This window comes from Petromyzon marinus, unplaced genomic scaffold (assembly GCF_048934315.1).
Source record: "Petromyzon marinus isolate PM22_M1 ecotype Great Lakes invasive population unplaced genomic scaffold, UKy_Petmar_22M1.pri1.0 PM_G_Scaffold_19, whole genome shotgun sequence".
NCBI classification, from domain to species: Eukaryota; Metazoa; Chordata; class Hyperoartia; order Petromyzontiformes; family Petromyzontidae; genus Petromyzon; species Petromyzon marinus.
The window spans coordinates 382,375-454,463 of NW_027422750.1; the positions used below are offsets into that span (position 1 = coordinate 382,375).

The window sequence follows — 72,089 nt, forward strand, 5'->3', positions numbered from 1 at the left end:
ACTCACACAGACTCCCACAGACACCCACAGACTCAAACATGGATTCACAGACTCACACAGACACCCACAGACTCAAACATGGATTCACAGACTCACACAGATACTCACACAGAGACCCACAGACTCACACATAGACCCACATACTCACACAGACACCCACAGACTCATACATGGATCTACAGACTCACACAGAGACCCACAGACTCACAGAGACCCGCAGACTCACACAGAGACCCACAGACTCACAATAACCCAAAGACTCACACAGAAACCCACAGACTCACACAGAGACCCACAGCCTCACACAGAGACCCACAGACTCACACAGAAACCCACAGACTCACACAGAGACCCACAGACTCACACAGACACCCAAAGACTCACACAGAGACCCGGAGACTCACACAAAAACACCACGCACTCACACAGAGACCTACAGACTCGTACAGAGACCCACACACAGAGAGACCCACACATTCACACAGATACCCACAGACTCACACAGATACCCACAGACTCACACATGGATCCACAGACTCAAACAGAGACCCGCACACTCACATAGAGACTTACACGAACCCACAGACTCACACAGAGACCCAAAGACTCACACAGAGACCCACAGGCTCACACAGAGACCCACAGACTCACACAGAGACTTGCACACTCACACAGAGACTCACACGAACCCACAAACTCACACAGAGACCCACAGACTCACATAGAGATCCACAGACTCACACAGAGTACCCACAGACTCACACAGAGACCCACAGACTCACACAGAGACTCACACAGAGACCCGGAGACTCACACAAAAACACCACACACTCACACAGAGACCAACACACTCGTACAGAGACCCACACACACAGAGTCCCACACATTCACACAGAGACCCACAGACTCACACAGAGACCCACAGACGCACACATGGATCCACAGACTCACACAAAGACTCACACAGAGACCCACACACTCACACAGAGACTTACACGAACCCACAGACTCACACAGAGACCCACAGACTCACACAGAGACCCACAGACTCACACAGAGACTCACACAGAGACCCGGAGACTCACACAAAAACATCACACACTCACACAGAGACCTACAGACTCGTACAGAGACCCACACACAAAGAGACCCACACATTCACACAGAGACCCACAGACTCACACAGAGACCCACCGACTCACACAAGGATCCACAGGTTCACACAAAGACTCACAGAGCCCCACAGACTCACACATAGACCCACACACTCACACAGAGACCCACAGACTCACACGGCCTTGGTACACGTGTATATATATAGGCTGTAGTGTATACTGTAGTGTACACAGTATGTATATATACTATTATTCTGTAGTGTATACTGTAGTGTAAACACTGTATACTGTATAGGCTGTAGTGGGTCACAATAACACCGTGGACCTTAAAAACGGACAAAACATCTAACAGGCGATGTTTCAGGCAACAGTCGTCTATCACAGCACAATATAGCCGCCTCATAAATTACCTTGTAACTTGACTACACGGCAAAAAACAATACTCAATTCGCCTTTTTTTAATATAAATCGGTCCATTTAAAAACATTTGGTTCGGGACAAGAGTGTAACGTTTCTCTTAACTTTAATGAATCTTCGCTTTGCAGGTGGGTGTCGGCGTGGGAAACAAAATGCGAGAACGAGATGGACGGCAGCTGCCACCACAATGAGACGATCACCTTCTTCTACAACAACATCAAAAGGCCACTGTACGACGAGTGGTCTGTCACCAGCGTGCTGGTCATGGTGCTCGGCATCACCATGTGCCTCTTCATCATGCTGGCCAACGTCCTCGTCATGCTCGCCGTATACATCAACAAGAAACGCCACCACCCCATCTACTTCCTCATGGCCAACCTGGCCGTGGCGGATTTCTTTGCGGGAGCGGCGTACGTCTACCTGATGTTCAACACGGGACCCAACACTCACAAGCTGTCGCTGCCGACCTGGATGCTACGCCAGGGGCTGATCAACACGAGCCTCACGGCCTCCGTTGCCAGCCTCTTGGCCATAGCCATAGAGCGGCACATCACGGTGTTCCGGATGCAGATGCATTCGCGGATGAGCGAGCGGCGCGTCGCGGTCGTCATTGCGATCATCTGGCTCGTGTCCATCATCACCGGTGCCATTCCCAGCATGGGCTGGAACTGCATCTGCAACATCAGCACGTGCTCCACCATGGCGCCCCTGTACAGCACCAGCTACGTCATCTTCTGGGCCGGCTCCAATCTCTCCACATTCCTGATCATGGTGGGACTCTACAGTCACATCTTCGTGCACGTGTGGAGGAACACGATACCCGTGCCGCAGAATACCTCCAGGTCCACCCAGAGGAAAAAGGCCACCATGAGCTTGCTCATAACGGTCACCATCATGTTGGGTAAGTGTTGTGGGTCTGGGCAGCAGGTGCTCATATTCGACAACACGATTCACATTCGTCTTCGAGCGTGTGTGCGTGTGTACAGCCCCTTGTGTCGATCCGGTGCATGTGTAGGGAGTCATTTTGTAGTGTGGGTTGTGTAAAGGTGGGGTAAATAGACGTGGGAGCATAGAAAGTGTAGCACAACAATGGAGATTGTTGCACTGGCCACCATGTAGCCTCCGGGGCAGGCTACATCAATCTGACGTGCGTGACAGTCGCCTAACCAAGCACCGTCTTGGCTCAACACTCTGCTCAGCTTCTGATCGGATTTGGTGAATGTTCTCTGGGTGATTTTGGTTGTGGGCAACATTCATGGCTCATATCGCATGCCGAACAGCTTTAGGGGAAACAGTGGCCCAGTGGTTAGCGTACTGGCGCTATGAACCCAGCGACTGCTGTTCGATTTCGAACCACGGCTAACGGTGGCGAGTCGTTATCGGCACCAGGTGCGGCACCTCCCCAGTCGTTTCACCAAACTGCACCGGCTAGGTTGAAGTACGCAGAGGATTGACGAAGGCCTGTGAATTATCATTCGTACGACGACTATTCTAGCACAGCGGTTGAAACAATGGGGCAAAGTTTTTTTTTTATCTCCCCCCCCACCGCCTCTGTCCACCCGGCAGTACGTAGGGGTCTAGCCACAGTTTGTCGATCGGCAGGTCTGGGTGTAGCGAGGTAAAGTGTGGTTCCTTGTCTGGCCAACGGTGGAAAAGCAGGTGGCAAAAGAAGCCTCTAAAGGGCCTCTCCACAGTTCTCCTCTAGTGGAGGGGCCCTCCTTGCAGCAGTCATGGAGCAAGCCATTGCAGGGTTGTGCCTTGACCTTCCACGGGTTTCAGGGAACAACGCTGATCTTGTTCCACACGTTGCTATCAAAATGCCTGACTCGTGTGTCTCGTGCCGTCGCCTCTCAGGAGCCTTCATCGTGTGCTGGACGCCAGGCCTGGTGATTCTGCTGCTGGATTCGTTCTGCTCGGACTGCAATGTCCTGGCCTTTGATAAGTACTTCTTGCTCATAGCGGAGCTCAACTCCGCCATGAACCCCATCATCTACTCGATTCGGGACAAAGAGATTGTCGCCACTTTGCAGCGAATCCTGTACTGCCAAAAGGCAGAAGCCATCATCACCAATGGCTCCGATAACGTCTCCAATAAATCAACGTCCACGGCGAATCACAACCTGGTCACGCCTATCAGTCACGTGACCACCACAAGTGCGATGAAGATGAATCAGTTTAAATTTTGATTTAAAGCTTTCGTGACTGCAGTAATTCATATTCTTAGTTTTTTCGGTAAAGTCACGTTGAAGAGAAACAACAAAATAACAAAATATATATAAAACAATAAAAAATTCTCACGACGTTTCGACCATAACTCAAACGGTCATCATCAGGTGTGTCGGTTTGCATAAATTATTTTTTTATAAATAAATAAATGTGCCGTTTTAAAAAATAATTTATGCAAACCGACACACCTGATGATGACCGTTTGAGTTATGGTCGAAACGTCGTGAGAATTTTTTATTGTTTTATATATATTTTGTTATTTTGTTGTTTCTCTTCAACGTGACTTTACCGAAAAAACTAAGAATATGAATCAGTTTGTCGTCTAATAACTAATTGGGCTAACGATGCATGGTTTTCCTACCTGATGATGATGATTGCTTGTGTTGCAATCGAAATGTCGTGATTTATTTTATTGTATTACCTACGTGACTTTACAAAAAGAACCAAAGAGTATGTTTCTCTTTGCGATAAGATTTCATTGAACCTGGGTACAATGTATGTGTGTGTGCACCCTTGTGGAGATAATGCATACTAGAATTTAAATACAAACCTAGTGGCATTTGGTACGCTTCGTACCAAGACAGTTATATATCCATACGGTTTTATTTTCTGGGTGAGATCACTTCAATATAAGTGTCGTTAAACCCGCCAACCAATTGGTATGGTGTCATGTAAATAGAACGTGGCCAATTCCTTACTAGTACAGCACACCGGTGTGTTTGAGGGTAAATAGAACGTGGCCAATTCCTTACTAGTACAGCACACCGGTGCGTTTGAGGGTAAATAGAACGTGGCCAATTCTTTATTAGTACAGCACACCGATGTGTTTGAGAGTAAATAGACGTGGCCAATTCTTTACTAGTACAGCACACCGATTTGTTTGAGGGTAAATAGACGTTGCCAATTCTTTCCTAGTGTAGAGGAGTAGTGGAGGACGTCATGTCACTCAGGGGGGTGAAAAGGGATGATGTCAGAAGTTACGGGGGATATATAAGGGGGAACCCGTGATGTAGAGGGGGTTGTCGCGAAGGGCCAGGAACGGAGAGAGTTGGGGAGTTGGGATCCAGGTTAGGGGGAATCAGCGCCAGGCGAGTGTGCTACTTCACCCGGCCGACCGAGTTGGGTGATCCCTCGGTTGGTGCTGGGGGGGGGGAGATCACGTATAGCCTGGGTGGAGCTAGGGGCCTCCCGGTACCCTTTCCCCTGGGGAGAAATTAGGGTTGTCACCTGTTGGGCGTAAGCCTTTAATAAGTTACCGGCAGTAGCCCTTAATAAAACTTGGTATCAGCCACTACTAAAGAACCGTGTCCGTGTCGTCAATTGCACCTCAACAACTGGTGCCAGAAGTGGTTTCGTTCCGCGCCGCAATGCCTAGATCCGGCGCGAAACGAAAGACTACGCCTAGGGTGCACCAGGGCGACAAGGACGTCGGCGAGCTGGCGATGATCCCGGAGACCGGGGGCCCGGTGATGTTCCCCGTGGAGATGGTCCAGTCGGGGCCAGAAGAGGCGGCGGTCGGGGGAGCTGCCGCGCCGCCGTCGGACGAGTGGTGCGCCATCGCGGCCAGGCTGGAGACGCTGCAGCTCACGATGGCGCAGCTCGCCGTCGCTTTGGCAGAGGTGGGGGACCGCGTACACTCGGCGGGCGGTGATTTTTGCCAAAACCGCGGGATCGCCGACATCGCGAATCCTGCCAAAACCATAATTCCCGCCAACGCGCTGCCGGGTGTGCCGCGGCAATCGGGCGCCATTTTTTATGCGCCGCCGGATCCAGCCGCCATTGTCGCTGCGATGCAGGAACCGGCCGCCATTGTTGGCGCGACGCCGGAACCGGCTTCGCATCATACTATCGTCGGTTTCGTTCGCGATTTTGCGACTATTGCGAAGCCACTGCACGCCCTCTCGGCCAAAGGTACAAAATTTCGCTGGGGGATGGAGGAGGAAAACGCCTTTGTGGCGCTTCGCACGGCCCTGGCGGATGCGCCGCCCTTGGGGTATCCCGATTTCTCTAAACCCTTCTCGACACCGACGCCAGTGACACGGGCATTGGAGCCGTCTTGGCCCAGGTGATCGATGGGGTGGAACAGGTGGTGGCCTATTGTCTCCCACTGAGCAGCGGTACTGCGTCACCAGGAGGGAGCTGCTGGCTTTTGTTTTTTTTGTCCAGCTGTACCGGCCGTATTTGTATGGTCGCCGGTTCACCGTCCGGACTGACCATGCAGCCCTGCAGTATTCCCTGTGAATTGACCAGCCCTCGGGTCAGCTGTCCCGCTGGCTCGAGGCGCTCCAGGAGTACCCCTTCGATGTCATCCACAGGAAGGGGACTCGGCATGGGAATGCGGACGGCCTTTCCAGGCTGCCCCCGGACAGCGGGTGCGCTTGTGCCCTGGGTTCCAGCCGCTGTAAGGCCCCAGTGAACACTGCGGCCCAGTTGGTCGCATCGGCCCGAAGCGGCACCCCCTCCGGGTGTGGCATTGCATTGCCTGTTGATTTTGGCCTGGGACTCCCCCGGGAGGTATGGTCCAAGTTGCAGATGGAGGATTCCTCTCTGCTGAGGCTGCGACGCCGGGTTGGGTCAAAGGCCCGTAGCTCGGTTCCGTCGGCGGCCCCGGTGATCGTAGTACATGACGGCCTCCTCATGTGTTGGGATGCCCAGTTGGAATGCTATTGTGTGGTGGTGCCCATTGGCTTACGAGGAAAATTGACCCGGGTTATTCATGAAAAACTTATGCACTTCGGCTACCATACGACCTTGTTGACCCTTAAACGGAATTACTATTGGCCGGGTGTGGAGGATGATGTGGCTCTGATTTTGAAAGGTTGCCACGACTGTGCGCGGAGGAAGGCCCCTGTTGGTCAGGATCGGGCGCCGCTGCAGTCCATCCGGGTTTCTCGTGTCAATGAGCTCGTGGCACTCGACATTCTGGGGCCATTCCCTGCATCCCATCGGGGCCATAGGTACCTCTTGGTGGGCGTGGAGTATCTCACACGTTGGCCTATGGCGTGGCCTCTGGTGGACCAATCGGCCTCGTCCATCACTGAGGCGTTGTTCAGGGGTACGTCCTTGACAAAGGGGCGCCAGAACAGCTCTTGGCGGATCAGGGGCGGAATTTTTCTTCCCGTTTGCTCAAGAAGGTCTGTGACCTCCTTGGGACGAAGAAGGTCCACACCTCGCCCTACCACCCCCAGTCCGACGGGATGGTAGAGCGATTAAACCGCACGCTCACGTCCATGCTGTGTCATCATGTGAGCACGTCCAAATTGGACTGGGACCTGTTCATCCTGGGGGTGCTGGCCACGTACAGGTTAGCTCCTCATGCCTCGACAGGGTTCTCACCATTTTACCTCATGTATGGAAGAGAACCCGAACCCCTGATGCACATCCAACTGGACCTCGGGCCTGCCAAAAAGGGTTCGCCTGTTCCCATCCAGATGAGGATTGCGCTCGATCGGCTGCGCGAGGCGCGGTTGGCGGCGTTAGATAATTCGGCCAGCCGATAGGCGGCCTCCGAGCGTCTGCCCAAACACCAGGCTGTCGGCCGCCCGTGGGAAAAGGGCCAGTTGGCGTGGCTGCACTGCCCCCAAGTGCCGGTGGGTACGTCTCCTAAATTACATCGCCCATGGCAGGGCCCTGTCGAGGTCGTGGAGGTCCGCTGTCCGCAATGTGTCCGCATCCGGTGGGGCCGTCGTCACTGGACCGTGCACCCGTCGCGGCTCAAGCGGGTGGTGCCGCCGGGGCTCCCTGATTCATCCCCATTTTTGGAGCGGTCGGCGATTGCTGCGTCCGACGAGCCGGGCCGCAGGGGTCATGGAAATGCGAGCGATGCCCTGCCCTTGTGTATGCCCGCAGAGCCACCGACAGTGACGCCGCCAACAGCGGGCCGTCCGGGGGGTGTCCCGGCGGCGACCCTGCCTCCCTCCAGGCCACCGCCCGGTCCGGACACCGACGCCACAGGGAGCAGTGGGCTGCCGTTAGAGGCGCCAGCGGAGCCCCTGCCAGTGGTGCCGCCGGTGACACCTTAGCTCAGCCACGTGCCGGCGGGCTCGGCTTTGGCCGGCGCACCGTCGCCTCAGGCGGCCGACACCACACGGGGAGCAGGCCGCCGGCGGCGGGCACGCGCTCATAGGGCGTGCGCATACACTGACGGCCCGCGGAGTCGTCTACTTCGATCCCCTGCCTTGTCGCCACTTACGTTGCCGGGTGGTGACTGTCCAGACTTTTCTGATCCCGTGCTGCCCTAGTGTTGTGTTCTGCTAGCAGCCGGGGTTGTCTCTATACGCATGCGTCCTTGGGGTTTCTGGTAAGGGTGGCTTCCCGCCAAATGGACTCCTCTCGCATAATTGTTGCAGACGGTTCGGCTGGGTTTTTTTCACGGGGGGGGGGGGGGGGTGAAAAGGGATGACGTCAGAAGTTACGGGGGATATATAAGGGGGAACGCGTGACGTAGAGGGGGTCGTCGCGAAGGGCCAGGAACAGAGAGAGTTGGGGAGTCGGGATCCAGGGTAGGGGGAATCAGCACCAGGCGAGTGTGATACTTCACCCGGCTGACCGAGTTGGGTGATCTCTCGGTCGGTGCTGGGGGGGGAGATCACGTATAGCCTGGGTGGAGCTAGGGACATCCCAGTACCCTTTCCCCTGGGGAGATGTTAGGGTTGTTACCTGTTGGGCATAAGCCTTTAATAAGTTACCGGCAGTAGCACTTAATAAACCTTGACATCAGCTCCTACTAAAGAACCATGTCGTCAGTTGCACCTCAACACTAGTACAGCACACCGGTGTGTTTGAGGGTAAATAGAACGTGGCCAATTCTTTACTAGTACAGCACACTGGTGTGTTTGAGTGTGATTAGAACGTGGCCAATTCTTTACTAGTACAGCACACCAGTGTGTTTGAGGGTAATTAGAACGTGGCCAATTCTTTACTAGTAAAGCACACCGGTGTGTTTGAGGGTAATTAGAACGTGGCCAATTCTTTAATAGTACAGCACACCGGTGTGTTTGAGGGTAAATCCATAACATTTACTATTTGAGGACGCTGTTTCACCAGTAATTACAGCCGGCATCGTCAGGCGACAGCCAGATTTGGCTCCCCAACACACAACCGGTGTCGTGCTGCACTCGTAACGAATTGGCACGTCTTGTTCACGTGACAAACCTTCCTCATTGGCTGTCGGGTGGTGGCGGGTTTAACGACATATTTAAGTGATCTAACCCCCCCAAAAAACCCCCTCATGGATAAAATTGGTCGCAAAAGCTTCCTACTACTACCACGTGTTCAAGTGTTTATACATTTCGTATATTTTGATGGTAAAGTTTTTTTGACGTCTGTAGCAGTCGTGCAAAACCGAACATTAATAGGTTAATAACGGATATGAATACCGAGTCTGTGGTTTCTGATAGTCTCCCGTGACGGAACGTTCATATATCGCGACAATCGTCGTACCTAATAGCGAGAACTGGTATCGTACCATGCACAATGACACCATGACAACACTCGCCACAACCCAGCTGGTATAGCAGGTTATGGTTGCAGCTTGTTATGCTAAGTGCCTCTTGTAAAGCTGCCCTCTTGCCTTCCTTGAAGCAATGTCGGTTGAAAATAAATCACTGGAAGCCTTAGAGCAGGGGTGGGGAACCTTTTTTCTGCCAAGGGCCATTTGGATATTTATATAACATCATTCGCGGGCCATACAAAATCATCCACTTACAAATTTGCCCGTTATATTTGGTCAAACATTTTATTAACTCGCCCCTAATGCTATGGCTGGAACTGCTTCTCTTTGGTGAGGCGTGTGATGATGTTAGTTGGTATTGATGTTGCTGCTACTCGCAACTGCTTTTCCAGGTTTGCTCCTAGATTTATTTAATTTCGAGTCCCGACCGGGGTTGCCTTGGCAGGGCCAGACCCAAATGATTTTGCGGGCCTCATACGGCCCACGGGCCGAACGTTCCCCACCCCTGCCTTAGAGACTCAAACATAAACTCGGGTCCCACACACACACACACATACCGGAGATCAATCTTGCAATTGAATTGCTCTCAAAAATCACGCTACTTCGTCATAGTCACCACCTGCGACTGCTTTGTCCACATCCGAGCGATTAGTTGGCGCAGTAAGGAAACTCAACCTCGTGCTGTGTTCGGGAATGTGACGATACATTGCCGAGCAGATCGAGGCCTTAAGATGAAAGTTCATCCCGAACTGTAAGCAACCAATAAGCATATAGGCCTCAATTGTGGCAGCCAAACATACCGACGATAAATGTCGATTTAAAACTTTGGTGACGACGGTGGCATCGACGACTTTGTTGGGTCTCTCATTAAAGTCACGTGGATAGGTAAAGTCACGAGCAGGTGAAGTCACTCCACATGGGGGGTGGGGGGGGAGACGCCTCATCTCTCCTCAGCGTCAACTTACAACCCTCACTACAAAGGCAGAACCCTCATCACGTCACGCGATCTGCGTAACACTGTTGTTGAGACATCAAAGTAAAAAGGTCGTCACGATAAACAAGGGATTATAACCTTGACGTGAAACAGGTCTGTGTCACCGCGGCCTCACAAATTGCACACGAATTGATGCAATTAATAAGACGCCGCGATCTGCCTTTCGCTTGAATGTTTCAGATTTACTGCAATACACCTGTCCTTGGACGGGCAAAAGGTGAGTTTAACAATATTAACACTGTAAATTGCCAATAACAATTTAATTATTATGAAACCATTAACAAATAAGTGTACACACAAATATATATCAAACCTCTAACATCAACGTGCTAGCGTCACGATTGCCCCCCCCCCCAGCTCCCCATATAAATATCTCCCCGTCTTAAAAATCCTTAGGGAATACGTCTCACACCATGAATGTTACCAGTAACGAGATTAGGAGCACACTCTTAAAGGGAGTGCTCCGAATCTCAGCTTGTTACCTGTATAAAAGACACCTGTCCACAGAAGCAATCAATCAGATTCCAAACTCTCCACCATGGCCAAGACCAAAGCGCTCTCCAAGGATGTCAGGGACAAGATTGTAGACCTACACAAGGCTGGAATGGGCTACAAGACCATTGCCAAGCAGCTTGGTGAGAAGGTGACAACAGTTGGTGCGATTAGTCGCAAATGGAAGAAACACAACATAAATGTCAATCGCCCTCGGCCTGGGGCTCCATGTAAGATCTCACCTCGTGGAGTTGCAATGATCCATGAGAACAGTGAGGAATCAGCCCAGAACTACACGGGAGGATCTTATCAATGATCTCAAGGCAGCTGGGACCATAGTCCCCAAGAAAACACATTAAGGTCCGGGAGTGGCCTAGCCAGTCTCCAGACCTTAATCCCATAGAAAATCTATGGAGGGAGCTGAAGGTTCGAGTTGCCAAACATCAGCCTCAAAACCTTAATGACATGGAGAATATCTGCAAAAAGGAGTGGGACAAAATCCCTCCTGAGATGTGTGCAAACCTGGTGGCCAACTACAAGAAACGTCTGACCTCTGCGATTGCCAACAAGGGTTTTGTCACCAAGTACTAAGTCATGTTTGCAGAGGGGTCAAATACTTATTTCCCTTATTAAAATGCAAATCAATTTATAACATTTTTGACATGCGTTTTTCTGGATTTTGTTGTTATTCTGTCTCTCACTGTTCAAATAAACCTACCATTAAAATGATAGACTGATCATTTCTTTGTCAGTGGGCAAACGTACAAAATCAGCAGGGGATCAAATACTTTTTTTCCCTCACTGTACAGCCCAGCCTGGCACAAGCGTCGTCGTGACATCACTGCCACTTAGCGGCGAATGGTGGTTGTTGTTGTTGATATACTGCTGCCGCTCGTCAGTTTGGCGTTGCTGGTCATTGTGGTGGTGGTGCAGGTGTTGGTGGTTGTTGTTGTTGTTGGTATACTGCTGCCGCTGGTCAGTTTGGCGTTGCTGGTCATTGTGGTGGTGGTGCAGGTGTTGGTGGTTGTTGTTGTTGTTGGTATACTGCTGCCGCTGGTCAGTTTGGCGTTGCTGGTCATTGTGGTGGTGGTGGTGGTGCAGGTGGTGGTGGTTGTTGTTGTTGTTGGTATACTGCTGCCGCTCGTCAGTTTGGCGTTGCTGGTCATTGTGGTGGTGGTGCAGGTGGTGGCGGTTGTTGTTGTTGTAGGTATACTGCTGCCGCTCGTCAGTTTGGCGTTGCTGGTCATTGCGGTGGTGCAGGTGGTGGTGCAGGTGGTGGTGGTTGTTGTTGTGGCTGTTGGTGACGCACAGTCGCGGGTTGATGTCAGGGCTCGACCTCGAATGTCCTCGTCACCGTGAAACGGTCGCCTCCTCTTCTGCTCCAAACGTTCTGCCTCAGCAGACCCAGCTCTGCAACGTGCACACGGCACGACGGCATTTGACGTATTGACATCACTGACGCGTCTTTGTGCACGTGTTGGTTTACACACCGATACTCATGGCACATGCCCTTGAAAGGGGCGCGATGCAAATCCTCAACAGAATCTGTTTGTTCGCGTGAGAGCGCTATGGGTGGAGCCTATATTTGTTTTTACGAGACGTTATTTTGTAACTTGTATCAGGGGGTTAGTCTCAGTGCTGAATCTGTTCAGAGCTGCAGGGGATATTAATATTTAGCTTCGATTTAACGTCGATTTGTTCGTTTTTACAAGACGAAATTTTGTAACTTGTATCAGGGGGTTAATCTCGGTGCTGAATCTGTTCAGAGCTGCAGGGGATTTAATATTTAGCTTCGATTTAATGTCAATTTGTTCGTTTTTACAAGACGTAATTTTGTAACTTGTATCAGGGGGTTCGTCTCAGTGCTGAATTTGTCGGAGCTGCAGGGAATATTAATATTTATCTTCGATTTAACGTCGATTTATGTTCGTTTTTACAAGACGTAATTTTGTAACTTGTATCAGGGGGTTAGTCTCGGTGCTGAATCTGTTCAGAGCTGCAGGGGATTTAAATATTTAGCTTCGATTTAACGTCGATTTATGTTCGAGCAATACTTTCTATGGCTCGTAGGCCTTATTTTAGTTTCCGTTTGCTATTTTTACATAATTTCTCTGCTTGGTTTTCACCGTCTTCGTTTCGGGGCCGTAGGTCACCTCGCCCGGTGTCCCGAGCGCTCGCCTGGTTGAACTTCATCAGCTTGCAACTTAAACACGCGGCGAAGCGCATGTCGAGGCGTGGTTGAATTCGGACATCTCTAATGACAACCCCGAATGATGAGAGTGCACGGTGTGGTTGATATTAATGTGGATGTGTGAAAGTTATTGATGGAACCGATGCGGTAACGTTGCACTCGGATTACACGTAAAAAAATGTATCAATGTTGGCCAACGTTTTCGTGATAAACGCTAAATATAATTGCAATTTCGCAAGCAGAACGATACACAACCCAATACAGCATGCTGTCGCAATGTATAATTGCATTGACGATTATTGTTCACGAAGCGCCGTTGAGGACACATGTGTTAATGCACCGGTCACGTAATATCAGCTGTGATGAATGGAAACGCAACGATGGTGACAACGATGGGAATCTACCGATCGTATCAACGATTACAATTGCATCCAATGCGGGCAGCGTCATCGATTACGATGACAAGGATGACGATGATGATAGATCAAAGATCCTCACCATCCCCGGGGCAAACCGGGGCTGCACGCGGCAGCGCCGAGCCTGCCGGAGTGGCGGGCAGCGCTGCCCATGGGGGGCAGTGGGGGCACTCTTCTTCACACTGCGCCTCCTCTCCTGGGCCCCCCACATGAAGCTGCACATCCTCCCCCCCCTTTCACACGTGGACCATGGCCCCCACGTGGACACCTCGCAGTCCCCTGGGGGTTCAAACATCAGTCTCGCCAGCAGCAGCAGCAGCAGAATTATCATCCTCACCAAACCACCAAGACGACCACCACCACCGGCATCATTCCCATTAACCTCAGAAGCATCCATCAGCATCAGCGTCAGCAGTGGCATGACCACGATTATAACAACAACCAAGTTCATCATCAGCACAACAAACAATTGCGAATTTCACCAACACCAAGGCAGCAATCCTATACGGTACACTCAAAAACAATTTCGACCACGCACAGAGACCACCTCCACAGCTACTGAATGTAAATATAGCGTGCATCATTTCAGGGTTACTCATGTCCCCCTCATGCCCCCCCCTCCTTGTGCCCCACCAGTGGCCCCACCAGTGCCCCCCACCCAAGTGCTCCGTTCAGTAATGAAATCATGAACAAGCAAGAGTCTCTCAACATGAAATTACAACAGCATTCCACTCCCACAGTCTATGTGCATTCTGGACCAACATTTTCCAGTAGAGTTTGCAGTTTAGGCGACAAACTTTGGACCAGTGTAAGTTCTGTTTTTAAAGACAGGCCATACACTGCTGCATGAGACTCTGGTCAAGTTAGAAACCAGCCCAGGGATTGCTTATGGAAAAAACTTTGTTCCAAGAGAATCTTAATGCTTTGAGCCGAACGTCAACCTTTTTTTTCCACACGGCGGAAACCGACCCTTGCCCCTTTACGATTTTATTTACGGACGCTGCCGGCCCACGTGTGGGGACACGGCAAGGATGACGGCAACGCAGGCAACAAGAGCAAACTCCACAAAGCAGCTGTAGCCGTGAAGACTCGAGGCGTTTGTTGCAGTTGACGACGCCACCACCGGTGGCGGTGGTGGAGCGGTTAGCACGATGCTGCGCCAGGAACCAGCGGCCAGATTACGATGCCCGTTCACGGCCAAAACCACTGACGATTATCTGAACCCGTCCAGGGCCTCTCCTAGGTCGACTCGGCCTCAAATGAGTACCTGGTGCAGTGTGGAACATTGCCCCCTGGGATGGGGCGCTGACCACCCACCGCGTTCTGGCCTTCAAAAAAGGTGCTCGCTAACAGCACTTGCCCCAAGTCTGCTAAGGCTACACGGGGGATCTTTGTCTTTATCTTTCGTAATAGCAATAGGGAGGGGTGCTGTATTGGTCCCCCACCTCAATGCCCTACCAACTTTGACCTCTAGGTCACGGCCAACTTCTCTGGGTAGTGATATCTCACAGTTCCGGGCCTCCTTTGGGTCAACTCGGCCTTAAAATTACAACCTGGCACGGGATGCGGACATCGGCGCTGGTGAGCCAAAGGTCACTGGCCGGGCATTGCACCCACCATAACGCCTCACCGGCATTCATAGATCTTGGCTGAACCGCACTTGTACCCAACGGCCTATAATGTGGCTACGTGGTGAACCATTGCCCTGGTGGTGGCGATGTTTATGCTGTTGTTAACGTGGTCAAACAGACAGGAGTCTTTGTTTTATTATCCACGATATTCCGCGAAGGGTGAACTCGGACATTTGCGGTTGTCCCCAACTCCCTTCACCCCCCGGCGTGTCTCCCGTATAGCGGTGGGCAGACCTGGCTGTGGCTGTGTGTTCAAACCTCCCCCCCCCACCACCACCCCGACTAACCATATCCCAATGGCTCGGTTTGTAACTGCAGTGGTTGGGTCCCCGTGTCGTGATCCGTACGAGTCGGCAGGCGGGTCCACATCCATTGCGTCCCCCATGTCCTCTCTCTCCCTCTCTCTCGTCATTCCGTACGGTTGCATGTACGCGAGTTGAACTTTATTTTTGTTTAAACACTTCGGCTTTCGCGACGAATATCATTCACAATAAAGGTGTGTTTGGGTTAGATCGCGTACTTAGCCAGCCATGACGATCAGCAGCGGTTGCGCGTCCCTCTGGTCACAATGACCCCGCGATGTCCATAGTCCCCACCTCCCCCCCACCCGCCCAGCGTACCTGCGGGGAGACAGCCCTGCGTGAGGCTGTTCCCCTCGTGTCCGCTGGGACAGCCGGTCACGCAGCGGCCACGGTGCTGGAAGTGCCCCCGCGAGCAGCGCTCGCACGACGATCGTCCGGAGCAGCTGTCGCAGTGCGGGACCTGGCAGCCTGCGGGGGACAACGGGCCGAGTGCTAGCGAGCGCCCGGTAAAGGTCGGCACGGCGAGCGGGTGTGTCGGCGAGCACCCATCAAGGCCTGCACGGCAGCCCGACGAGTACGGGGCGCTCGTCTAAGTCGGCGAACAACAGCCGGCGGGCACCGAGGAGCTAGTGGGTGAAGTTCAGTTCAAGCGAGTGCAAGCGGGGGACCGCAAGGTCGTGTCGGCTGAAGGTCAGGAGCTCACAGTCTGGCGAGGGGCTTTGGGTCAGCACGGGCCACCAGAGACGAGCGGTTGGGTTAGCGTCGGCAGGGCTGCCGCATACACGAAGCTCGTGGAGATCGGTGCCGGACATTGGCGGTGCAGCGAGGGACGTGCGAGTTCAGTGAAATCCCAGGTCAATTGTGGCACACTGCATGCAATGGGGACGCGCATCTCGAGGAGGGCGTTGGGGAGGGGGCGCAGCTCACGCAAGCAGCGGGGTCCGATGACGCCGCCGCCCTTGCCGTAGTGGCCGGCGGGGCAGGCGAGGAGGCACCGGCCCAGCTGCCGCATGCCCAGGCGCTGCAGGTGCAGGAAGAGGCGCGGGGCGCACTGCAGGCAACCATTGGCGGCCGAGCAGACGGAGCAGCCCGGCGGGCACGAGAGCGGCGCCTTCCCCGCCGACAGATCTGGTCACGGCAGCCGGGGCAGGGCAAAGACAAAGACCCCCCTCCCCCCACCGTGTAGCCATGACAGACTGCGGGAGGAGGGGGGGCAAGTGCTGGTAGCGAGCAGCACCTGTGAAGGCCGGTAACGGTACGCGAAGGGGTGGGTGGGCCAGCAACCACGCCCGACCACCTTTGTCTCCCCGGTGGCGATGTTGACTACACAGCGCTACACCAGGAGCTCATGTCAGGCCGAGTCGACCTCGGGGAGGACCGGGACCGGTTCAGATAATCGTCACTGGGCGTTGGCAGTGAGTGGGAATCGAACCCTGGGTCGCCAGGTTCGTAGCGCAGCGTAGCGCTGACTACTACACCACCGCGCCAGGGCACACGCGATCACACGGTGGGGGGGGGGGGGGGGGCGATGGGTCACCCACACGACCATGGGAACGTTGAGGGGGGCGATGGGCAACATGTGGGGCAGCCGTAGGTCACCCGCCGCATGGCGTTGGGTCACACGGTTGGGGCGATTGGTCACCCGCAAGTGATGCAACCAGTAGGTTATAGTCCCACATGGTCACCGATGGATTAAAGATCCCCTTCCCGGCATATCGCCGCATCTACACTGACCTGCAATTCCTAAAGTCTCACTCTACAATAGCCCCAAAATATTAAAACCTAATTATAAATATCAACGTCACTGCCCTTTGGGTGTACGAGCTTCATACATGAACAGTGAACTAAATAAACTAAATAAATTATTTGTTTACGGTGATTCCAGTCACCAGGCATTAACGTTGAACATTAAGAATTAAAAACAACTTTCTTGATTTGGCTCCAGGCCTCGTATATCAACACCGAAGCTTCTTCAGTATGCCCAAAAAAGCCTCAGGCATCAGCAGCTCTCGGAACCTGGTGGGGGGGCTGGGAGACAGACCCACGTGGATTGTCGCGGTGCAAGATGAAGAGGCATGAGAGGGGACAACAACAACAACCGCCATTCACCACTAAGTGACGGTGACGTCACCACGACGCTTGTGCCAGGCTATGTGCACCCTGAGGCCACGTGAAGTGTTGAACGCCCGCTGGCAGGAGGTCACGGGGCAGACCCAGGTGCCACGGGTCGACTGACTGAGATGACTGGCTGATGCACCACCTGTGCCCCCTACTGTGCCAACCTGCTGTGCTTTAGCCACCCGGCGCTCCGCTCGTTGATCTGAGCGTCGCTCCTCCGCCCTCCGTTGTTGTTGGAGGGCGACTGTCTCCAACTGCCCAGTAGCATCCTTCACGAGCCTCCTCCACAGAGGCCGATCTGGACACCGCTGGTACCAGTCATCGGCAAGTCCACTCAGCTCCACGTCCTCCTGTACCACATCACTCCATCTCTTCTCTAGCCCGTGCTGCGCCCGCTTAGCCCCCTCGATCCGGCCAAACAAAAGCTGTTTTGGCATGCGGTGGCTGGGCATGCGGGCTACATGACCCAGCCATCGCAGCCTTGCCTGCCGGAGGAGCTCACCGATGGGACCCTGCCCAGATCTTTCAAGGATTTGTGAGCTCCTCACACAATCCAGTCTGGTTAAACCCAGGATGGATCGTAGGCAGGCCAGCCTAAATGTTTCTAACCGGCGAAGATGTTCCATTAGGGGGGTCCACGTTTCGCAAGCGTAGAGAAGGGAGGGAATGACCGTGGCCAAGAAGACCTGAAGCTTAGTGCGGAGCGACAAACCAGGTAGCTTCCACACAGCGTTACGCAACCGATGAAAATATATTGCCGCTCGACTGATTCGGAGTGAAACCTCTGCTGTTAAACCGGAGCCAGTCATAAGCACACTGCCCAGGTATGGGAAACTCTCCACTCTCTCCACAACTGCCCCATCACCGTTTGGGAGTTGTGGGGGTGGAGTGTCCGATGGTACAAAATAACCAGGCATACATACATACAACAACAACCGCCATTCGCCACTAAGTGGCGGTGACGTCACCACGACGCTTGTGCCAGGCTATGTGCACCCTGAGGCCACGTGAAGTGTCGAACGCCCGCTGGCAGGAGGTCACGGGGCAGACCCAGGTGCCACGGGTCGACTGAGATGACTGGCTGATGCACCACCTGTGCCCCCTACTGTGCCAACCTGCTGTGCTTTAGCCACCCGGCGCTCCGCTCGTTGTTCTGAGCGTCGCTCCTCCGCCCTCCGTTGTTGTTGGAGGGCGACTGTCTCCAACTGCCCAGTAGCATCCTTCACGAGCCTCCTCCACAGAGGCCGATCTTGACACCGCTGGTACCAGTCATCGGCAAGTCCACTCAGCTCCACGTCCTCCTGTACCACATCACTCCATCTCTTCTCTAGCCCGTGCCGCGCCCGCTTAGCCCCCTCGATCCGGCCAAACAAAAGCTGTTTCGGCATGCGGTGGCTGGGCATGCGGGCTACATGACCCAGCCATCACAGCCTTGCCTGCCGGAGGAGCTCACCGATGGGACCCTGCCCAGATCTTTCAAGGATTTGTGAGCTCCTCACACAATCCAGTCTGGTTAAACCCAGGATGGATCGTAGGCAGGCCAGCCTAAATGTTTCTAACCGGCGAAGATGTTCCATTAGGGGGGTCCACGTTTCGCAAGCGTAGAGAAGGGAGGGAATGACCGTGGCCGAGAAGACCTGAAGCTTAGTGCGGAGCGACAAACCAGGTAGCTTCCACACAGCGTTATGCAACCGATGAAAATATATTGCCGCTCGACTGATTCGGAGTGAAACCTCTGCTGTTAAACCGGAGCCAGTCATAAGCACACTGCCCAGGTATGGGAAACTCTCCACTCTCTCCACAACTGCCCCATCACCGTTTGGGAGTTGTGGGGGTGGAGTGTCCGATGGTACAAAATAACCAGGCATACATACATACAACAACAGCCATTCGCCACTAAGTGGCGGTGACGTCACCACGACGCTTGTGCCAGGCTATGTGCACCCTGAGGCCACGTGAAGTGTCGAACGCCCGCTGGCAGGAGGTCACGGGACAGACCCAGGTGCCACGGGTCGACTGACTGAGATGACTGGCTGATGCACCACCTGTGCCCCCTACTGTGCCAACCTGCTGTGCTTTAGCCACCCGGCGCTCCGCTCGTTGTTCTGAGCGTCGCCCCTCCGTCCTCCGTTGTTGTTGGAGGGCGACTGCCTCCAACTGCCCAGTACCATCCTTCACGAGCCTCCTCCACAGAGGCCGATCTTGACACCGCTGGTACCAGTCATTGGCAAGTCCACTCAGCTCCACGTCCTCCTGTACCACATCACTCCATCTCTTCTCTAGCCCGTGCCGCGGCCGCTTAGCCCCCTCAATCCGGCCAAACAAAAGCTGTTTCGGCATGCGGTGGCTGGGCATGCGGGCTACATGACCCAGCCATCGCAGCCTTGCCTGCCGGAGGAGCTCACCGATGGAAACCCTGCCCAGATCTTTCAAGGATTTGTGAGCTCCTCACACAATCCAGTCTGGTTAAACCCAGGATGGATCGTAGGCAGGCCAGCCTAAATGTTTCTAACCGGCGAAGATGTTCCATTAGGGGGGTCCACGTTTCGCAAGCGTAGAGAAGGGAGGGAATGACCGTGGCCGAGAAGACCTGAAGCTTAGTGCGGAGCGACAGACCAGGTAGCTTCCACACAGCGTTACGCAACCGATGAAAAGATATTGCCGCTCGACTGATTCGGAGTGAGACCTCTGCTGTTAAACTGGAGCCAGTCATAAGCACACTGCCCAGGTATGGGAAACTCTCCACTCTCTCCACAACCGCCCCATCACCGATTTGGAGTTGTGGGGGTGGAGTGTCCGATGGTACAAAATACCCAGGCATACATACATACAACAACCGCCATTCGCCACTAAGTGGCGGTGACGTCACCACGACGCTTGTGCCAGGCTATGTGCACCCTGAGGCCACGTGAAGTGTCGAACGCCCGCTGGCAGGAGATCACGGGGCAGACCCAGGTGCCACGGGTCGACTGACTGAGATGACTGGCTGATGCACCACCTGTGCCCCCTACTGTGCCAACCTGCTGTGCTTTAGCCACCCGGCGCTCCGCTCGTTGTTCTGAGCGTCGCTCCTCCGTCCTCCGTTGTTGTTGGAGGGCGACTGCCTCCAACTGCCCAGTAGCATCCTTCACGAGCCTCCTCCACAGAGGCCGATCTTGACACCGCTGGTACCAGTCATCGGCAAGTCCACTCAGCTCCACGTCCTCCTGTACCACATCACTCCATCTCTTCTCTAGCCCGTGCCGCGCCCGCTTAGTCCCCTCAATCCGGCCAAACAAAAGCTGTTTCGGCATGCGGTGGCTGGGCATGCGGGCTACATGACCCAGCCATCGCAGCCTTGCCTGCCGGAGGAGCTCACCGATGGGACCCTGCCCAGATCTTTCAAGGATTTGTGAGCTCCTCACACAATCCAGTCTGGTTAAACCCAGGATGGATCGTAGGCAGGCCAGCCTAAATGTTTCTAACCGGCGAAGATGTTCCATTAGGGGGGTCCACGTTTCGCAAGCGTAGAGAAGGGAGGGAATGACCGTGGCCGAGAAGACCTGAAGCTTAGTGCGGAGCGACAGACCAGGTAGCTTCCACACAGCGTTACGCAACCGATGAAAAGATATTGCCGCTCGACTGATTCGGAGTGAGACCTCTGCTGTTAAACTGGAGCCAGTCATAAGCACACTGCCCAGGTATGGGAAACTCTCCACTCTCTCCACAACCGCCCCATCACCGATTGGGAGTTGTGGGGGTGGAGTGTCCGATGGTACAAAATACCCAGGCAGGTGCTTAGTTTTGGTGGGGCTGATGGTAAGGCCCCACCTCTTAGTGGCACGCTCCAGTCTCAGCAGCAGCGTCTCCAACTCCTCCTCTGACTGAGCAGCTATTACATACACACACACATACACTACACACCACACATACACACATGCATACACACACATACACACACACTACACACACACACGAACACACATACACACACACTACACACATACACATTACACACACTACATACACACACATACACACCACACACACACCACACATACATACACACACATACACACCACACACTACATACACACACTACACATACACTACATACACACACCACACATACACACACACACTACATACACACACCACACATACATACACACACGCGCACACTCCGCACCTCTCCGGCTCCTGTAGGAGAGGCGCGGCGCCGTGGCCTCGCGCGACCCCACAGAGCCGCGGAGCAACAGGGCGACGGCCAACACCAGCAGCAGCAGCAACCTCATCGCGAAGAGGACAGAGCTGGCGACGACGACGACGAGGAGGGAGTTTTGACGATGACGGGAGGTCTCCTCCAGGGCTTCTCCTCTTTTCGGTGCCGAGTGGCTCTCGTCACGGGATCTGAGTTCGTGTGCAACGTGTGGCATTGATTGGACATGTGGCATTGATTGGACAACATGTGGCATTGATTGGACGTGTGGCATTGATTGGACGTGTGGCATTGATTGGACGTGGCATTGATTGGACAATATGTGGCATTGATTGGACATGTGGCAGTGATTGGACATGTGGCATTGATTGGACATGTGGCATTGATTGGACAATATGTAGCATTGATTGGACAACATGTGGCATTGATTGGACATGTGGCATTGATTGGACATGTGGCATTGATTGGACGTGTGGCATTGATTGGACAATGTGGCATTGATTGGACAACATGTGGCATTGATTGGACAATATGTGGCATTGATTGGACAATATGTGGCATTGATTGGACAATATGTGGCATTGATTGGACATCATGTGGCATTGATTGGACATCATGTGGCATTGATTGGACATGTGGCATTGATTGGTCAATGTGGCATTGATTGGACAACATGTGGCATTGATTGGACATGTGGCATTGATTGGACAACGTGTGGCATTGATTGGACAACATGTGGCATTGATTGGACAATATGTAGCATTGATTGGACAACATGTGGCATTGATTGGACAACACGTGGCATTGATTGGACAACACGTGGCATTGATTGGACAACATGTGGCATTGATTGGACAACATGTGGCATTGATTGGACAACATGTGGCATTGATTGGACAATGTGGCATTGATTGGACAACATGTGGCATTGATTGGACAACATGTGGCATTGATTGGACAACATGTGGCATTGATTGGACGTGTGGCATTGATTGGACAACATGTGGCATTGATTGGACATGTGGCATTGACTGGACAACATGTGGCATTGATTGGACGTGTGGCATTGATTGGACAATGTGGCATTGATTGGACATGTGGCATTGATTGGACAATATGTAGCATTGATTGGACAACATGTGGCATTGATTGGACAACACGTGGCATTGGACAACACGTGGCATTGATTGGACAACATGTGGCATTGATTGGACAACATGTGGCATTGATTGGACATGTGGCATTGATTGGACAACACGTGGGATTGATTGGACGTGTGGCATTGATTGGACAACACGTGGCATTGATTGGACATGTGGCATTGATTGGACAACACGTGGCATTGATTGGACAACACGTGGCATTGATTGGACAATATGTGGCATTGATTGGACAACATGTGGCATTGATTGGACAACGTGTGGCATTGATTGGACAACATGCTGCAGTATCTCCTGATGCAGCTGCAGCAGGAGATACTGCAGCAGCCACTGGGGCATGCCCTGGAGCATGCGGAGCAGCAGCAGCAGCAGCTGCTGCAGCTGCTGCTCCTGCTTCAGCAGCTCCTCGGCCAGCGTCCAAACGACGTCAATCAGCCCACACTGACACTGACGCTGGCGCTGGTGGTGGTGTCAAGAAGGCGCTGTTCGTCTCTCTTGGAGAGCTGCTTGGCATGCAGCACGATTACAACCAGATGCTGAGAGAGCTCTTGAGTCGGAAGTGATGGGCGGAGGGGGATCAATAAGCAAATTGCTTTGCTGTGTATTTGGAGTCTGGATGCTCTCCCCATGGTCGTCTGGATTTGTCTCTGGGTCCTTCGGTTTCTCCCCTCCACATTTGGAACCAACAACAACGTGCGTCTAGAGTCTATGTGGAACCAACAACAACGTGCGTCTAGAGTCTATGTGGAACCAACAACAACGTGCGTCTAGAGTCTATGTGGAACCAACAACAACGTGCGTCTAGAGTCTATGTGGAACCAACAACAACGTGCGTCTAGAGTCTATGTGGAACCAACAACAACGTGCGTCTAGAGTCTATGTGGAACCAACAACAACGTGTGTCTAGAGTCTATGTGGAACCAACAACAACGTGCGTCTAGAGCAGTGGTTCTTAACCTGGGTTCGATCGAACCCCAGGGGTTCGGTGAGTCGATCTCAGGGGTTCGGCAGAGCCCCCGCCACGGAGGTCCGGACACACTTGAATTATTGTGTAAATTTGTGATGACACACACGGCCCGCTTGGCCATCACTGGCTGCAGATGATCATGCTACACTGCTTGGCCAATCAGCGCTGCGGGGAATTTAGTGCGTACTCAGTAGTCAACGTGTGACTGTTGTTGTCGTACGTCGTGTGATTTCTTTAATATTTTATCCATACTAACTATGTCGGGCAAAAGAAGAAAGTGGTCGGACGAATATGTACAACATGGATTCTCATGTATCACGGAACGTGATGGGAGTGAGCGTCCTATCTGCATGATTTGCAACGCCAAGTTGAGCAACTCTAGTCTTGCACCGGCAAAACTAAAGGAACACTTCTTGAAGCTGCATGGAGACGGGGAATACAAGAACACAACACTTGCTGAATTCAGGGTGAAGAGAGCCAGATTCGATGAAAGGGCCACTCTGCCTGCTCTTGGATTTGTACCTGTTAACAAACCAATCCTGACAGCATCGTACGAAGTTGCTTACCTGATCGCAAAGCAGGGCAAGCCACACACCATTGGTGAAACACTTGTGAAACCAGCTGCATTAAAGATGGCGAATCTGATACTCGGAACAGCGGCCGAAGGTAAATTATCCCAAATTCCCCTTTCAAATGACACCATCAGTGACAGAATAGAAGACATGAGTAAAGACATCTTGGCTCAAGTAGTCGCGGATCTGATTTCAAGCCCGGCAAAATTCAGCCTTCAACTCGACGAAACCACAGACGTTTCTGATCTAAGCCAGCTTGCTGTTTTTGTACGCTATGTGAAAGACGACATGATAAAAGAAGAGTTTTTATTTTGTAAGCCTCTTACAACAACAACGAAGGCAGCCGATGTGAAGAAGCTTGTGGATGACTTCTTCAGAGACAACAATCTTTCATGGGATATGGTTTCTGCAGTTTGTACGGACGGAGCTCCAGTCATGCTGGGAAGAAAGTCTGGTTTTGGTGCGCTAGTAAAGGCCGATGCACCACACATCATTGTGACGCATTGTATTCTGCACAGGCATGCGTTGGCAACAAAAACCTTACCTCCAAAAATGGCAGAAGTATTAAAAACTGTGGTGGAATGTGTGAACTATGTGCGAAAAAGTGCTCTGAGGCACCGCATCTTCAGTGAGCTGTGTAAAGAAATGGGCTCTGAATTTGAGGTACTTCTGCTCCATTCTAATATTCGGTGGTTATCCCGGGGACAGGTGCTGAATCGTGTTTTTGCCATGCGTGTGGAATTAGCCCTGTTTTTGCAAGAGCACCAACACTGCCATGCAGATTGCTTCAAAAATCCTGAGTTCATTCTCATTTTAGCGTACATGGCTGATATATTCGCAGCTCTCAATCATCTCAATCAGCAGATGCAGGGTGGTGGAGTCAATATCATGGAAGCGGAAGAACACCTGAAGGCTTTTCAAAAAAAGCTACCGTTATGGAAACGACGAACATAGAACAATAACTTCGCAAACTTCCCGCTTCTGGACGACTGTGCAAGTAAGATCGAAGATGTGTCTGGAATCGGAGATATTTCTGTATCCACGGAACTGAAGCAAACAATTGCCACGCACTTAGATGAGCTTGCAAAGTCTCTCGACGGATATTTCCCTACAAGAGAGTCATATCCAGCATGGGTGAGACAGCCGTTCACGTTTGCTGTTGAAACAGCAGATGTCAATGATGAATTCCTCGACGAAATCATTGAAATTCAGCAGAGCCAGGTTCAACAGCAACTCTTCAGAACAACAACGCTCTCAACGTTTTGGTGTCGACAAATGAACAAGTATCCAGTTATTGCTAAGAAAGCCCTGGATTTTTTTATACCATTTGTTACAACATATCTTTGTGAGCAATCCTTTTCGAGGATGCTGGACATAAAAACGAAGAAAAGGAACAGACTTTGCTGTGAAAATGACATGAGAGTGGCACTTGCCAAGGTGAAGCCACGCATATCTGAACTGATCTCTCAAAGGCAACAGCAGAAGTCACATTGATTTCCAGGTATGTAATTTGTTGTGAGTTTATGCATTGTGTTGGTTTTATTCTTTGAACAAGGTAATGTTCATGCACGGCTCATTTTGTGTACCAGTAAAAAAACATATCTATGTCTTGAATTTGAAAAAAAATCACATTTTATTTTTCACTAAAGAGGGGTTCGGTGAATGCGCATATGAAACTGGTGGGGTTCGGTACCTCCAACAAGGTTAAGAACCACTGGTCTAGAGTCTATGTGGAACCAACAACAACGTGCGTCTAGAGTCTATGTGGAACCAACAACAACATGCGTCTAGAGTCTATGTGGAACCAACAACAACGTGCGTCTAGAGTCTATGTGGAACCAACAACAACGTGCGTCTAGACTCTAGAGTCTATGTGGAACCAACAACAACGTGCGTCTAGAGTCTATGTGGAACCAACAGGGGCAGCTGCCACTAGGGGGCGCCCTTCGATTGTTTGAGATGAGATTCGATATGAAACACCGAGTTGCTGAGGCAATTAGGCAAGCGACTTATGAGTGCAAATATGTTGTTTATAACGTAGTGAATGCTTGGGAGCTTAATTGTCTCTCGCTCCTGCTCACAGATTTACCCAGCCCACAGATCATACATATGAAAAGCTAATGGTCAGTGAGGTCAGCAGCACTGTAGGTTCTGGTGTCAAGGACATGGGCCTGCATTCGCTGGTCCACTGGCTATATAGTCCAGCGGATGTTCTTGCTTGGACCCGGCGTGAATCCATGATGTTGTCTGGATGCATAGATGCCAGAACAGCGTGTTGGCAATGACAAGCCCACAGGCTGCACAGAAGTCTAACAGCCTCCTACCGTTGTTATTGAGTTGATCTGGCCCATGCCTTCCAATCGCTCCAGACCAGGTTCCAGCATCATCACCAACTCGGGCATTGAAGTCACCCAACATGATGACTCTATCCCGAGGGGCCACTTTTAGCTAACACCTGTGACAGGGGGTCATAGAAGGCATCTGAATCCTCGGACATGCCTGCATCCAGGCCAGGTACACTTTGAGGCCACGTGAAGTGTCAAAGGCTCGCTGGAAGGAGGAAGTCGCGTGACAGACTCAGCAGTTGTGATGGGTTAACTGACAGATGGCTATCGATTAGAAATCACATATCCCCGAGTCTCACCTGTGAGTGGCACCGCCTCACGCTGTTGTGGATCCCCACGTGGCTCGGAGCCTCAAAAGCTCTGTGACTCCTGGGTGGTGATGCAAAGACAAAGATCCCCCGTGTAGCCTTAACAGACTGTTGGGGCAAGTGCTGTTAGCAAGTAGCAGCACCACTTATGAAGGCCGGAACGGTACACGAGGGGATGGGTGGCCAGCACCGTGCACGACCGCCTTTGTCTCCCAAAGTGGCGATGTTTCCACACCACACCGGGTACTCATTTGAGGCTGAGTCGACCTAGGGGAGGCCCAGAACCGGTTCAAATAATCGTCACTGGGTGTTGGCTGTGAGCGCGAATCAAACTCGGGTCGTTATGTTCGTAGAGCAGCGTACTAACCGCTAGACTACCGCCACACACGTTACACACACACGCACAGTACACACACACACGGTGCACACACACACGGTACACACACACACGCACGGTACACACGCACAGTACACACACACGGTGCACACACACGCACAGTACACACGCACGGTACACACACACGGTACACACACGCACAATACACACACACACACGCACAGTACACACACACGCACAGTATACACACACACAAACGGTACACACACACACGCAGAGTATACACACACGCACGACACGCCCACACTCCTTCAGTCACGTGACTAAGGTTAACGCGCCGCACCGTCTCCCGAGGTGACCTCTTGGCTCTCTCCTCTCTCCTCGACATGTAGATTCATTTCTTAGTTTTACCTATAAACGTTATTATTTGTCTGTCTGTCTCTGTATCTGTGGACGCAACTTGCGAGGAATTGTACTCACAAACTGTGGGGTTTACGATTCAAATAAAGTGCCCAGATACCACGCGATAAGCCCCGTGGTGAGCCAGTGCTATTCCTATTTCCAATCCGTAAACTTGAAAGTAGTTAAATTAACAATTTATTACTAATCTCCATATATATCAAAGGCAAAGTTGTGATTGTGTGTCTGTTCAAAATGTTTAGCGTACTTCCCGACACGCACCAAACTTGAAATTTGCCATGTGGGTAATTTCCAGACTGTACACCATGCAAACATTATAAAAATACACTTTTGTATATATATTTTGGGGGGGGGCGCGTAATAATGTATAAGCATGAAAACACCACGATACATAGGACTTACTTTGATAAGAATCTTGGAATTGATTGTGTACATGTTGAAATTGGTAAATTTGCATTTTGAGCACACTGCTGTTGTAATAGATTCTGAGAATATAAGTGTAATTCTGAGCATCATAATGACCACATTGGAATTGTCATCATGAATGGCGGTTCAATGATTTTTATAATAGGAATGCGGTTTTGAGCATGACTATTGATTGATATTTCGGACTCATTTATGACAATAGATTGATGATTAAAGTGCGATTTTGTTTTGCTCATCAATCAGGATACTGTTAATGATGCGCATGCCCATAAATTGTTGAAATGACTAGAAATGCAAGTTGTGTATACTCTCCAACCCCATTCCTCTACCTACCCATTCCCTTGACGGGCTCCGTGCCCACTTAAACCCATGACGATGGCGGTGATGATTCCACCTCTCGCTGTAACAATCAAAGCACCTCCAACTTCTGAATGCAAAGGTGCTGGTTGGTGCAACGCCAAAACACATCGTCAACGCCGCTCCCAAGCCCGCCCTACGTTAGTTCAATCGTTAGAATCAACAAAATAAAAAGTTCCACAGAGGAAACTAAAATGACATTACGCAATCCCCAAAGTCGCACGAGGTAGGCTACACGACTCAGAGAACAACGTCAGACTTCAACACTTGCATCGCCATCATCATCATCATTCTTCCTCTCCACAAGTCATCGCACGTCAATATTCAATAAGCTGCACACACGTGCAAGTAACCTCTCGACCCGCCACCTGCATAGTTAACGCGATCAGACCCGGGGGTCAAATTAAAATTGTGTCGTCTTTGGTGACGTATTGCAATCGGTGTAATTTTAATGATGTACGTACAGCAACTGGTGTACGTACATCAAATTATATCGTTGACAACGGGGTCCGCTTTTGTGATATCTGCGTGCGGTCTTTTAATAATATATAGATACGTAGTCAGTTCATTAGTATGGGGTTCCTCTATAAGGAATTGTAATTGTAAAATGTATTACTTAATAATACGATTCCAGGCCGCACTTAGCTTGAAGCAGTCAGAGCAGTTAAAATGACTGTACATGTGTAGGTATGAAATAAGATACATTTAATTTAAATACATTTTATTTATTAAAGCATTTAATTTAACGTAGGTATAAAATAAATGTAATTTAAATAAATTTACTAAAAAAAATGTAACATAGGTATAAAATAAATGTAAATAAATGTATTTCGATTTAAAGCTTTCGTGACTGCAATGATTCATCTTCTTTGGTTCTTTCGGTAAAGTCACGTAGAATGAGAATAAAATAATAAATTGATAAAATAAAATAACACAATAATATTCTCACGACGTTTCGGCCACAACACAAGCCGCCTTCATCAGGTGAAGGGAGCGAGACTGTCTGGTAGGACAGCGCTGGAGTGAGAGAGCCACGTTCAGATCACGGCTTTTAAGCTGTGTGAGAGGAACAAAGAGCCTTGACGAAGGAATTAGCATAAAATTTAGCATTGAAAAGGCTGAATGATTAGCTTGTGACTGGTCACAGAAATAGCTATGTTAAAAGTTAAAGCATACACATCCGCAGAGGCACCCATTGTTAAAAGGAATTAGCATAGAATTTAGCATTGAAATAGCTAAATTAAGGCATTCGCTTGTAACTGCTACAGAAATAGTTACGTTGAAGTCAGAGCATACACATTCACCGAGGCACTTAGTACAAATCAAAACAGGAGAATTTAGCATTGAAATAACTAGGCGAATTTAGCATTGAAATAACTGGTTGATTTGCTAGTGACTGGTCACAGAAATGACTACACATCTGAGCTATTCACAGTACTATATAGTGAACCAATAAAAACTAAAATATAAATTACCTTCATGTTATCAATAAACTCTATATTCTCCAATCAGCTAAGCTACCAACCATAAGTCGTTATATATCACAATGCTATATGGCGAAAAAATGGGTGGATTCTTACCCTCAAATTTCCGTACCACGGATAGCTACGGGCCCCGTTCAGACGGACGAGTTCGTCCATGGTCGGAACAGAGGAGGGGGAGAGAGACAGCTGCGAAGCCCTAGTATACTCCATGTTGTAAACCATACCATTAACCGTGGTGTGAGAGGTATTAAGAGGCAATGCTGGCGAAAGAGCTGCGGTCTGAAGGTCATCGTAAAATTACAATTAATTAAGAACAGAAATGATTTAACACATCTTTCCAGTGGTTACTAAGCCTGAATCCATCTTCTCGGTTGAAATTGTCTCTGTGCTTGTATATGTGAATGGCCTCATGAACGAATCTCTCATGGCAGCCAGTTGGTTTGCAAAGAACCTCCGTCTTGGAGAAGTCAATGTCATGTGAGCCCACTGAATTGTAACAGTGATCTGCCACGGCAGAGGAGTTCGTCTTACCGTGTTTCAAGTCTGCTTTATGTTCGCGGATGCGGTCCGAGATATGTCTTTTGGTTTCTCCAATGTAGCTACTACCACAGAGGCACTTTAGTTTGTAAACGCCCAGGTACTGTATGTCTGGAAGAGCATCTTTTACAGATGGAACTAAATCACGGATTTTGTGTACTGTGTTGAATCGGACCTGGATCTTGTGTTTATTCAGGATTTTGGAGATCTTTTTAGTGACCCCTGCAATGTAGGGTAAGGTGATGGTTTTGAGTGGCTCCACAAGAGGATCCTTCTTCATGACTGGAGTGATGGCTTTGCGGATTGTGTAGTCGGAGTAGCCATTAGCCCTGAGAGCCTGGTGTACGTGCTTGAGTTCACTGGTAATGTGTTCCTGGTCGGAAATGCATTGGGCTCTATGGTATAGAGTCTTGATGAGGCAGTTCTTCTGGGATGGATGGTGGTGGGAATCCGGTTTCAAGTAAGCATCTGTATGGGTAGCTTTCCTGTAGACAGAGTGGCTCATTGAACCATCATGTCTCCTTTTAATTAAGACATCCAGAAAGGGTAGTTTGCCATCTTTTTCGACCTCCATGGTAAATCTGATGGCTGGGTGTATGGAATTGATGTGGTCGCGGAATTGGTCTAGAGCAGGCTGGCCATGTGGCCAGATGACAAAGGTGTCATCAACGTACCTCTTCCATAAGGTCGGGCGTAGAGTGGCAGTCTGGATGGCGCCAGTTTCAAATTTTTCCATGAATACGTTGGCTACAACCGGAGATAGGGGGGAGCCCATTGGGGTGCCCTCAGTTTGTTTGTAGAAAGTTCCATTCCAGGTGAAGTATGTGTTGGTTAAGCAATGTCTCACCAGGGGGAGTACATCAGTATGCAGTCCTTGATGAACCAGGTCTTCAATGATAGTGATGGTGTCAGGTACCGGGACTTTGGTGAACAAGGACACCACATCAAAACTGACAAGCAGGTCGTTTGGGGACAGGAAAATGTCTTTGATTGTCGATACCAGGTGAGTAGAATTTAGTACCGCAGAGGTGGTTTTTCCAGTGAAAGGTCGCAGTATATCAGCCAGAAAACGTGCCAGTTTGTAGGTGGGGGAGCTGATAGTAGAGACGATGGGACGAAGGGGTGTATCTTCTTTGTGTATCTTTGGAAGGCCATATAATCTTGGTGGTCTGGCAGCAGAGGGTTTCAACAAGAACTGTTTGTTCTCATCAATTAATGCTGTTGAATCAGAGATAATTTTGTTCGTTTTGGTGACCAGGCTGTTGGTGGGATCTCTTTTTATTTTTGTATAGCTGCCATCGTTGAGTAGTTCTTGAATTTTGTTGTTATATTCTGTTTTGTCCATGATGACAGTGGCATTGCCTTTGTCGGCTGAGAGAACGACAATATCATCCCTCTTTTTTAATTGAGATAATTCAAAACGTTCGTCTTTGCTGATGTTGCTAGGTGGAAACTTAGCGTTTTTGAGGGTTGCAGCGATTTCAGATCTTGCTACGTCTGCAGAGACGTGACTCAAGCCCTTGAGTGCAACGTCGACATGGGCAATGATATCATTAACCGGTAAGTGTCTCGGTGTGACAGCAAAGTTTAGACCTTTAGCTAAAACGGATTTCAGACCATCAGAAATGGAACTGTTACTGCGATTAATTACGACTTTGTTGACGTCTATCTTTTCGGTGTGTGGATCCGATTTTTTGCTGGAGAGGTGATTGAATTTGGAAATCAAATTGTCCTTACATTTGTTCGACATAGTGGCAGCCGAAGAGGTAGTCATATTGTCTACATGTTCCCAATCCGATGTAGACATTGTTGCTGTCAATTTTAAGTGTGATTTGTAGAGTGTCTTGTCTAACTGATCGAGTTCGGTGCGTGTAAGTCTGATTTTTTCCAAGATAAGAGCGAAGCTAGTTCTAGCTAGAATTCGTTTTGCATTGAGAGAAGTTGCAACAGCAGAGGTTAGTGTAAATGCGGTTGGTATTACCTTAGAGTCGCGGCATCTCTTCAGAAAGGTGAGAGACTCGATTAGTTGAGCCTTCTTATCCCGAAGTCTGTTGAATGATCTTAAGGATGTGTGGAATCCCTCCCCGTAGAGGCGGTTAAATTTCGATTTAAAGCTTTCGTGACTGCAATGATTCATCTTCTTTGGTTCTTTCGGTAAAGTCACGTAGAATGAGAATAAAATAATAAATTGATAAAATAAAATAACACAATAATATTCTCACGACGTTTCGGCCACAACACAAGCGGCCTTCATCAGGTGAAGGGAGCGAGACTGTCTGGTAGGACAGCGCTGGAGTGAGAGAGCCACGTTCAGATCACGGCTTTTAAGCTGTGTGAGAGGAACAAAGAGCCTTGACGAAGGAATTAGCATAAAATTTAGCATTGAAAAGGCTGAATGATTAGCTTGTGACTGGTCACAGAAATAGCTATGTTAAAAGTTAAAGCATACACATCCGCAGAGGCACCCATTGTTAAAAGGAATTAGCATAGAATTTAGCATTGAAATAGCTAAATTAAGGCATTCGCTTGTAACTGCTACAGAAATAGTTACGTTGAAGTCAGAGCATACACATTCACCGAGGCACTTAGTACAAATCAAAACAGGAGAATTTAGCATTGAAATAACTAGGCGAATTTAGCATTGAAATAACTGGTTGATTTGCTAGTGACTGGTCACAGAAATGACTACACATCTGAGCTATTCACAGTACTATATAGTGAACCAATAAAAACTAAAATATAAATTACCTTCATGTTATCAATAAACTCTATATTCTCCAATCAGCTAAGCTACCAACCATAAGTCGGTATGATATTGTCGTTCTCTCTGCCGACAAAGGCAATGCCACTGTCATCATGGACAAAACAGAATATAACAACAAAATTCAAGAACTACTCAACGATGGCAGCTATACAAAAATAAAAAGAGATCCCACCAACAGCCTGGTCACCAAAACGAACAAAATTATCTCTGATTCAACAGCATTAATTGATGAGAACAAACAGTTCTTGTTGAAACCCTCTGCTGCCAGACCACCAAGATTATATGGCCTTCCAAAGATACACAAAGAAGATACACCCCTTCGTCCCATCGTCTCTACTATCAGCTCCCCCACCTACAAACTGGCACGTTTTCTGGCTGATATACTGCGACCTTTCACTGGAAAAACCACCTCTGCGGTACTAAATTCTACTCACCTGGTATCGACAATCAAAGACATTTTCCTGTCCCCAAACGACCTGCTTGTCAGTTTTGATGTGGTGTCCTTGTTCACCAAAGTCCCGGTACCTGACACCATCGCTATCATTGAAGACCTGGTTCATCAAGGACTGCATACTGATGTACCCCCCCTGGTGAGACATTGCTTAACCAACACATACTTCACCTGGAATGGAACTTTCTACAAACAAACTGAGGGCACCCCAATGGGCTCCCCCCTATCTCCGGTTGTAGCCAACGTATTCATGGAAAAATTTGAAACTGACGCCATCCAGACTGCCACTCTACGCCCGACCTTATGGAAGAGGTACGTTGATGACACCTTTGTCATCTGGCCACATGGCCAGCCTGCTCTAGACCAATTCCGCGACCACATCAATTCCATACACCCAGCCATCAGATTTACCATGGAGGTCGAAAAAGATGGCAAACTACCCTTTCTGGATGTCTTAATTAAAAGGAGACATGATGGTTCAATGAGCCACTCTGTCTACAGGAAAGCTACCCATACAGATGCTTACTTGAAACCGGATTCCCACCACCATCCATCCCAGAAGAACTGCCTCATCAAGACTCTATACCATAGAGCCCAATGCATTTCCGACCAGGAACACATTACCAGTGAACTCAAGCACGTACACCAGGCTCTCAGGGCTAATGGCTACTCCGACTACACAATCCGCAAAGCCATCACTCCAGTCATGAAGAAGGATCCTCTTGTGGAGCCACTCAAAACCATCACCTTACCCTACATTGCAGGGGTCACTAAAAAGATCTCCAAAATCCTGAATAAACACAAGATCCAGGTCCGATTCAACACAGTACACAAAATCCGTGATTTAGTTCCATCTGTAAAAGATGCTCTTCCAGACATACAGTACCCGGGCGTTTACAAACTAAAGTGCCTCTGTGGTAGTAGCTACATTGGAGAAACCAAAAGACATATCTCGGACCGCATCCGCGAACATAAAGCAGACTTGAAACACGGTAAGACGAACTCCTCTGCCGTGGCAGATCACTGTTACAATTCAGTGGGCTCACATGACATTGACTTCTCCAAGACGGAGGTTCTTTGCAAACCAACTGGCTACCATGAGAGATTCGTTCATGAGGCCATTCACATATACAAGCACAGAGACAATTTCAACCGAGAAGATGGATTCAGGCTTAGTAACCACTGGAAAGATGTGTTAAATCATTTCTGTTCTTAATTAATTGTAATTTTACGATGACCTTCAGACCGCAGCTCTTTCGCCAGCATTGCCTCTTAATACCTCTCACACCACGGTTAATGGTATGGTTTACAACATGGAGTATACTAGGGCTTCGCAGCTGTCTCTCTCCCCCTCCTCTGTTCCGACCATGGACGAACTCGTCCGTCTGAACGGGGCCCGTAGCTATCCGTGGTACGGAAATTTGAGGGTAAGATTCCACCCATTTTTTCGCCATATAGCATTGTGATATATAACGACTTATGGTTGGTAGCTTAGCTGATTGGAGAATATAGAGTTTATTGATAACATGAAGGTAATTTATATTTTAGTTTTTATTGGTTCACTATATAGTACTGTGAATAGCTCAGATGTGTAGTCATTTCTGTGACCAGTCACTAGCAAATCAACCAGTTATTTCAATGCTAAATTCGCCTAGTTATTTCAATGCTAAATTCTCCTGTTTTGATTTGTACTAAGTGCCTCGGTGAATGTGTATGCTCTGACTTCAACGTAACTATTTCTGTAGCAGTTACAAGCGAATGCCTTAATTTAGCTATTTCAATGCTAAATTCTATGCTAATTCCTTTTAACAATGGGTGCCTCTGCGGATGTGTATGCTTTAACTTTTAACATAGCTATTTCTGTGACCAGTCACAAGCTAATCATTCAGCCTTTTCAATGCTAAATTTTATGCTAATTCCTTCATCAAGGCTCTTTGTTCCTCTCACACAGCTTAAAAGCCGTGATCTGAACGTGGCTCTCTCACTCCAGCGCTGTCCTACCAGACAGTCTCGCTCCCTTCACCTGATGAAGGCCGCTTGTGTTGTGGCCGAAACGTCGTGAGAATATTATTGTGTTATTTTATTTTATCAATTTATTATTTTATTCTCATTCTACGTGACTTTACCGAAAGAACCAAAGAAGATAAATAAATGTAATTTATAAAAAATGTAATTTAACGTAGGTATAAAATAAATGTAATGTAAATAAATGTAATTGATTAAAAATTTAATTTAACGTAGGTATTAAATGTAAATAAATGTAATTTATTAAAAATTGAAATTAAACGTAGGTATAAAATAAATTTAAATAAATGTAATTTATAAAAAAATTCAATTAATTTAACGTATGAAATAAAATTTAATTTATTACACATTTAAATTAAATTAAACGTAGGTATAAAATACATTTTAATTTAAATTACATTTAACGTAGGTAAAAAAATGTAATTAAATTAAATAATAAATAACTTTTATTTTCTACCTCCGTGACTTTACCGAAAGACACAAAGAGTGTGGACCCACGTGACATCAAGGCTGTCCTAGTCTAGGCAAGGCCTCAGGGTGTACCGGGCCTTTCACAACAACAGCAGCAGCAACAACGGTTCTCTTGAGGAAATGTTTTAAAAAATAAAGTCAACGTAGCTTACCTTGACACTCGCGAACTTTAATAATTAAAATAATTAAAACAAAACTAAACACTCACACGCACTTGGGCGCGCGGCGTTCAGCGTGCAGGGCATTAAAAACTACAGGGGCATCTCACTCCTCAGTGTGCGGGAAAGGTCCTGGGGAATCTCCATATGGTACAGATATAATGGAAGGCTGATCGACGCCCGGGTGCGGTCAAGGGATGGCTCCCTATTGCTCAACCACGTTATGTATGCTGATGATTTGGTAATAGCTGCTCATTCAGAGGAGGAGTTAGAGACGTTGTTGCTGAGACTGGAGCGTGCCACTAAGAGGTGGGGCCTTACCATCAGCCCCACCAAAACTAAGCACCTGCCTGGGTATTTTGTACCATCGGACACTCTGCCCCCACAACTCCCAATCGGTGATGGGGCCGTTGTGGAGAGAGTGGAGAGTTTCCCATACCTGGGCAGTGTGCTTATGACTGGCTCCAGTTTAACAGCAGAGGTCTCACTCCGAATCGGTCGAGCGGCAATATCTTTCATCGGTTGCGTAACGCTGTGTGGAAGCTACTTGGTCTGTCGCTCCACACTAAGCTTCAGGTCTTCTCGGCCACGGTCATTCCCTCCCTTCTCTACGCTTGCGAAACGTGGACCCCCCTAATGAAACATCTTCGCCGGTTAGGAACATTTAGGCTGGCCTGCCTACGATCCATCCTGGGTTTAACCAGACTGGATTGTGTGAGGAGCTCAAAAATCCTTGAAAGATCTGGGCAAGGTCCCATCGGTGAGCTCCTCCGGCGGGGAAGGCTGCGATGGCTGGGTCATGTAGCCCGCATGCCCAGCCACCGCATGCCGAAACAGCTTTTGTTCGGCCGGATTGAGGGGGCTAAGCGGGCGCGGCACGGGCTAGAGAAGAGATGGAGTGATGTGGTACAGGAGGACGTGGAGCTGAGTGGACTTGCCGATGACTGGTACCAGCAGTGTCAAGATCGGCCTCTGTGGAGGAGGCTCGTGAAGGACGCTACTGGGCAGTTGGAGGCAGTCGCCCTCCAACAACAACGGAGGGCGGAGAAGCGACGCTCAGAACAACGAGCGGAGCGCCGGGTGGCTAAAGCACAGCAGGTTGCCGCAGTCAGTCGACCCGTGGCACCTGGGTCTGCCCCGTGACCTCCTGCCAGCGGGCGTTCGACACTTCACGTGGCCTCAGGGTGCACATAGCCTGGCACAAGCGTCGTGGTGACGTCACCGCCACTTAGTGGCAAATGGCGGTTGTTGTTGTTGTACGTGCGTGTGCGTGCGTGCATGTACGTGCGTGTGTGTTCGTGCGTGCATGTACGTGCGTGTGTGTGCGTGTGCGTGCGTGTACGTGTGTGTGTACGTGCGTACGTGCGTGTGCGCGTGCGTGCGTTCGTTACCCAGCACGGTGAGCCTGATGGTCTCCTGCTTGATGAAAGTGCCGAACTTCACCTTGCACGTGTAGACGCCGGCGTCGCTCGCCCGCAGCCCGGCGATCTGCAGCGACGCGTCCCTCCGCGTCACGTTGCGGGCGAAGCGCACGCGGGACGCGAAGTCCGGGTAGATGTGCCCCTCGCCCCCGGCGAACGTGGCCACCTGAGGGCAGGGGGGTGGGGGACGGACAAAAAGGGCTCCGCCATCGCCACCGCCGCCGCCGTGAGGCTATCCGCACGTACAAACACGGAGACAATTTCAACTGAGAAGGATTCTGGGCTTAGCAATCGTTGGAAGGATTTGATAAACCAATTCGGGTCTTGATTGATTGTTCACGCTTACGGTTACCAAGAGAGATTCGTTCATGAGGCTATCCGCATATACAAACACGGAGACAATTTCAACCGAGGAGATGGATTCTGGGCTTAGCAATCGTTGGAAGGATTTGATAAACCATTTGGGGTCTTAATTGCTTGTTCACCCTTACGGTTACCAAGAGAGATTCGTTCATGAGGCTATCCGCACGTACAAACACGGAGACAATTTCAACCGAGGAGATGGATTCTGGGCTTAGCAATCGTTGGAAGGATTTGATAAACCATTTGGGGTCTTAATTGATTGTTCACGCTTACGGTTACCAAGAGAGATTCCTTTTCCGAACATAGATGGACTCGTCCATCTGAACAAACTTCCAAATCGCTCTCCGTGGTGCTGACGTTAAAAAAAACCCGCCACTTTTATTCAAATTGTTCTTGCTGTGGTTTTCACACCTGACGATGATGATTGCTTCTTGTGTTGCAGTCGAAACGTCGTGAGAATTTTATTGTTTTATATTTTTATTATTTTATTGTTTCCCTTCTACGTGGCGGTGACTTTACCGAAAGAACCAAGAATAAGACCCTAATAGTTCAGTGGGCTTTACCAGGTTTAAATTTATATTTATTTTTATACTGTTCAATTGATTTGTTTTCCTATACGTTGCACTCCTGTCACGTGTTCTTGTAGCCGTTTGTTGTTGGAACGTTTTGACCCACCCCATCTGTGAACAAAGAGCTTTACAGCTCATTGGATTCCTCCTGCAGTGTAGATACATATTCCGATTCTGTTTCGATTTAAAGCTTTCGTGACTGCATGGATTCACATTCTTGGTTCTTTCGGTAAAGTCACCGCCACGTAGACTGGAAATAAAATAATGAAGTCAAGTAATAATGCAATTCTCACGACGTTTCGGCCACAACACAAGTGGCCTTCTTCAGGTGAAGAAACAGGGCTATCAAGAAGACGGAGCTTGAATGAATGCTGTTAAGCAAGGACCGCGTCTTTTGAAGCTGTGTGGGCGGAATTTTGATTTAAAGCTTTCGTGACTGCAGTGATTCATATTGTTAGCTCTTTCGGTAAAGTCACGTTGAAGGGAAACAATAACATAATAAAATATATATAAAACAATAAAAATTTCTTGTTATATATTTGATTATTTTAATATATTTTATTATTTTATTGTTGCCCTTCAACGTGACTTTACCGAAAGAGCTAAGAATATGTGTGGGCAGAGTTGAATTAGCATGTTACCATCCCACCTCCCTCTCCGGATGTGAGGCTGGTAACATGGCTGGTAACAAGCCTGCTGGTGCCTGTGTAGGAGCTACAGGCGTCTCTGAGTAGGAGCTACGGGCGTCTCTGAGTAGGAGCTACAGGCATCTCTGAGTAGGAGCTACGGGCGTCTCTGAGTAGGAGCTACGGGCGTCTCTGAGTAGGAGCTACAGGCATCTCTGAGCAGGAGCTACGGGCGTCTCTGAGTAGGAGCTACGGGCGTCTCTGAGCAGGAGCTACAGGCGTCTCTGAGTAGCGATGTGCGTCTCTGAGTAGGAGCTACAGGCATCTCTGAGTAGGAGCTACAGGCGTCTCTGAGTAGGAGCTACGGGTGTCTCTAAGTAGGAGCTACAGGCGTCTCTGAGTACGAGCTACAGGCGTCTCTGAGTAGGAGCTACAGGCGTCTCTGAGTAGGAGCTACAGGCGTCTCTGAGTAGGATGTACGGGCGTCTCTGCGTGTGCGATGGGCATCTCTAGAGTAGGAGCTACGGGTGTCTCTGAGTAGGAGCTACAGGCGTCTCTGAGTAGGAGCTACAGGCGTCTCTGAGTAGGAGCTACGGGCGTCTCTGAGTAGGAGCTACAGGCGTCTCTGAGTAGGAGCTACAGGCATCTCCGAGTATGAGCTACAGGCGTCTCTGAGTAGGAGCTAAGGGCGTCTCTGAGTAGGAGCTACGGGCGTCTCTGAGTAGGAGCTATGGGCGTCTCTGAGTAGGAGCTACAGGCGTCTCTGAGTAGGAGCTACAGGCGTCTCTGAGTAGGAGCTATGGGCGTCTCTGTGTAGGAGCTACAGGCGTCTCTGAGTAGGAGCTACGGGCGTCTCTGAGTAGGAGCTACGGGCGTCTCTGAGTAGGAGCTACGGGCGTCTCTGAGTAGAAGCTACAGGCATCTCTGAGTAGCGATGTGCGTCTCTGTATCCCTCTCTCTTCCTCACGTAGATGTTCGTAGTGGGCATCTGCAGGAACCACTCCACGTCCAGGACCTCGGTGTCCGTGGGGTCGCCCGTCCAGGTGCAGCCCAGCACCACCGTCTCCCCCTGCACTTTCTCTATCCACGAGACGGCTGCAAAGAGGGGGGAAAGGGGGTGGTGGTGGTGACACGGTTGTGAAGTAATATCTTCAAGTAGACTCACACAGAGACCCGTAGACTCACACAGAGACCTGTAGACTCACACGGAGACCCATAGACTCACAGAGACCCATAGACTTTACAGATACCCGTAGACTCACACATATACCCATAGACTCACACAGAGACCCATAGACTCACACAGATACCCGTAGACTCACACAGACACCCGTAGACTCGCACAGACACCCGTAGACTCACACAGAGACCTGTAGACTCACACGGAGACCCATAGACTCACAGAGACCAATAGACTTTACACAGATACCCGTAGACTCACACATATACCCATAGACTCACACAAACACCCGTAGACTCACACAGATACCCGTAGACTCACACAGAGACCCGTAGACTCACACAGAGACCCGTAGACTCACACAGAGACCCGTAGACTCACACAGAGACCCGTAGACTCACACAGAGACCCGTAGACTCACACAGAGACCCGTAGACTCACACAGAGACCCGTAGACTCACACAGATACCCGTAGACTCACACAGAGACCCGTAGACTCACACAGAGACCCGTAGACTCACACAGAGACCCGTAGACTCACACAGATACCCGTAGACTCACACAGAGACCCGTAGACTCACACAGAGACCCGTAGACTCACACAGATGCCCGTAGACTCACACAGAGACCCATAGACTCACACGGAGACCCAAAGACTCACAGAGAGCCATAGACTTTACACAGATACCCGTAGACTCATACAGAGAACCGTAGACTCACACAGAGACCCGTAGACTCACACAGAGACACGTAGACTCACACAGATACCCTTAGACTCACACAGATGCCCGTAGACTCACACAGAGACCCATAGACTCACACAGAGACCCGTAGACTCACACAGAGACCCATACCCAGAGAATTACATGGGGACCGATAAGATTCTATCGTGGCCTCTTGCGTTTTCACCCGCTTGAAACAAAATCAGCTAAGGTGACCCACTCCTGGGCGGAGGGGTACGTCTATATGCACGCTGAACTTCTTTCGCACCACCGTAACGTAGCCAACCGTGCGAATCGGAGGTGCGGGGGAAGGACAAAAAACTAAACGTTAAAAGCAGATTGTTGTTGTGGTGGTGGTGGTGGCTAGACTCTTGTCGCGAAAGCTCCCTCCTCGCGGTGGCCATGAACAACACAGAGCTGCCTCTGAGCTGCCTGCTTCTTCAAGTGACTCTCTGTGGTTCACTGGGAACGGAACCCGCGGAAGTGGACATCACAGAGCTGCCTCTGAGCTGCCTGCTTCTTCAAGTGACTCTCTGTGGTTCACTGGGAATGGAACCCACGGAAGTGGACATCACACATTGAAGTATCACCTATGAAGTGTCACCTATGAAGTGTCACCTATGAAGTGTCACCTATGAAGCGTCACCTATGAAGTGTCAACTATGAGTATCACCTATGAAGCGTCACCTATGAAGTGTCACCTATGAAGTGTCACCTATGAAGTGTCACCTATGAAGTGTCACCTATGAAGCGTCACCTATGAAGTGTCACCTATGAAGCGTCACCTATGAAGTGTCACCTATGAGTATCACCTATGAAGTGACACCTATGAAGTGTCCCCTATGAAGTGTCACCTATGAAGTGTCACCTATGAAGTGTCACCTATGAGTATCACCTATGAAGCGTCACCTATGAGTGTCACCTATGAAGTGTCACCTATGAAGTGTCACCTATGAAGTATCACCTATGATGTATCACCTATGAAGTGTCACCTATGAAGTGTCACCTATGAAGTATCACCTATGAAGTGTCACCTATGAAGTGTCACCTATGAAGTATCACCTATGAAGTATCACCTATGAAGTGTCACCTATGAAGTGTCACCTATGAAGTGTCACCTATGAGTATCACCTATGAAGTGTCACCTATGAAGTGTCCCCTATGAAGTGTCACCTATGAAGTGTCACCTATGAAGTGTCACCTATGAGTATCACCTATGAAGCGTCACCTATGAGTGTCACCTATGAAGTGTCACCTATGAAGTGTCACCTATGAAGTATCACCTATGATGTATCACCTATGAAGTGTCACCTATGAAGTGTCACCTATGAAGTATCACCTATGAAGTGTCACCTATGAAGTGTCACCTATGAAGTATCACCTATGAAGTGTCACCTATGAAGTGTCACCTATGAAGTGTCACCTATGAAGTATCACCTATGAAGTATCACCTATGAAGTGTCAACTATGAAGTGTCACCTATGAAGTGTCACCTATGACGTGTCACCTATGAAGTATCACCTATGAAGTGTCACCTATGAAGTATCACCTATGAAGTGTCACCTATGAAGTGTCACCTATGAAGTGTCACCTATGAAGTATCACCTATGAAGTATCACCTGTGGTATCACCTATGAAGTGTCACCTATGAAGTGTCACCTATGAAGTGTCACCTATGAAGTGTCACCTATGAAGCGTCACCTATGAGTGTCACCTATGAAGTGTCACCTATGAAGTGTCACCTATGAAGTATCACCTATGAAGTATCACCTATGAAGTGTCACCTATGAAATGTCACCTATGAAGTATCACCTATGAAGTATCACCTATGAAGTGTCACCTATGAAGTGTCACCTATGAAGTGTCACCTATGATGAAGGTCTGACACGCGAGGGAGACTGTGTCCAGGAAAGACAAAGCTCCCCCGTGTAGCCTTCAACAGGCTGTAGGGGCAAGTGCTGCTAGCGAGTCAGCAGCAGCTGCTACAACATGTGACACAGCACCACGCCCGGCCGCCTTTGTCTCCCTCCCTCCCACCCCCCCCCCCCCAGTGGCGACGTTCAACCCAGTCGCTAACCACTGCGCCACCGCTCCCCGTTACCGCACCAGCCTCGTGTCAGGCTAGGTTCACTTTGAGACATCGAACACCTCCTCACAGATCCGCACCGCCCGCACCGACCACCACCGTTACCAACGCCGCTCGTGCCAGGCTAGGTGCACTTGGCAAAACAGAACAAACGTACCTAATAAACACACACACAAAGCCTCGCCAATAAGATGGCACGACCACCGAGACAGCCGCCGACTCACCGCTCATAGCGATCGCAGTCGTCTGCAGCAGCGGCAGCAGCAGCAGCGCAGAGCGAGACACCGCCATAGCCGTCATCGTCTCCTCGTCTCTCTCGCGCCCTGACGTCACGCATCACGTGGGCGAGGGGCGGAGCTCCGGTGGATTCACCCCTTCACCCCCCCCCCACACGCAACCCCCACCCACGACACTACCCCCACCCACGCCCCTCACCCCATTCACCCAACCCCCTCTCTCTCCCACCCCTACGCTCTCAACACATCACGTGGGTGAGGGGCGGAGCTCCGGTGGATTCACCCCTTCACCCCCCCTCACGCAACCCCCACCCATGAAACTACCCCCACCCACCCACGGCCACGCCCCTCACCCCATTCACCCAACCCTCTCTCTCTCCCACCCCTACCCTCTCTCTCTCCCACCCCTACCCTCTCAACACGTCACGTGGGCGAGGGGTGGAGCTCCGGTAGACCCCCGCCCCAACCACGCCCCTCTTTACAAGGACCCTCCCCCTTCCCTAAGACCTCGGCAAGGTTAAAGGTTAAAAGCAACGAGCCGACTTTTGCCCGACCTTTGACCCTTACCGTCATCATTCACCATCATCACCATCATCGTCATCACCATCATCGTCATCATCATCACCATCACCGTCAACATCACCGTTATCATCATCACCATCACTGTCATCACCGTCAACATCATCATTACCATCATCACCGTTATCATCATCACCGTCATCACTGTCACCGTCATCATCACCGTCACCATCATCATCACCACCACCGTCATCGTCACTGTCACCGTCACGATCATCACCGTCATCATTACCATCATCACCATCACCGTCAACATCATCATTACCATCATCACCATCACCGTCAACATCATCATTACCATCATCACCGTCATCATCATTACCATCATCACCATCACCACCATCATCATCACCATTACCGTCATCGCCGTCACCGTCATCATCACCGTCGTCACCATCATCATCATCATCGTCATCATCACCATCACCATCATCAACCTCATCACCGTCATCATCACCATCATCACCATCACTGTCATCATCACCACCATCATCACCGTCATCATCACCACCATCATCACCGTCATCATCACCACGTCATCACCGTCATCACCGTCATCATCATCACCGTCATCACCGTCATCACCATCACCGTCATCATCACCATCACTGTCATCACCACCGTCACCATCATCATCACCGTAATCATCATCATCACCGTCATCATCATCATCACCATCACCGTCATCATCACCATCATCATTACCATCACCATCATCACCGTCACCATCATCACCATCATCACCGTCATCATCGTCACCGTCATCATCACCATCACCGTCATCGTCACCGGTGGACCAAGCAACTCTCCTCACGTGACCCCTCAACAACAATGGACTACACCCACGGGCGGAGTTTTGGGGTGGGGTGGGGGGCAATGCCCCTCCTAACCTGCACACCTTCATCAATGTATGTTCAGTAGTTTACAAGTTAGGGGCGGGGGGGGTGGAAGTTTTATTAAATGGACCTGCGATTCCGAACGCGAGGGACAAAGCGAACTGGAACCCAACTGTGCTTCCATTCCGCTGCATCTTGCATAGAGAGCGATGCAAAATAATCCACCGCATTCTCCTGTTCAAACTCGACAAGTACTTATTAAATTATTACACAAACCCCCTGCCACTAACTACCACCCCACCACCCCCCCCCCCGGTAAATATGAAAATCAAACGCTGCCTATGAATACGACGCAAATCCTGATGCAGGTTTCTGTCTCTAGATCATCGGGCGTTCTTCATCGCCCCCAGGGGGGATGCGAGATGCCCTCTCTGGGCGTGCGAGACGACACGGCCAGACGTTTCTTTAGAAGGCAAATCGGAAACACAAATCAGGCGCGGGCACGTTGGCGTTGCAGCTCTTTCTTACGTCTCAACGAGAGCATCGTGGAGGTGGGGAGTGTTTGAGGAAGGGAGGGGGAGCGGTTGTCGTGCATGGAGCGACCGGTGACAGTGCTTTAGTAGCAATGTGGAATTTCCACAGACCAATTCAGGACCTCATATTCTTGGTTCTTTCGGTAAAGTCACCGCGTAGAAGGGAAACAATAAAATTATAAAAATTAAATCACGACGTTTCGACAGCAACACAAGCAATCATCATCAGGTGTGAAAACCACAGCAAGAACCATTTGAAAAAAAAAACGCCACTTTTTTCAAATTTTCTTGCCGTGGTTTTTCACACCTGATGATGATTGCTTCTTGTGTTGCAGTCGAAACGTGGTGATTTAATTGTATTGTTTTATATTTTTATTATTTTATTGTTTACCTTCTACGTGCTGGTGACTTTACCGAAAGAACCAAGAACATGAATCCTGGAGTCACGAAAGCTTTAAATAAAAAATTCAATTCAGGAGCGTGAACAGGGAAGAGGCGGTGACGGAGCTCAGCGCTCGCTTGAGGCTCAGTCTCTGAAACGAGACACTCCGTCGAGTTACGGCAGACACACGGTCGGTATGAAAAACATCACCAACGTTTATTCAACTTGCCATCGTACAGCACGCTACGCACGGTCACACGGCAGCGGTCACACGGCAGCGGGGGAAATGAACAACCTTCTTTGGTTCTTTCGGTAAAGTCACCACCACGTAGAATGAGAATAAAATAATAAAATAACACGATAAAATTCTCACGTTTCGGCCACAACGCAAGCGGCCGTCTTCAGGTGAAAGAAACAGACCTGTCAGGACGACGGAGCCTCTTCTCTGTTCACAGAGCTACATTGAAGCTCTGTCGTCCCGGCAGGTCTGTTCCTTTCACCTGAAGAGGGCCGCATGTGTTGTGGCCGAAACGTCGTGAGAATTTTATTGTGTTATTTTATCATTTTATTCTCATTCTACGTGGTGGTGACTTTACCGAAAGAACCAAAGAAGATGAATCCTTGCAGTCACGAAAGCTTTAAGTCGAAATTTAAAATGAACAACAATTATAGCGCAACGCATCCTCACGCAAGCACCCTCCTGAAGCGTGCGTCCCGAGACTCGGGCGAGGCTTTCCCGGGAAATCGACGACGCATCATCGTCATCATCAGAAGAACGGTTAGCGCGCCGTCCTCTGAACCCGCTGACCCGACCTTCATTGCCGGCCGCGGTTAACTTAAATGGCAAGCGATGTCCGGATCGGTCCCCTTCAGCAACCCGCGCCGACCGGCACGGTGAAGTATGGCCTCGCAACCCCCCCATTACATATCTTAGCTCTTTCGGTAAAGTCACCACTGGCAGAAAAACTGACACCTTTATTCAAGGCATCATGTTTGCAATAACCACGACACAAGCAGTCAAAATGCAAACAAAAAAAAGACAACTCTAATAATAATATTGGCACTGTCCTTGAATTTGATTGGTCCACACCCGAGACAGCTTTTCTTAGAGCCTAGTCTCCAATGGTGTTGGACCAGAAGACGCCAAAAGGTCCAACACCAGTGGAGACTGGGCTCTAAGAAAAGCCGTCTCGGGTGTGGACCAATCAAATTCAAGGACAGTGCCAATATTATTATCAGAGTTGTCTTTTTGTTTGTTTGCATTTTGACTGCTTGTGTTGTGGTTATTGCAAACACCGTGCCTTGAATAAAGGTGTCAGTTTTTGTGCCAATTAAAAGGGTAAAACCTATTCCTATATCTTGTTACTGACAAAGGAGGTCTCATAATGAGAATGATTCTGCGAGGCTGTTGGCGATGGAGGTTAAGCCCATCGGCTCGCCGTCAACTCGCCGCGCGCTCGCGCCGAAAGGGCGAGCCGTGTCCGTGAGGAACCAACGCCGGCTGAAGCCGCGATCGAACCGCGGGAGTGGAGCCCGTGGTCCTCGGTGGTCCCCCAGTCCACTGACGGAGCTCAGCCCCTCGTGGACACCCGCCCGAGGTACACGCAACAACCTCCTTCCCGACGTGCGACACGCGACTCCGTCACGATCGCGCCGCAGAAACCACACCGTGGATTTCGTGGTGGTTTCCGTGCCGTTCCCGCCCCACCCCCCCCCCCCCCCCCAAACATTTTTATATCATTAGAACGTAAAACAACGTAAACAACGCATTATAATAATAATCTAATTATACGATGTGCATGGGCATCGTTGGGTATTCAAGAAAAGAACGAGGTTTTGGGAACGGATGCACCGGGGCTTCCCAAACTTGTCTCCGTTGTCTTGTGGCACTGGGCGGAGTCGGGATGCCCTCCGGATGTCTGCACTTTGACGCCGTTTGCAAAACCTTAAAGGGAAAAGAACCCCGCCACAAAGAACAAGGAATGAAGATCCGAAGGCCGGCGGTCCCTCCCCACCCATCGGCGGTCCCTCCCCACCCACCGGCGGTCCCTCCCCACCCATCGGCGGTCTCTCCCCACCCACCGGCTGTCCCTCCCCACCCATCGGCGGTCTCTCCCCACCCACCGGCGGTCCCTCCCCACCCACCGGCGGTCTCTCCCCACCCTTTCTCATCGTCTTCATCGGCCAAACCTCCACTTCCTCCCCCTCTCCTGCCGGGAAAACAACAACAATATATAATTGTTTTTTTACCCTTTTATCTGGCAACAAAACTGACACCTTTTGTACAAGGAGTCGTGTTTACATTGACGACAATACCTGCGGTCGGAACGCAAACACAAAACACTGATAATGTATGTGGCACTGTCCTTGAAATTGATTGGTCCACACCCGAGACAGCTTTCTTTAGAGCCTCGTGCATACATTATCAGAGTTGTTGTTTTGTGTTTGCGTTCCGACCGCAGGTATAGTGGTCAATGTAAACATGACTCCTTGTAAAAAAAGGTGTCAGTTTTGTTGCCAGATAAAAGGGTAAAAAAAACAATTATCATATTTTGTTACTGGCAAATGAGGTTTCCAATGGAACAACAACAACAATTACCATCGTCATCGTTGCCTGTAGATGGTTGTTGCCTTCAATGCCGTTGCAAAGTACCTTCGTCTTAGAGAAATCAATGTCGTGTGAGCCCACCACTTTAAAACAATGATCAGCACACGGCCGAGGTATTGGTCCTACCGTGTTTCAGATCTGACTTATTGTCACGAGAACGGTCCGAGACACGTCGCTTAGTTTCCCCAATGTAACGACAGCCTCAGACACAGCTTAGTTTGTAGACGCCGGGGTATTGCATGTCAGGGATCACATCCTTCACAGATGGGATCAGATCACGAATTTTATGTGCTGTGTTAAATCGAACCTGAATTTTGTGTTTGCTCATTGTTTTTTAATTATTTTTGGTGACCTCTTGCTATGTATGGCAAGGTGATGGTTTTGATTGGGTCCTCAGACGGTTCTTTCCCAACGGTTGGGGTGATAGCTTTACGGATTGTGTAGTCTGAATATCCATTCATCTTGAGAGCTTGGTGTACGTGTTCAAGTTCACTGGCTCGGTGATGACGGTTGGAAATACATTGAGCTCCATGGTGTAGAGCTTTGATGAGGGAATTCTTCTGGGACGGATAGTGGTGGGAGTCAGGTTTTAGATAAGCATCCCGTATGGGTGGCTTTCCTGTAGACAGAGTGTCCCACTGAGCCATCTGGTCTCTTAAAACATCCAAGAACGGTAGCTTGCCATCCTTTTCCACTTCCATTGTGAATTTGATGTCTGGGTGTATGGAGAGTTGATGCGGTTGAGGAATCTGTTTAGTGCTGGTTGGCCATGTGGCTAGATGATGAATTTGTCATCCACGTACCACAAGTATGAACGTAGGGTGGATGCCTGGACGGCATTCCTTACAAAACTGTCCATGATAACACTGGCTAGGATTGGAGATAAGGGAGAACCCATTGGGGTACCTTCAACTTGTTTGCAGAATGTTCCATTCCAGGTAAAGTAAGCGTTGGTGAGGCAGTGTGTCACCAGGGCCGGTACATCAGCATTCAGCCCTTGTTGGACCAAATCTCCAATGCTTGCAATGGTGTCAGGCACAGGAACTTTGATAAACAAAGAGACTACATCAAAACTATCGCCAGCAGCAGCGGCGGCGGTGGTGGTGTTGGGAATGGTGATGGTGGAGCTCCTGGTGGTGGTGGTGGGGGTGGTGGTGTTGGGAATGGTGATGGTGGAGCTGCTGGTGGTGGTGGCGGTGGCTACCTACACTCGGCAGAGACGGCGTCACTCATCAGCAGGCACTCGGGAACCAGGATTGGGGCGCTCCGTCGCTCCCTCGCTGGGGGAACGAGAACATCACGCGCAGGGTGGGGAGAAAAACTCAACAACACACGGAACTCCGTTGACGCTTCCCGAAATACAACAACAGCAGCATCAAGCAGCAGCAAGCAGCAGCAGCATCGTCAGATCTGTTGATGTTTCTGCTTGTTGTTGTTGTTGTCGTAGTTACCGGTGAAATGTCACCAGGTACTCGAATTGTAAAACGCTGTAGTGGATTTACTCTCCAACACACAACCAGTTAGTACTGAACTAGTATACTACACAATAGACTACACTATACACTACACTATAGACTACACTATACACTACACTGTACAGTACACTAAGTTTCAAGTTTAATTTATTAGGTATAGCCCTGTGAGCCATGCGGCTCTTAAGTCGGGTGCAACCGCAACAAACAAAACTTGAACACAGAACATCTTAAAGCGACAACGCGTAACAGAAACATCCTGGAATAAACCAGGAAATATTCCACTAAAAAAAACGTATTAAAACGCTGTGTGTTAAAATCAATGTGGTGCAAGCCAACAACAACAACCATAAGACAATTTAGATTAACCATATGTTTTCGAATCACCAAAATAAAGCTGTAAAAACAATGTAACAACAGTAATCATATACACTGTATACTACACTACACTATAAACGACACTATAATTGTAAATGTTGTAGTGGATTTACTATCCAACACACAACCAGTTAGTACTGAACCAGTATACTACACTATAGACTACACTATACACTACACTGTACAGTACACTATACACTGTATACTACACTACACTATAAACTACACTATAATTGTAAATGTTGTAGTGGGTTTACTCTCCAACACACAACCAGTTAGTACTGAACTAGTAGACTACACTATACACTACACTGTACAGTACACTATACACTGTATACTACACTACACTATAAACTACACTATAATTGTAAATGTTGTAGTGGATTTACTCTCCAACACACAAACGGTATGTGTTGAACTCGTATACTACACTATACACTACACTGTACAGTACACTATACACTCCACTATACATGAAACTGTATACTACACTACACTATAAACTACATTATAATTGTAAATGTTGTAGTGGGTTTACTCTCCAACACACAACCAGTTAGTACTGAACTAGTAGACTACACTATACACTACACTGTACAGTACACTAAACACTGTATACTACACTACACTATATACTACACTATAATTGTAAATGTTGCAGTGGGTTTACGCTCCAACACACAACGAGTTAGTGTTGAACTAGTATACTACACTATACACTACACCAGGGGTCGGGAACCTTTTTGACAAAGAGAGCCATGAAAGCAAAAAATTTGGAAATTTATTTCAGTGAGAGCCATATAATATATTTTAAAAGTGAATTCAACTAAATGTCAGTATAATAAGCCTCTGAATTTATTCTTTTAAATAATGTTGTTATAACACTCACCATTAATGCGACTTCTGGTGCTGCATGGATTTGCTGATGTCTTTGTAGTCGGGTTGGTACTTTGTAGTCGGGTTGGTACTTTGTGAGGTTAAGCTTCATGCAAGCGTTGAGGCTTTCATCCGTTAAACGTGATCGTAGGTTGGACTTGATGTTTTTAAGATGTGAGAATGACTGCTCACATGCATACGTAGATCCAAACATGGTCAATACAGCAATACTCACACGCTGCAGTGTGTGGTATGTGACAGGAAGCACGTTCCAAGTTTTGAGAATCAGCTGGTCTTCGGGTTGGAGTTTTTTCATTTCTGTCCACATGTGCTTGCTCGCCAACTCCGCTTTCTGTCGTGTGATTCTTTCCAAATCTTCATTCAGTGACTTGAACTTATTCACCCACATGTCTGAGGCCTTCAGGTCAGCCACTTCTGCTTCAAAATCTCTGACGGAGACACCAGGGATGTAATTCAGGTCGGCTGTGTTCAGTGAACACTCGTTTGGATGGGTGATGAACTTAAAAAGACGAGTGTGCTCACGAAATTCTCCAAAGCGTGCTTTGAAGGACTGTAGGAGACTGGATGTGCAGCCAGCTAGCTGGTGGAGATCAAGGTTTTGAATGGGCTCACTTGCTGTGCATGCATCTTTAAATTGGCTCAGTTTTTCAAAATGTAGTAAACGACCTGTTTCAAGATCCGTGATGAAAAGCTCCAGCTTTTTTTCAAAAGCAAATACAGCTTGTTGAAGGGATAACACTGTATTTCCAATGCCTTGCATTTTCACGTTGAGCTGGTTCAGATGTTCAGTCAGATCTACGAGATAGTAAAACTTGAGGAGCCACTCGGTGTCGGCTAGCTCAGGATGCCCGACGCCTTTCATTTCAAGGAAAGTCCGGATTTCGTTCAGGCAAGCCGCAAAACGGCTAAGCACCTTCCCTCTTGACAACCAACGCACATTGCTGTGCAAAAGCAGACCAGGATAGTTATTTACAACTTCATCCAGCAGTGTTTTAAACTGGCGATCATTTAAGGCTCGGGCAACAATAAAGTTGATCACACGAATGACCAGCGACATCACTTCGCCAAACTGCCTGTCACACATCTGAGCACAAAGTGCCTCCTGGTGTATAATGCAATGGAAACTTAGGATGGGTCTATTTTCATGTTCACGGAGAAGCGCCACAAATCCTTTGTTTTTCCCCACCATACACGGAGCACCATCAGTACACACTGAGAGACGTTTATCCATAGGTAGACTTTTTTCTTGAGCAAACTCCATGAAAGACTTGAATAAATCCTCACCTCTTGTGGACCCTTTTAATGGCAGAACAACAAGACTTTCTTCGCGCAGTGTGTCACCAACAGCATATCTTGCAATCACGCTGAACTGCGACAAATGGCTCACGTCTGTTGACTCATCCAAAGCCAGAGAAAAGAACGGCGCTGCATTTATGTCCTTCACTTGCGTTTCCTCCACTTTGTTTGCCATCACGATGGTACGATCATGAACAGTTCTTGCCGACAGAGGCATGTCTTGTATCCGTTTGATTATCTTGTCTTTGTTCGGAAGATCATCAAAAAGTTCATTGGCTACATCCAGCATGAACGTTTTAGCATACTCGCCATCTGTGAATGGTTTTCCGTTCCTCACTATTGCTAAAGAACCAGCAAAGCTAGCCGAATTATAGTCACCTTGCCAGGTCCATACGCGGAGTTGCTGCTGGCTAGCTTGCATCCTGCTCAGAAGCTCTTGGCACGCTTTCTTTCTGCTGTCTCCCGCAGGGTATTTTGATGCAAAGGTAGCGTGGCGCGTGTCGAAGTGCCGCTTTACATTCGACCGTTTCAACGATGTAATTTTGTCATTGCAAATTAGACACACCGCAGAACCCGCTCTCTCCACAAAGGCGAATTCTTCGGTCCATTCGTCCTGGAATGTACGATACTCGTCGTCTTTTTTTCTTTTCGCCATCTTCTTCGTCGAAGGGTTAGCTTTGAGCTAATGACCGAGCAGACGCAGTCTCAGACTGATTCAAAAGGGGGCGTTTACCTGTTTTACCCAGCAACGGCAAACGTAGGCCAGTATCATCCAATTAAAATAATGGACAATTGCTCCTGCAGCCCTGAACAGGACATGCGCAGTGAAAAATCGATGGATGGATTAAAACAAGTGAGAATATTTTGTTTTATCTGCGAGCCATATGCAATCATCAAAAGAGCCACATCTGGCTCGCGAGCCATAGGTTCCCGACCCCTGCACTACACTGTATACTACACTATACACTCCACTATACATGAAACTGTATACTACACTACACTATAAACTACATTATAATTGTAAATGTTGTAGTGGGTTTACTCTCCAACACACAACCAGTTAGTACTGAACTAGTAGACTACACTATACACTACACTGTACAGTACACTATACGCTGTATACTACACTACACTATAAACTACACTATAATTGTAAATGTTGTAGTGGATTTACTCTCCAACACACAAACGGTATGTGTTGAACTCGTATACTACACTATACACTACACTGTACAGTACACTATACACTCCACTATACATGAAACTGTATACTACACTACACTATAAACTACATTATAATTTTAAATGTTGTAGTGGGTTTACTCTCCAACACACAATCAGTTAGTACTGAACTAGTAGACTACACTATACACTACACTGTACAGTACACTAAACACTGTATACTACACTACACTATATACTACACTATAATTGTAAATGTTGCAGTGGGTTTACGCTCCAACACACAACGAGTTAGTGTTGAACTAGTATACTACACTATACACTACACTGTATACTACACTATACACTATACGATAAACGAGTAACTACTGAGCACGTTTTGTTTATGTGACACAAACCTTACTAATTGGCTGTGTCAGGTGATGGCGGGTTTAACGACAGAGCATTTATATTTACACCATCTCACCCAAACAAACTCTACTATGGACAGGATCAAAATCTCGTGTTGCAGTGGGTTTACGCTCCAACACACAACGAGTTAGTGTTGAACTAGTATACTACACTATACACTACACCAGGGGTCGGGAACCTTTTTGACTAAGAGAGCCATGAAAGCAAAACATTTGGAAATTTATTTCAGTGAGAGCCATATAATATATTTTAAAAGTGAATTCAACTAAATGTCAGTATAATAAGCCTCTGAATTTATTCTTTTAAATAATGTTGTTATAACACTCACCATTAATGCGACTTCTGGTGCTGCATGGATTTGCTGATGTCTTTGTAGTCGGGTTGGTACTTTGTAGTCGGGTTGGTACTTGGTGAGGTTAAGCTTCATGCAAGCGTTGAGGCTTTCATCCGTTAAACGTGATCATAGGTTGGACTTGATGTTTTTAAGATGTGAGAATGACTGCTCACATGCATACGTAGATCCAAACATGGTCAATACAGCAATACTCACACGCTGCAGTGTGTGGTATGTGACAGGAAGCGCGTTCCAAGTTTTGAGAATCAGCTGGTCTTCGGGTTGGAGTTTTTTCATTTCTGTCCACATGTGCTTACTCGCCAACTCCGCTTTCTGTCGTGTGATTCTTTCCAAATCTTCATTCAGTGACTTGAACTTATTCACCCACATGTCTGAGGCCTTCAGGTCAGCCACTTCTGCTTCAAAATCTCTGACGGAGACACCAGGGATGTAATTCAGGTCGGCTGTGTTCAGTGAACACTCGTTTGGATGGGTGATGAACTTAAAAAGACGAGTGTGCTCACGAAATTCTCCAAAGCGTGCTTTGAAGGACTGTAGGAGACTGGATGTGCAGCCAGCTAGCTGGTGGAGATCAAGGTTTTGAATGGGCTCACTTGCTGTGCATGCATCTTTAAATTGGCTCAGTTTTTCAAAATGTAGTAAACGACCTGTTTCAAGATCCGTGATGAAAAGCTCCAGCTTGTTTTCAAAAGCAAATACAGCTTGTTGAAGGGATAACACTGTATTTCCAATGCCTTGCATTTTCACGTTGAGCTGGTTCAGATGTTCAGTCAGATCTACGAGATAGTAAAACTTGAGGAGCCACTCGGTGTCGGCTAGCTCAGGATGCCCGACGCCTTTCATTTCAAGGAAAGTCCGGATTTCGTTCAGGCAAGCCGCAAAACGGCTAAGCACCTTCCCTCTTGACAACCAACGCACATTGCTGTGCAAAAGCAGACCAGGATAGTTATTTACAACTTCATCCAGCAGTGTTTTAAACTGGCGATCATTTAAGGCTCGGGCAACAATAAAGTTGATCACACGAATGACCAGCGACATCACTTCGCCAAACTGCCTGTCACACATCTGAGCACAAAGTGCCTCCTGGTGTATAATGCAATGGAAACTTAGGATGGGTCTATTTTCATGTTCACGGAGAAGCGCCACAAATCCTTTGTTTTTCCCCACCATACACGGAGCACCATCAGTACACACTGAGAGACGTTTATCCATAGGTAGACTTTTTTCTTGAGCAAACTCCATGAAAGACTTGAATAAATCCTCACCTCTTGTGGACCCTTTTAATGGCAGAACAGCAAGACTTTCTTCGCGCAGTGTGTCACCAACAGCATATCTTGCAATCACGCTGAACTGCGACAAATGGCTCACGTCTGTTGACTCATCCAAAGCCAGAGAAAAGAACGGCGCTGCATTTATGTCCTTCACTTGCGTTTCCTCCACTTTGTTTGCCATCACGATGGTACGATCATGAACAGTTCTTGCCGACAGAGGCATGTCTTGTATCCGTTTGATTATCTTGTCTTTGTTCGGAAGATCATCAAAAAGTTCATTGGCTACATCCAGCATGAACGTTTTAGCATACTCGCCATCTGTGAATGGTTTTCCGTTCCTCACTATTGCTAAAGAACCAGCAAAGCTAGCCGAATTATAGTCACCTTGCCAGGTCCATACGCGGAGTTGCTGCTGGCTAGCTTGCATCCTGCTCAGAAGCTCTTGGCACGCTTTCTTTCTGCTGTCTCCCGCAGGGTATTTTGATGCAAAGGTAGCGTGGCGCGTGTCGAAGTGCCGCTTTACATTCGACCGTTTCAACGATGTAATTTTGTCATTGCAAATTAGACACACCGCAGAACCCGCTCTCTCCACAAAGGCGAATTCTTCGGTCCATTCGTCCTGGAATGTACGATACTCGTCGTCTTTTTTTCTTTTCGCCATCTTCTTCGTCGAAGGGTTAGCTTTGAGCTAATGACCGAGCAGACGCAGTCTCAGACTGATTCAAAAGGGGGCGTTTACCTGTTTTACCCAGCAACGGCAAACGTAGGCCAGTATCATCCAATTAAAATAATGGACAATTGCTCCTGCAGCCCTGAACAGGACATGCGCAGTGAAAAATCGATGGATGGATTAAAACAAGTGAGAATATTTTGTTTTATCTGCGAGCCATATGCAATCATCAAAAGAGCCACATCTGGCTCGCGAGCCATAGGTTCCCGACCCCTGCACTACACTGTATACTACACTATACACTCCACTATACATGAAACTGTATACTACACTACACTATAAACTACATTATAATTGTAAATGTTGTAGTGGGTTTACTCTCCAACACACAACCAGTTAGTACTGAACTAGTAGACTACACTATACACTACACTGTACAGTACACTATACGCTGTATACTACACTACACTATAAACTACACTATAATTGTAAATGTTGTAGTGGATTTACTCTCCAACACACAAACGGTATGTGTTGAACTCGTATACTACACTATACACTACACTGTACAGTACACTATACACTCCACTATACATGAAACTGTATACTACACTACACTATAAACTACATTATAATTTTAAATGTTGTAGTGGGTTTACTCTCTAACACACAATCAGTTAGTACTGAACTAGTAGACTACACTACACTGTACAGTACACTAAACACTGTATACTACACTACACTATATACTACACTATAATTGTAAATGTTGCAGTGGGTTTACGCTCCAACACACAACGAGTTAGTGTTGAACTAGTATACTACACTATACACTACACTGTATACTACACTATACACTATACGATAAACGAGTAACTACTGAGCACGTTTTGTTTATGTGACACAAACCTTACTAATTGGCTGTGTCAGGTGATGGCGGGTTTAACGACAGAGCATTTATATTTACACCATCTCACCCAAACAAACTCTACTATGGACAGGATCAAAATCTCGTGTTTAGAAAGAGAGAGACGCAGACTTCAAATGTACAGCAGACATCAGGGTCAGACCCATGACCTCCTGCATATCAGGCGAGGTAGTTAACATCTCCTAGCCACCGTGATGATGAGAGACACCACAAATTCAAAATACAGAACAGGTGGCGGGCGTCAGCGCACCTTGCAGACGAACGCGGCGACGACGGCAGCAGCCCCGGCCACCAAGCCCAGCGCTGTCAACGTCGCCACCGCCACCACCACCACCATCATCAGCGACGTCCCCTTCGTGGACGAGGGGAGCGGCGCGGTCGCTGTGGGGTCGGAGGCGGCGTCGCCACTGCGCCGCCGCGGGGCTGACAGAGAACCGGGGCGGCGACAGAGAAGGGGCTCGGTGAGACCAGCACACGGCGCCACCGGCTCAACGCGGCTTCGCGTTTTGTTCGTTCGCTGTTGTTGCACCCGACTTGAGAGCCGCACGGCTCGCAGGGCTACGCCCGATAAATGAAATGAAAAAAAAACTTGAAACTTCGCCTGCGGCAGGCAGACAATTTCAACCGAGAAGATGGATTCTGGCTTAGCAATCATTGGAAAGATTTGATAAACCATTTCATGTCTTAATTGATTGTTCACGCTTACAGTGGCTTTCAGACAGCATACATTAATTTTTCGTCTCCCCCCTCCTCTTTTCAGAACATAGATGGACTAGTCCTTCTAAATAAACTGCCAAATCGCTGTGCGTGGCGGTGACGTTTTATATAAATAAAAACACCGTTTAAAAATAAATTAATTAATGCTAACCGACACACCTGATGACGACCGTTTGTGTTATGGTCGAAACGTCGTGAGAATTTTTATTGTTTTATATATATTTTATTGTTTCCCTTCAACGTGACTTTACCGAAAGAGCTAATAATATGAACTGAGTGTTCCCTTCTCTGGTTGGGCATTTAATGAATTGTATGTATTTGGGGAGTTCGTGGCTGAGATTACCTTTGTTAAAGTCGCCAAGTACGATAACCAACGAATCTGGATTTGCTCGCTCCACACTCAGAATCTGATCGGCGAGCATGCGTTGGGCCTCTTTAACCTGAGGACAAGGCGGCAAATAAACTCCGAACAAAATGAGCGACGCGAACTCGCGAGGCGAGTAAAACGGTTTACAGGTTATAAAAATTGATTCAAGGAGTGGAGAACAATGTTGCAGAATCACTGTGACATCTACACACCAGCCACTATTAATGTAAAAACAAATACCACCGCCTTTCGTCTTGCCGGAGAGTGCTATGTCACGATCCGATCTTACAAGATGGAATCCTGCTAGTTGTAGCGAAGTGTCCGGAATCAAATCACACAGCCATGTTTCCGTGAAGCACAATGCAGAAGCTGAAAGAAAGTCTTTGTTTTTTACCATCAGTAGCTGAAGTTCATCCATTTTGTTGTACAGTGAACGTACGTTGGAGAGGAAAAAGCTCGGAAGCACTGTTCGGATCCCGCGTCTGCGTAGCCGTACGAGAGCCCCCGACCGTTTACCCCTTGGGCGGCGTTTCGTTGCTTGAGCAAAGCCTAGCGCGGCATTGACTAGAATGCCTACTAATTCTGCCGCTGGAAGCAGAAAAGTAGGAATTAAATCCACAGGAGTTGTTTCCCTGATATTTAAAAGTTCGTCTCTTGTTAGAGAACTCCGAAAATCTTGGCAAAACACTGAATTGACAGACAAAACAAGACAAAACAGGGCGCACCGACCGGCTGAGGCTACTATCATCAGCGCCATCTTCGCACCAGCACGGGTGTGCTGAACAGCAGGCCTCTCTCACCAGCACTGGTGTGTTGAACAGTAGGCCCCTCTCACCAGCATGGGAGTGGTGAACAGCAGGCCCCTCTCACCAACACGGGTGTGATGAACAGTAGGCCTCTCTCACCAGCATGGGAGTGAACAGCAGGCCCCTCTCACCAACACGGGTGTGATGAACAGCACGCCCCTCTCACCAGCACGGGTGTGATGAATAGTAGGCCTCTCTCACCAGCACGGGTGTGATGAACAGCAGGCCCCTCTCACCAGCACGGGTGTGATGAACAGCAGGCCCCTCTCACCAGCACGGGTGTGATGAACAGCAGGCCCCTCTCACCAGCACGGGTGTGATGAACAGCAGGCCCCTCTCACCAGCACGGGTGTGTTGAACAGCAGGCCCCTCTCACCAGCACGGGTGTGTTGAACAGCAGGCCCCTCTCACCAGCGTGGGTGTGTTGAACAGCAGGCCCCTCTCACCAGCACGGGTGTGCTGAAAAGTAGGCCCCTCTCACCAGCACGGGTGTGTTGAACAGCAGGCCCCTCTCACCAGCACGGGTGTGCTGAACAGTAGGCCCCTCAACAGCAGGCCCCTCTCACCAGCACGGGTGTGCTGAACAGCAGGCCCCTCAACACGGGTGTGCTGAACAGCAGGCCTCTCTCACCAGCACGGGTGTGCTGAACAGCAGGCCTCTCTCACCAACACGGGTGTGCTGAAAAGCAGGCCCCTCAACACGGGTGTGCTGAACAGCAGGCCTCTCTCACCAGCACGGGTGTGTTGAACAGCAGGCCCCTCTCACCAACACGGATGTGATGAACAGCAGGCCCCTCAACACGGGTGTGCTGAACAGCAGGCCTCTCTCACTAGCACGGGTGTGCTGAACAGCAGGCCTCTCTCACCAACACAGGTGTGCTGAACAGTAGGCCCCTCTCACCAGCACGGGTGTGCTCAAAAGCAGGCCCCTCTCACCAGCACGGGTGTGCTGAACAGCAGGCCCCTCAACAGCAGGCCTCTCTCACCACCAAGGGTGTGCTGAACAGCAGGCCCCTCAAAACGGGTGTACTGAACAGCAGGCCTCTCTCACCAGCACGGGTGTGATGAACAGCAGGCCCCACAACAGCAGGCCTCTCTCACCAGCACGGGTGTGATGAACAACAGGCCTCTCTCACCAGCACGAGTGTGTCACGCAGATAGGTTCAAAGAAAATGAACATATCTACGTGACTTTGCCGAAAAAAGGGAAATAATAAAATAATAAAACATAATAAAATTATTATGTTTTATTTTTATAATAAAATAATAAAACATAATAAAAAATTTATGTTTTATTTTTATTATTTTATTGTTTCCCTTCTACGTGGCGACTTTACCGAAAGAACCAAGAAGATGAATCCCTGCGGTCACGAAAGCTTTAAATCGAATTTTTACCGAAAGACCCAAAGAATATGAACTCGTAAAGTGACAAAAGCCTTAAGTCTAGTAATGTATAACTTATATTAGTGGTTTCTGGCATAGAGATCCACAGAAACTGGTTAAAGTTGTGGATTATCCGTGACTTTGAATTATCCACGGCCGTCTTCCCGATCTGTAAGTGCGGATAATCAAAGAGTCCACTTTATTTGTTTGGAACATCGCACGCTCTTTCCTTGTGCACGTGGGGCTTTATCCCTTGGGTGTGCCAGTTTCATTCAATAGGAAGCCGTTCAATTACGAAATTAGGCAAACTTCTTAAAACGAGATCCTTATTTAAAACAACAAAAAAGTGGCACTCGACGAGACGTTAGCTGGGTCGTTAAGTGACACCGTCACTCCTCCGGAGCAAAACCAACACGCGCAAATAACGCGCCGCCGGTTAAACAGAAACCGCGGCGTGTCAATGCCAGCGGCGACACGGACGGGGGAGTCAGGTCGTTCAAAGTTAGAGCCGGGATGAGGTCCGCCCATCACCTGGATGACGTCGCCAATGGGCGTGTTCTTCGAGTAGAACGCGGGCAACACGGACCACTTGACGATGACGTGATTCGGGTCGGTCGGCGGCGGTGAGAAAGAGCAGTTGATGGTCAAGCTCACCCCCTCCGTCACGTCCAGCCTCTCCGGCAGGGAGAGCCGGAGCTTTGCTGCGAACGTTACATCTGCACGGGAAGAGAGGAGAAAGAGAGTTTAACACGTAGTAGGCTTTCGCGACCAATATTATTCACAATAAAGGTTGTTTTTGGGTTAGATCGCGTTATTTATAAATGTGTCGTAACCCTCCACCACCCGACACGGCCAATCAGCAAAAAAAAAGTGTCACGTTGACAAAAGACAAATAGTTCACTACTTTAGCCCCACACCGGTGGTGTGGAAGAGTGAATCCACAACATTTACAGTTTGAGTATTATTAAATAATACATATTACAATTCCTTATAGGGGAAACACATGCTAATTAACGGATTACTAACGTAGCATATAATCACTAACACACATTACAACTAATTACTAATCTACAACTCATTACTAATCATAACCAATGGCTGATTACCAATCGATTATATAATTACAATTCCCCCCCTGCCTCTCATCACTGCACCTGATATGAGTTAAATGATGACATCACCCTGCTGCTCTATTTAAGACCGGGAGCAAGCGAGGGCTTTACCATTCTGGCAAATTGCCCGATGATGCTGGATGTATTTACCAGCGAAACGTCGTACTCAAACTGTAAATGTGGATTCACTCTTTAACACACCGGTGGGCTAAAGTAGTGAATTATTTGTCTTTTGTCAACGTGACACTTTTTTTTGCTGATTGGCCGTGTCGGGTGGTGGAGGGTTACGACACATTTATAAATAACGCGATCTAACCCAAAAACCTTTATTATGAATAATATTGGTCGCGAAAGCCTACGTGTTAAACTAATCAAAGAGGAGTTGTGTTAAGATGTTCCAACACCAAATAGACACCTTTTGCAGGGAACCAAGTCTGAAAATGACCACATATACGGTACGTGTGGTGACCATGCAAACAACCTCTGATAATATATGCAGTGCTTTAATAATAATAATGTAACTATATTCTTGGTTCTTTCGGTAAAGTCAAGTAGAAGGGAAACAATAAAATAATAAATACATTGTTTGCCGTGGTTTTTCACACCTGATGATGATTGCTTGTGTTGCAGTCTAAACATCGTGATAATTTTATTGTTTTATATATATATTATTTTATTGTTTCCCTTCTACGTGGTGACTTTACCGAAAGAAGCAAGAATATGAATCCCTGCAGTCACGAAAGCTTTAAATAAAAAAAGTAACGTGACTATAATGTTATATGCATTGTCTTTGAGAAACCGATTGGTCTACACCAGAGACAGCCTTGTTCTTAATGGCCTAGCCTCACCATTGTCAGACCAGGGAACGCCAACAACAGTACAAAGACAATGCGCTATTTCTAGATTTGAAGATTTCGTGACTGCAAGGATTCATACTCTTTGGTTTTTTCGGGAAAGTCACGTGGGTAAAAAAAAATCAATAAAAGAAATGAAAACAACTAAATTAAATCATTTAATTTAGTTGTTTAATTCAGCTGTTATCATTTAGATTCTAGATTTTTTTTTTACCTACGTGACTTTACCGAAAAAACCAAAGAGTACAATGCACTATATATATTTTTTTTTATCAGACCATGTCTGTTTGCATGTTCACCACAAGTACGTGTAGCTGATGCAGTAATTGATTCCTTGACAAAGTTATCTATTTGGTATTTGAACATAATAACATGTTTTCTTGGTCATTTCGGTAAAGTCACATAGAAGGGAATTTTATTGTTTTATATTGTTATTATTTTATTGTTTCCCTTCTACATGGTGACTTTACCGAAAGAACCAAGAATATGAATCCCTGCAGTCCCGAAAGCTTTAAATCAAAATATAATAACATCTGTTTTCTTGGTCAAAAGGGTCAAATCTATTCTTATATTTAATACTTTGATACTGGTGAAAAGGTATCCCATGATAGAGCTGCTCACCCCGAGCTATGAATGCTCCGATACGTGTGGCATTCTCCTGTAGCTCGCCATTGCTCAAGCGCAGGCCCTGGGCTGTTTATTTGTTCAATGCACAGAACACTGGCGATTCCAGCCACCCTATTAGCCTCTCCAAATGATGAACTCTGCTGATAACAGCGATGTCGGAAACCTGCTGCCACAACTACGGATTATACGATGGCGGTGCTGACGCGTCTACGGATGACGACGACGATGACGACGCTAGACAAGACGATGCCGAACAACGGCGTCAATGACGATTACCGTCACGGTGACGCTTGCTGGATGCTGCCGCTGCGGTTTCTTGTTCGTGTTATTGTTTCGTTGCGGTTGCAACCCGATTCAAGAGCCGCATGGCTCACAGGGCTCTAACCAATAAGCGAACTGGACTGGTCGGTGTTCACGGTGGTTGTTACCTCGGACCGCGACGGAGGCCAGAAGGAGCACCGCTAGACACCGCGGCAACATGGCGTGGCCGGCGCGTTCTTGCTGCCGCTGGTGTAGCTGGTACACCACCACCGTCCCCTTCTCCTCCCGCCGTGAACCCTATGTATGTTGCGTATTAAAACACAATGCATTTCACACCATTAGATTATTGATTAAGACAATGCACACACCACTACAATGACATTATACAATACAAATAAGTTAACATCTCTAACCTGCAATAAGTCGATCAGACACCATCCTTCCACCGCGCTTCATATTTTAGACCTTAATAATTCACAGTATTTTATAGCATTGAAATGGACGTTCACATTCAGCTCTGAGGCGGCGACCATTGGTTCTTGTACCTCGTCAACAACACCAGCGTCATCGACTGTTACATCACAGCAACATCGCACTCTCCTCACCAAAACGCATTTACAGTGGACGACCGCTTTGGAATACGTTGAATTTGGTCCACGTCGTGTATTTGACGAGAGAAAAAATGTCTTGGGATACGTCTTGCTTGGGGTACGACGCGCTTGCTGCAACTTGTATGGGTCGGGATGAGTCACCGCGTAGAGTAGAGCCCGTTCACGACTTAAACAAAGCGCCGCTCCTCAGTCTGCCTGTCCAGTAGATCTCGTTCAGTGCGCAACCCTTTTGCTACAACTCTCCGTGAATTTCCACGTGGTGTTTTTTGTCATTTTAACGTTAATTTTTTTTGTCAATTCATTCAAGGTTAGTGAGGAAAGCCAAGCTGCGAAGAAAATGGCGAGGATCACTGTCGACGTGAAATAAGAGATCGTAGAAAAAAGTATGACAGCGGCGTGCGCGTCACTGATCTTGCGGTGGCATCGCGTATATGCCGAGAGCAACAATTTAGACGATGGTGAAGAAAACATAACGAAGCCATCGAATCAGCTAACGTTGCAAAAGGGGGTGAAATTTATATCAAACACAAAGATCACGGACATCAGAGCAAGTAGAAACATTGTCTTCTTTGGTTCTTTCGGTAAAGTCACGTAGAATGAGAATAAAATAACAAATTGATAAAATAAAATAAAATAACACAATAATATTCTCACGACGTTTCGGCCACAACACAAGCGGCCTTCATCAGGTGAAGGGACGAGACTGTCTGGTAGGACAGCGCTGGAGTGAAAGAGCCACGTTCAGATCACGGCCTTTAAGCTGTGTGAGAGGAACAAAGCGCCTTGACAAAGGAATTAGCATAAAATTTAGCATTGAAATGGCTGAATGATTAGCTTGTGACTGGTCACAGAAATAGTTATGTTAAAAGTTAAAGCATACACATCCGCAGAGGCACCCCTTGACAATGGAATTAGCATATAATTTAGCATTGAAATAGCTAAGTTAAAGCATACACATCCGCAGAGGCACCCCTTGACAATGGAATTAGCATAGAATTTAGCATTGAAATAGCTGAGTGATTAGCTTGTAACTGCTCACAGAAATAGCTACGTTAAAGTCAGACCATACACATTCACCGAGGCACTTAGTACAAATCAAACAGGAGAATTTAGCATTGAAATAACTAGGCGAATTTAGCATTGAAATAACTGAGTGATTAGCTAGTGACTGGTCACAGAAATGACTATGTTGAAGTCAAGGCCTACACATCTGAGCTATTCACAGTACTATATAGTGAACCAATAAACAACTAAAATAAAAATTACCTTAATGTTATCAATAAACTCTATATTCTCCAATCAGCTAAGCTACCAACAATAAGTCGTTATATATCACAATGCTATATGGCGAAAAAATGGGTGGATTCTTACCCTCAACTTTAGCACCACGGATAGCTACGGGCCCCGTTCAGACGGACGAGTTCGTCCATGGACGGAACAGAGGAGGGGGAGAGAGACAGCTGCGAGGCCCTAGTATACTCCATGTTGTAAAACCATACCATTAACCGTGGTGTGAGAGGTATTAAGAGGCAATGCTGGCGAAAGAGCTGCGGTCTGAAGGTCATCGTAAAAATACAATTAATTAAGAACAGAAATGATTTAAAACATCTTTCCAGTGGTTACTAAGCCAGAATCCATCTTCTCGGTTGAAATTGTCTCTGTGCTTGTATATGTGAATGGCCTCATGAACGAATCTCTCATGGTAGCCGGTTGGTTTGCAAAGAACCTCCGTCTTGGAGAAGTCAATGTCATGTGAGCCCACTGAATTATAACAGTGATCTGCCACGGCAGAGGAGTTCGTCCTACCGTGTTTCAAGTCTGCTTTATGTTCGCGGATGCGGTCCGAGATATGTCTTTTGGTTTCTCCAATGTAGCTACTACCACAGAGGCACTTTAGTTTGTAAACGCCCGGGTACTGTATGTCTGGAACAGCATCTTTTACAGATGGAACTAAATCACGGATTTTATGTACTGTGTTGAATCGGACCTGGATCTTGTGTTTATTCAGGATTTTGGAGATCTTTTTTAGTGACCCCTGCAATGTAGGGTAAGGTGATGGTTTTGAGTGGCTCCACAAGAGGATCCTTCTTCATGACTGGAGTGATGGCTTTGCGGATTGTGTAGCCGGAGTAGCCATTAGCCCTGAGAGCCTGGTGTACGTGCTTGAGTTCACTGATAATGTGTTCCTGGTCGGAAATGCATTGGGCTCTATGGCATAGAGTCTTGATGAGGGAGTTCTTCTGGGATGGATGGTGGTGGGAATCCGGTTTCAAGTAAGCATCTGTATGGGTAGCTTTCCTGTAGACAGAGTGGCTCATTGAACCATCATGTCTCCTTTTAATTAAGACATCCAAAAAGGGTAGTTTGCCATCTTTTTCGACCTCCATGGTAAATCTGATGGCTGGGTGTATGGAATTGATGTGGTCGCGGAATTGGTCTAGAGCAGGCTGGCCATGTGGCCAGATGACAAAGGTGTCATCAACGTACCTCTTCCATAAGGTCGGGCGTAGAGTGGCAGTCTGGATGGCGTCAGTTTCAAATTTTTCCATGAATACGTTGGCTACAACCGGAGATAGGAGGGAGCCCATTGGGGTGCCCTCAGTTTGTTTGTAGAAAGTTCCATTCCAGGTGAAGTATGTGTTGGTTAAGCAATGTCTCACCAGGGGGGGTACATCAGTATGCAGTCCTTGATGAACCAGGTCTTCAATGATAGCGATGGTGTCAGGTACCGGGACTTTGGTGAACAAGGACACCACATCAAAACTGACAAGCAGGTCGTTTGGGGACAGGGAAATGCCTTTGATTGTCGATACCAGGTGAGTAGAATTTAGTACCGCAGAGGTGGTTTTTCCAGTGAAAGGTCGCAGTATATCAGCATGAAAACGTGCCAGTTTGTAGGTGGGGGAGTTGATAGTAGAGACGATGGGACGAAGGGGTGTATCTTCTTTGTGTATCTTTGGAAGGCCATATAATCTTGGTGGTCTGGCAGCAAAGGGTTTCAACGAGAACTGTTTGATCTCATCAATTAATGCTGTTGAATCAGAGATGATTTTGTTCGTTTTGGTGACCAGGCTGTTGGTGGGATCTCTTTTTATTTTTGTATAGCTGCCATCGTCGAGTAGTTCTTGAATTTTGTTGTTATATTCTGTTTTGTCCATGATGACAGTGGCATTGCCTTTGTCGGCTGAGAGGACGACAATATCATCCCTCTTTTTTAATTGAGATAATTCAAAACGTTCGTCTTTGCTGATGTTGCTGGGTGGCAACTTAGCGTTTTTGAGGGTTGCAGCGATTTCAGATCTTGCTACGCTGCAGAGATGTGACTCAAGCCCTTGAGTGCAACGTCGACATGGGCAATGATATCATTAACCGGTAAGTGTCTCGGTGTGACAGCAAACTTTAGACCTTTAGCTAAAACGGATTTCAGACCATCTGAAATTATTATTGTGTTATTTTATTTTATCAATTTATTATTTTATTCTCATTCTACGTGACTTTACCGAAAGAACCAAAGAAGATGAATCATTGCAGTCACGAAAGCTTTAAATCGAAATTTAACCGCCTCTACGGGGAGGGATTCCACACATCCTTAAGATCATTCAAAAGACTCCGGGATAAGAAGGCTCAACTAATCGAGTCTCTCACCTTTCTGAAGAGATGCCGCGACTCTAAGGTAATACCAACCGCATTTACACTAACCTCTGCTGTTGCAACTTCTCTCAATGCAAAACGAATTCTAGCTAGAACTAGCTTCGCTCTTATCTCGGAAAAAATCAGACTTACACGCACCGAACTCGATCAGTTAGACAAGACACTCTACAAATCACACTTAAAATTGACAGCAACAATGTCTACATCGGATTGAGAACATGTAGACAATATGACTACCTCTTCGGCTGCCACTATGTCGAACAAATGTAGGGACAATTTGATTTCCAAATTCAATCACCTCTCCAGCAAAAAATCGGATCCACACACCGAAAAGATAGACGTCAACAAAGTCGTAATTAATCGCAGTAACAGTTCCATTTCTGATGGTCTGAAATCCGTTTTAGCTAAAGGTCTAAACTTTGCTGTCACACCGAGACACTTACCGGTTAATGATATCATTGCCCATGTCGACGTTGCACTCAAGGGCTTGAGTCACATCTCTGCAGACATAGCAAGATCTGAAATCGCTGCAACCCTCAAAAACGCTAAGTTGCCACCCAGCAACATCAGCAAAGACGAACGTTTTGAATTATCTCAATTAAAAAAGAGGGATGATATTGTCGTCCTCTCAGCCGACAAAGGCAATGCCACTGTCATCATGGACAAAACAGAATATAACAAAATTCAAGAACTACTCGACGATGGCAGCTATACAAAAATAAAAAGAGATCCCACCAACAGCCTGGTCACCAAAACGAACAAAATCATCTCTGATTCAACAGCATTAATTGATGAGATCAAACAGTTCTCGTTGAAACCCTCTGCTGCCAGACCACCAAGATTATATGGCCTTCCAAAGATACACAAAGAAGATACACCCCTTCGTCCCATCGTCTCTACTATCAACTCCCCCACCTACAAACTGGCACGTTTTATTGCTGATATACTGCGACCTTTCACTGGAAAAACCACCTCTGCGGTACTAAATTCTACTCACCTGGTATCGACAATCAAAGGCATTTCCCTGTCCCCAAACGACCTGCTTGTCAGTTTTGATGTGGTGTCCTTGTTCACCAAAGTCCCGGTACCTGACACCATCGCTATCATTGAAGACCTGGTTCATCAAGGACTGCATACTGATGTACCCCCCCTGGTGAGACATTGCTTAACCAACACATACTTCACCTGGAATGGAACTTTCTACAAACTGAGGGCACCCCAATGGGCTCCCCCCTATCTCCGGTTGTAGCCAACGTATTCATGGAAAAATTTGAAACTGACGCCATCCAGACTGCCACTCTACGCCCGACCTTATGGAAGAGGTACGTTGATGACACCTTTGTCATCTGGCCACATGGCCAGCCTGCTCTAGACCAATTCTGCGACCACATCAATTCCATACACCCAGCCATCAGATTTACCATGGAGGTCGAAAAAGATGGCAAACTACCCTTTTTGGATGTCTTAATTAAAAGGAGACATGATGGTTCAATGAGCCACTCTGTCTACAGGAAAGCTACCCATACAGATGCTTACTTGAAACCGGATTCCCACCACCATCCATCCCAGAAGAACTCCCTCATCAAGACTCTATGCCATAGAGCCCAATGCATTTCCGACCAGGAACACATTATCAGTGAACTCAAGCACGTACACCAGGCTCTCAGGGCTAATGGCTACTCCGGCTACACAATCCGCAAAGCCATCACTCCAGTCATGAAGAAGGATCCTCTTGTGGAGCCACTCAAAACCATCACCTTACCCTACATTGCAGGGGTCACTAAAAAAGATCTCCAAAATCCTGAATAAACACAAGATCCAGGTCCGATTCAACACAGTACATAAAATCCGTGATTTAGTTCCATCTGTAAAAGATGCTGTTCCAGACATACAGTACCCGGGCGTTTACAAACTAAAGTGCCTCTGTGGTAGTAGCTACATTGGAGAAACCAAAAGACATATCTCGGACCGCATCCGCGAACATAAAGCAGACTTGAAACACGGTAGGACGAACTCCTCTGCCGTGGCAGATCACTGTTATAATTCAGTGGGCTCACATGACATTGACTTCTCCAAGACGGAGGTTCTTTGCAAACCAACCGGCTACCATGAGAGATTCGTTCATGAGGCCATTCACATATACAAGCACAGAGACAATTTCAACCGAGAAGATGGATTCTGGCTTAGTAACCACTGGAAAGATGTTTTAAATCATTTCTGTTCTTAATTAATTGTATTTTTACGATGACCTTCAGACCGCAGCTCTTTCGCCAGCATTGCCTCTTAATACCTCTCACACCACGGTTAATGGTATGGTTTTACAACATGGAGTATACTAGGGCCTCGCAGCTGTCTCTCTCCCCCTCCTCTGTTCCGACCATGGACGAACTCGTCCGTCTGAACGGGGCCCGTAGCTATCCGTGGTGCTAAAGTTGAGGCTTAAAGGCCGTGATCTGAACGTGGCTCTTTCACTCCAGCACTGTCCTACCAGACAGTCTCGTCCCTTCACCTGATGAAGGCCGCTTGTGTTGTGGCCGAAACGTCGTGAGAATATTATTGTGTTATTTTATTTTATCAATTTATTATTTTATTCTTATTCTACGTGACTTTACCGAAAGAACCAAAGAAGATGAATCATTGCAGTCACGAAAGCTTTAAATCGAAATATTTGTCTTTGTTGTGTGTATGAGATGCATGTGTGTGTGTGTATATGGGAAGCGGTAGTGCAGCGGTGATCGTGCTGCACTACGAACCTGGCGACCTGAGTGATTCCCACTCACGGCCAACACCAGCGACGATGATCTGAACCAGTCCTGGGCTTCCCCTGGGTCGACTCAGTTTTAAACCTAGTAGGCTTTTGCGACCAATATCATCCATAATAAAGGGACCTTTTTTTGGGTTAGATTGCGTAAATATAAATGTGTCGTTAAACCCGCCACCACCTGACACAGCCAATTAGTAAGGTTTGTCACGTAAACAAAACGTGCCAATTAGTTACTGCTTCAGCACACTGGTTGTGTATTGGATAGTAAACCCAGAACATTTACCATTAGAGTATGACGTTTCACTGATTATTACAACCAGCTTCATCAGGCGATTTGCCATAATTGTGAAGAAGTATTCCTGTTTCCGTCTTTGAAGTCAACTCAGCCTTAAATGAGTACTTGGTGCAGGGTGTGAACATCGCCACTTGGGAGACAAATGCGGCCGGGCGTGGTGTTTGGCCACCCACCCCATCGTGTGCTGGGCCGGCCTTCATAGGTGTTGGCTCCCAGCGATTGCCCCGAGTCTGTTAAGGCTATACGGGGGTCTTTGTCTTTGTGTGTATGAGATGCATGCGAGTGTGTGTGTATGAGATGTGTGTGTGTATGAGATGTGTGTGTGTGAGATGTGTGTGTATATGAGATGCATGTGTATATGAGATGCGTGTGTGTGTATGAGATGCATGTGTGTGTATGAGATGCGTGGGTGTGTATGAGATGTGTGTGTGTATGAGATGTGTGTGTGTGTATGAGATGCGTGTGTGTATGAGATGCGTGTGTGTGTGTATGAGATGTGTGTGTGTGTATGAGATGCACTGCTGTATAATAATGTACTACTCACTACTGAGTACACAGACAGTCCCCACTGTGTTCACAGCTACCACCCCAATGCACGCATAAACTCAACTCAGTCATTAAAAATGTTAAGTTATGTTTAGCAAACAATAGTCATTGCAACGTTATACTTGAATCTAATAACAAGTTTAAGGCACTGCTGTATAATAATGTACTTGTCACTACTAACCACACAGTACCCACTGTGTTCACAGCTACCACCCCAACGCACACATAAACTCAACACACACTCACACAGTGCGCTAACCACTGCACCGCCGCTCCCCACACACACACAGTGCGCTAACCACTGCACCACCGCTCCCCACACACACACAGTGCGCTAACCACTGCACCACCGCTCCCCACGTCCACCACAACCTGGCACCCGATGATGTATCGATCGGCTCGGCTTACCGTGGCTGCTGCGCCAAGTCACCTGCAGAGAAAATCGATTCAAATTTCGATTAACTATTCTCGCGCCGATTCCTAATGGGATAACATTAGGAATCGATTATAATAGAATTACGGATGTATGAGTCGATTTCAATTGGGACAACATGGGAACCGATTTATTTGTGGCTTAGGCTAATAAAATCGATTTGCATTGGGATAACATGGGAATCAACAGTGGTCTAAATAGAACCTTCATTAATCGATTCCTACTGTGTAGACGTGGGAATCGACCACGTTAGACGATCACGTGTGTGGGCGTGGTCTCTCAACGTCAATCAACCAGGTAGGGCGTTGACTGGTGGAGAGTTTGGGAT

The 72,089-nt window shown here is 48.1% G+C and overlaps 2 protein-coding genes across 2 annotated transcripts; one reads left to right on the forward strand and one right to left on the reverse strand.

Moving 5' to 3' along the window:
• The first annotated feature begins 1,643 nt into the window (after positions 1-1,643).
• LOC142912087 (lysophosphatidic acid receptor 1-A-like) lies at positions 1,644-5,180 on the forward strand. The gene is made up of 2 exons (XM_076060385.1): positions 1,644-2,433; positions 3,387-5,180. Exons 1-2 carry the CDS (start codon positions 1,698-1,700, stop codon positions 3,716-3,718), a joined length of 1,068 nt encoding a protein of 355 aa, XP_075916500.1. The 5' UTR covers positions 1,644-1,697; the 3' UTR covers positions 3,719-5,180.
• A 9,266-nt stretch (positions 5,181-14,446) lies between these two features.
• Positions 14,447-43,596, reverse strand: LOC142912121 (uncharacterized). The gene is made up of 6 exons (XM_076060439.1): positions 43,526-43,596; positions 40,281-40,408; positions 37,726-37,921; positions 16,164-16,364; positions 15,555-15,704; positions 14,447-14,457 (listed from the first exon to the last, which is right to left on the reverse strand). The coding sequence occupies exons 1-6, from the start codon at positions 43,590-43,592 to the stop codon at positions 14,447-14,449; spliced, it is 753 nt and encodes a 250-aa protein (XP_075916554.1). The 5' UTR covers positions 43,593-43,596.
• Positions 43,597-72,089: the final 28,493 nt, after the last annotated feature.

Bases quoted from the DNA above. Each gene is read 5' to 3' on its own strand.
- LOC142912087 (XM_076060385.1), top strand. From the start codon at position 1,698: ATGGACGGCAGCTGCCACCACAATGAGACGATCACCTTCTTCTACAAC. The intron at 2,434-3,386 runs GTAAGTGTTGTG...GTCGCCTCTCAG, and splicing joins AACGGTCACCATCATGTTGG to GAGCCTTCATCGTGTGCTGG.
- LOC142912121 (XM_076060439.1), bottom strand. From the start codon at position 43,592: ATGGCGGTGTCTCGCTCTGCGCTGCTGCTGCTGCCGCTGCTGCAGACG. The intron at 40,409-43,525 runs GTGAGTCGGCGG...CCCTCTTTGCAG, and splicing joins GACTGCGATCGCTATGAGCG to CCGTCTCGTGGATAGAGAAA. The intron at 37,922-40,280 runs GTGAGGAAGAGA...CCCTGCCCTCAG, and splicing joins TGCCCACTACGAACATCTAC to GTGGCCACGTTCGCCGGGGG.